Genomic DNA, 72089 nt, shown 5'->3' with positions numbered 1-72089 from the left:
AAACAGATGCCAAAGCCCAGTAAAAGCTAGGCATTCTGTGTTCAGAGACAGCTGGATGAAAACCAGAAAGCTTAGGTGTCAGATTTCATCAACTGTGTGGCTTTTGCACACTCCTGTGCATCGATTCTTCCTCTCTCCCATAGCTTTGACAATCAGTTAAAAGAGCATGAAAGAATATATGCAGTCTTCACTCACTATTCACCTATCTTATGTTGTCATTCTCTTCTTATGGATTGTGATACCTTCTTGATTCCATTTAAGTCACCAGGCATGGAAATGTCTTGATTTCCACTTTGCAACATCACCAGAACTTGTAGAGTTTTGTTTATTTGTTTTTATTTCCCTATCATATTTTTTATTAATTTTAAAATGGTATTTATGGGCAAGGCTGATTATATTCTTTGTTAAAATATGAATCTTATTGTTGTAAGTGAGTAGCAGTTTTGAATGAAATAATTTTCTCTTTAAGAAAATCCACCTTATGTAATGCAATTTGAATGGACATATATACACATATATAGATTTATGATCATGGATATAACTAATATATTTAAAGCCATTTTCAATAATCATTTTATAACATCCCACAACTTTTTATGACTCATACCTACTAATCCCATGCTACAGATAGGGAAAACTTTGGGTCAGGACACTAAGTTAATTTATTTCCTCACTCTTTCAATAATAAATGTTTTCAGTGTCTATTTCCTCAGGTTGGGATTCAAGTGAGAATAGTACCACGTGCATGAACCATGTTTAATCAATAAAGACTAAGATTAAGTTCACATGGGCCCTATTTTACATTAATTTGGAATCTTACTTGACCCTTAATACCAGGACAGTGGAGAGAATTATGATAAATGGAGAATGTTTTAATATTTTTATTTATAATTTAAATTATGACACAAATGCATAATTTCCCACTCTGCCTTTTCCTTCTATATCTTCCAACTTCATTGCCTTTTCTTTCATTGTCATTACATTCTTATGTGTATACACATTTATATAACTAAATATAACCTACTCAGTCTGTATAATGTTACTTGTACGTATGTTTTAGGGCTGACCATTTGGTATTACAAAACCAAGTGTGCTCCACTTTGGAGAATAGTCTTCTCCCTCTCTCTCTGCCTCACTCTCTCTCTCTCAGCATTTTTTTGGGTCCTATAGTTTTGTGTGTGTGTGTGTGTGTGTGTGTGTGTGTGTGTGTGTGTGTGTGTGTGTGTGTCTGTTCAGATTACTGAGACCTAGTGATCTTTCCTCCATTAACATGGACATTTCTATTGTATTTGTTCAGTTTACATTTATGCAACTTTTCTCAGAGTTCCATTTTTTAAAGTGATTTGCATCTTCCCAAATCTTTGCTCTAACTACCAACAAATACAATGTGCTCTCTATACCTGGATAATGGATAATCAATGACCTCCAGATAGGAACTACTTCTATTTTTCACTTCCCAATTCATCATAAACTACAAATTATGCAGGCATGTTTTAGTATGTCCTATTCATGCTTCAGACAGCACCATAGCCTTGTATTGACCATGAGTTTTAGTTCAAGCTCAAGTTCCTAAACTCTAAAGCTTTTCTTTATATTGTTTTTTTCAATCACTGCTACTCATCAGATGTTTTGTATGAAGACATTGAAAGGCAGCAAGGCCTTTTTCTATTACCTTTCTTATATTTCTTCCTGTTCTCCATCCATGTTTATAAGAACACTACATTACTTCTCATTACATATCCAAATCATACACAACCAGTGTGAGTCTTATATAATCATACCTTAAAATACTTATCTTAACTTACTGCATCATAAAAGTTTGGAACTAAGAGCAATCATAAAACACCCATTCTACACCTTGACTCAATTTTTAAATGTGAGAACTCATAATTTCAGTGGTTTCCCTCATCTACCTTTGAGAAGATCAGGTTCTGAAAGAACTTTTTCATTTCCAGTATTGTTATTTTTCCAGCACTATCTAATTTCTCTCTGTTAATTATTGTTCTTTAATGATTTGATGTTAGGTTAAGAACTGATAGGAAAGTATATGGATTATTGAAACATACCTTATCTTTTCATGTAAATAGAGGATGTGGATATATTATGTTTGTATTTTGGTTTACTTGTATGCATTGTAATCAGAGGTTACTATGTTTTCCAACTTGGACTTGAACTTAATTAACAACAACTTGTCCTAGCACCATAACTACTAGTGTTAAAAAAAGTTCCACCATCCCATACCTAATATTTGTTACAATTGATGATTTATGTGGAATAAATTTCAAAATTTGATGTTATATTTATGCTTGAGATTAAATTATACAAGTAACAAATATACCCATAGGTACACATTCATCAAACAATGCTCTTAAAATTAAATGAGGTAATTTGAAATTGTTTCTAAAGAAAAATTTAGTGTGATTTTTTTAACAGACACATGAATATATTTCAATTTATTTTGTTCACATGTGTAATTTTCTTGTTGTGTAAAATTACACTATTAATAATTACTCATTGAAATGTGACAGAATTTGACAAGTTTAATATCATGTTCTTAATATTTACTGAATGTATTAGAGCATACATATACTGAGAGGTTAAAAATTCCTTCAGTGATTAATTGTTTGAATAGTAAATAAGAATAAAAATGCTTACTAATATCTTCAGAAATAATTACCACAAAGTAAACTCAATATTGTTTATATCCTCTCTTAGAACTTTATAAACTACGTCAAATTCTGTCCATATAATTTCTTTTCATTTTTAATTACTGAGAAAGTCAAGAAATGCAATCCTTCCTATTTCACTCCCTTTTTCCTTCAGGGATTATTGAAATTAAACATAAATGAATAATTTAGTGTAAAAATTACACACTAGAGCATAACACACTTGGATTTCATGTGCAAGAAAACAATTAATTCAAGGCTGACTTAAATGCTTCCACTGAATCTTTAAGCACCTCTTTTTTTTAGAGGGATTTGTGGCCTCCTGTATGACAGATGATAAGGAATTCATTGTTCTGGCTTCCCTCCTTAGCCTGACCTATTCATCCTCAACCAGCTAATCCAAGAGAACATTTGCCTCAGGGATAAATTAATCAAAAAAGCAGTAGAAAATAAATCTAACACAAAACATAAAAACTTGTTATAAGAGTTCAGAGTAATATTCATAAAGTTTCAGGTCATACCTCACTGAAAATCAAGTTGTACACATATAGGAAACTTCATCATTGGCACAGCGTGAGCATCAGGAATTAATTTTGCACTGAGTATGATGTGGTGTTGCTAAATATTATGCCATTGTTGACAAAGTAGTAAAATATTATGGAACTTTACAATCTAAGAGGCAACACAGTATTATAAAAAACAAACAAACAAACAAAAAACTCATATAAATCCAGGTGGCAGATGCAAAAGCCTTTAATCCTAGCCCTTGGGAAAGAGAGGCAGGCAGATCTCTGAATTTGAAGCCAGCCTGTCTACAGGGTTAGTCCAGAACAACAAGAGTTCTTACACAGAAAATCACTGTCTCAAAAAACTAATAAAAAAATTCATTCAAAGGAATAATTGGAAATTGAGATATTTACAATATTCTAGCTTCTTTTAATGAAAACAAGAGTGAATTGGGAATATAAATACCTTTTCTGGTAAACAAAAAATGATGAAGAAGGTAACATTTTCTAACTCAGAATATTCTAACTTTGCTTTTAATACCTACTTATTATCTGACATTAAGGTTCATTAAATTTGTATCTGATGTATTAATAGGAGGAATCAGAAAACCACTTTACTGCTATTATCTTAATCTGGAAAGTTTCCAACTGTAGAATCCAGCAACTTTTCTGAAAGACAACATATGAGACAAGCTTTCATTTCCTAATGAGCCAACCAATATGGAATACCTAATAAATTTATTTTCATAAATTCAGTCATGTTATTATAGGGAGAAAAGAATAGTAGGTTGGTCCTTTTGGAATCCCTTAATAATGTATTTTTATGCTATTTATTTTTAAGATTATTTCATTTTGTGTGTGTGACTCTTCTTTCTTCATGTCAGTAACCACACTTTTTTGTGTTCCTTGAGGTCCCAGAGGCCAGTTGCCTTATTGGTGTACTTAAAACTTCAAGCACTATATTGAATAGGTATGTAGAGAATGGACAGCTGTGTCTTCCAGAGTTTAGCAGGATTGTTTTGAGTTTTATTTCATTTAATTTGGTGTTGGCTATGGACTTGCTGTAACTGCCTTTACTATGTTTAGGGTTTCACTTTGTATTCTTAATTTCTTCAGGGCTTTTATCATAAAAGGGTGATGAATTTTGTCAAAGGACTATTCTGCATTTAATAAGATGGTTAGGTGTAGTTTTTTTTTCCTTTCAGTTTGATTATATGGTATATTACATTAGATTTTCATATACTGAAGCCAACATGATCATGGTGGATGATCTTTTTTAATGAGCTCTTGTATTTGGTTTGTAAGTATTTTATTATTTTTGCATCTATATTCATAACAAAATGCTGGAGGGTGTGGAATTAGAGGAATACAAATCCATTGTTTCTGAGAGTGCAAACTTGTGTAGTCCCTATGGAAATCAATGTGGCAGTTCCTCAGGAAATTGATCTACCTCAAGATTCAGCTGTATTACTCTTGGACATATCCCCAAGGATGCTACATTCTACCCCAAAAAGACTTACTCAACCATTTTCATTATGCTCTAATGATACCATCCAGAAATGGCATACAATCTAGAAGTCCCTCAACAGAAGAACCAATAAAGTAAAGCAGTACATTTGCACAACAGAATAGTATTTATTAAAAATAACATTAAATTTTCACTCAAATGTACAAAACTAGAAAAAAAACATCCTGTGTGAGGTACCAAAATTCTGGAAAGATAAATACAGCATGTACTCACATGTGGAGATTAAATAAATAATAGCCAAGCTACAATCCATAGTTTATTTTGGGTCAAGCATAGAAGGGATTTCACTGAGAGTGGGAAATAAGATATATTTTATTGGTGAACTGGAACCAGAAAGGAAAGATCAAGTAAAGATGGGAAATAGGAGATAGGGGTGAGGAAAGGTGTGTGGAAAGAGACAAAATTGCTCAGGGACATGTTTACTCACTTAAATGTAGGAAGAGTCCAGGGGAATGCAATTTTATTCTGAGATCTTAAAATGTTCAGAGACTGAAATGCGTAATTTTCAATTAAATATGCAATTTCTAATGGAAAACACCCAGTGGCACTGAGTATATTGACATTCTTCCACAAAGGAAGTGCACAGTCCTGTATAAAGGACACTAATTACAGGAATGTGGCACTAAATATCCCTGAGTCAGAGAAAGTAGACTTGGAAGAAACACTGTTATGCAGCTACCTCCTTTTCTTTTCTTTTTTTAAATCAAATACATTTATCAATCTTAATATATAAATAAACTTTATTCCATTATTACTATCCAGATGCTTAAACTTTAATTACAAAGGTAAAGAACATAGCAATATTGAAGAATGTTGAATAAACAAGACATAACCAGGTAAAAGAATAAACATTCATGATTGTTAAGAATCAGAGCAAAATGGTTGCTTTGGGAATGGATCTGATGCTAAATTACAACAGAACTGAGGTTTACTAGGGTGATGGTGTACACAATAATGGGATCCTTAATCATGCCCAAGGTGTGAGAAAACTGCAAAGGACTATCAATGTTATCCTTGATAATATGACAAAATTCTAACAGGAAAGAAAGGTTTCCTTTCAAACCCTGGAGGGGAACTTCATTAAAAGTGTATGCTTAATATAAAACATAGAGATCCTTCATGAACATGATGACAGTGAAATATCAGACCAGAACCTTCAGAAAAATCTCCCATCCAAAGTGTGTGACTGCTTTATACTTTCATAGATTTATAGGAAATCCCACCCCATGAGATCTAGTCTGGGATTGCCTGTAGCACATGAGAGATAGAAGAGTCAATGTAATGTATAGTACCACAAATTAGAGCTTATGAAGTGACAGCACAGCATGGTTTTTTAACTCTGTAACAGATACAGAGACCTGCATGAGCGATAGACTGATATTTAATGCTGTGAAATATAGCCACTTACAATAAAGAGCGTTTTTAATGAGCTGGTCATGACCTAACAAAGAAGAGTTGGTATCCCATGGCAGTGTGGAAAAAGAAAAGAAAAAAAATCTTTATACAACTTTTACATTTTAATATAAAATGTAATAACATACTGATTTATTCAGATTAACATCATTTTTTTTTTGTGGATTTGGAACCTAATATAATTTAGCACTGGATGACTCAATGCAGGTGATACTAAATATACATAATGCAGTTATACTCTTAAATACAAATCAATATGTATTTCTTTCTGAATAAACATTTTGAGGAAGAAATTATACAAAATATAATAATGAAGTTTATTGGGAACTGTTATTGACAATGTGAAAGTAAACACATGGAATACCTAGTTTTAGAGTTGAAGTAGTATAGATAGAAGCTAGTGAAATTTCCACAGGCTAAACCTGGCTTGTGGACTTCTGCATGCTGTTTGTGCATGGTGTGGTCCTTTCCCTAGTAGGAAAGAAGTGAAGCTCCATCCTGGTCTTGTAGTTACTGAGACACCCTGTAGCTTTCCAAAGATCTCAAATGAATTTTGAACATTTACTTGCATCATGAGGAAATCTGGAATTTTGATATAAATCCACAAACTAATCACATTTTGTTTTATTTATTATTTTTTATTTTAAGCAATTGTAGAATATATATATATATATATATATATATATATATATATATATATATATATATGGATCATGAGGCAACCCACCCTATAAGAACTGTCTAGGACAGAAGAAATTAGCCACAAAACAATGGAAGGAGAAAAGCTAACAAACACACTTAAAAGCAATTTATGATAAAAGTGAAGTGGGCAGAAACCGAAATACATTAAGGTATCAAGTAAATTGCTTAATAAGCAACTTAAAAGTTTGCAAATAATTGAAAATAAAGAAGAAATTGACAACAAATATACTTAGGGAAAAAAAAGACAAAATATATGTCATGGGAAATGAAACATTGAAAGAATTATTTTAAAATTACCCCAAAATAATCTATTAGGAATGAAAAATGAACATATTAAGTGAGTAAATAAGGATGAGAGAATCTCACATAATTATGTTTGATTATCTGAATTTTAATTTTTAAATTTTCTAGGAAGTAACATGCCTAGAACAGTGCTTATATTAAATTCTATGCAGAAGGCCAGGGCTTCTCGTTAGGAAAGTATGTGGCCCTCACAATATGCACTCCTTTTAACCAGCCAGTGAGCATATCTAGACATAAAGATGGAAAGGTTCAGATTTCTATAAATTCATTTTTCCAGACTAATATGTTACTTTCTATCATATGAAACTTCCAATTTCAAAAACAGAAAAAAAATCTTAGAACTTTCCTTACTTTCCACAGAAAAGTTTAGCAATCCTGAGAATTCTTCTAGCCACTCTATAGTCCATAAAAATCTACACAACTTTTCTTTTCTTGTGTGAGTGAAAAAGACATCATCTTAACTGTTTATTTTCTACATAAGAAAAGGTGAAAAATTCAAGTGAGCTATTTGTTTCCTGTACCAATCTAATCAAAGAGCATCCACTAAACCTTGGCAGCCATATTTCACTTTGTTTTCCACTTTTATATGTGGGTCTGTGTGCTATGCATGTGTGTTTGTATGCTTTGTAGGGAGGCATATGTCTGTTTGAGGGGGAACTGTGAGAGGGCACATGAAGACTTCAAATTGATATCTGCAATCCTCCTTTTTTATTCTTATGCCTTATTAAGAGAAATGTAGTGTCTCAATCAAACCCATGGCTCACTGACATAGCTACTTAGTGTTGCTAACTAGCTTGTACTGGGGAATCCAATCTGTGACTTATGAGGCTGAATTACAGGTCCCCCATCATACACACCTAGCATTCACATGGGTTCTGGGAATTTGAAGTCTGACTTTTACCCTCATGTGACAAGTGCTTAACCATGGAGCCATCTTCCCAATCTATCTATGAGGGTATAGTTTTGTTATTGTTACGTGAGTTTTACTCACTATACTAGTAAGTTTCAAATTTATCTCCAAGGTCACTTTTACCTGGTTAGTGAAACCTGTTGCTTATGTGCATGCCAGACACAAAGAATGTCTCAAAACATATACCTAAAATTGAATTGTCAGCATTATATCTAACAATATTGAAAATAACCAACATGGTATAAACAAACATAAGCATTTTAGTACTTACTGAATAAACCAAAAATAATATTAGGTTCATTTAAGGCTATGTCCAAGCTACTTGCTTGCCACTGGTAACCAATCTACCAGTGATTAATACACCCCAGACTCTCCCCTCACACACACATAGACAATGCTAAGTGAACTCAGTGGATTTGAAAAAAGAGGATAGGAACATTAGAAGAGAGATGAATTGGGGAGAACCAAGGGTGGCTGGAAGAATAGAATGGCGATGGATATAATCAAGATACATTTTCAACATGCATGAAATTCCAAAGAATAAGAAAGAAAGTTAAGACATTTTTTGTTTAATAAAAAATATTTTTATTGTTTTACCCAAGGAGACATTTGTTAAAGTACTTGCATTGCAATCCATGAAGTCCCCATAGTCACACAAGAATCTAGGCATGATGGTGTATGTTTTTTGTTCCAGCATTAGGAAGGCAGAAATAGAAGGATCCATAGGCCTTACTACCAGCTAGTCTAGCCTAATTGTTGAAGTCTGATGGGCGATGTCTCTGTAAATATGTTTCTCTTATTGGTTAATGAATAAATCACTGTTGGCCAATAGGAGAGGAAGATAGGTGGGACAAGGAGACTAGGAGGAGAGAGGAAGTAGTAGGGAGGAGATGGAAGACAGAGAGAGAAGAATGCCAGCCCCTCTCCCCAGTAAGATAAGACCATGTGGAAATACTTAGATTAATAGAAATGGGTTAATATTTAAGACAGAGCTAGCTGATAAGAAACAAGTAACTGGCCTACAGAATTATATCTAATACAGCATCTCTGTGTGCTATTTGGGGCTGGCATAGAACTGGGTCCAGGCTGAGGGTAAAACCTACTCATAACATAATGGCGTCCAATGCAGACCGAAGAACTTCCACTTAAAATTTAACAAAAGCTTAAGAAAGGGTTTTAGAAACAACAACAACAACAACAAACAAGCAAGCAAGCAAACAAACAAACAGAGACAAGCAATGTTTCTTAGGTAACAGCATTTTCCTCAGTTGTACTGTTTTGCTAGAGACAAGCAGAGATTTGCACAGCTCTTTTAAGGGAGATTTCCTGACTCAGCATAAGCAGCAAAAAAAAAAAAAAAAAAACCAAACCAAACCCAAACAAAAACAAAAAAAAAAAAAAAAAACCTGCATGGCTTTTAAAGAGCTTTGATAACAACTGAATGGTGTGTACAAGAGGTGGAAATGGCAGTGACCACATCTCCAAGCCAGAAGCAAGCTGCTGGATGGCAGTGTAGACCAAGGCAGTGAGCACAGTTCTCAGTTCTGGTGGTAAAAGTACCCACTGCCATCTTGGATAGACTGCAGCTAATACAGCTGTAGTTTTTATTTTAGCAATGTTGTTGTTTCCCAGATAAAAGAGTCATGTCCAGGAAAGATAAAGAATTACAGTAAAGACAGATTCAGATTAAGAAAAACCTCTAAAGGTTAACAGTGTGTTTTAAAATATGCATAGGCTTAGGAGAAAAAAAAAAGAATAATAAGGTTTTAAAAAGACAGAGAGTAGTTGGGAGTGGTTGCATATGCCTTTAATTCCAGCACTCGGGAGACAGAGGCAAGCAGATCTCTGTGATTTCAGAGTAAACCTGGTATACAGAGTTAATTCCAGGACAGATAAAAGTTACACAGAGAACCCTTGTCTCAAATAATGAAGAAATAAGAATAAAAGAAATAGAGTAATAAAGAAGCCACATAAAGATGGAAAGAACAAAAAAGAGTGTAGATACTATACGCTGTTCTGTTATCTTTATATTATTTGCCTGCTGAGGAAATAGCAACAAGTATTGAAAGAATTTCTGCTGGATTAATTCAATTTATACATTTTAAAAATGCTTTGAATTCAAAATTTAAGTCTAAGGACAGGTTACTGGGGAAAAGGATTTTTAGTTTTGTTTCCACAGAAAATGAAAAGCTGTGGATTCCTTCAAGACTAATGTGGTTTGATCAAGCCAGACCCCCTGAAACAGCATCCCAGGTAATTCAATATTCAAAACAGCTTAGACAAGGTAGCCTTGCACACTATAGCCAGAATTTCTTTGTCCTCTTAGGATCTCCCATGAGAGCACCCCCTACTAGCAGGAAGCAGTTTGGAAAGAACGATGCCCAAATTCCCAAATATTGTTTATACATGTTTGTTTTCATTTATATGGGGTTGGTTATAAATGGTCAATACCACACCAATCTTTTTTTTTTTTTTTTTACTTTGAAAGAGCTTTAATACTGAATATCATTTTTTTATTTAATTTTATATAACAAAGTCCAATTAAATGAAAACAAACATTTATACACAATATTTGGGAATTTGGGCGTCGTTCTTTCCAAACTACTTCCTGCTAGTAAGGGGCGCTGTCTTGGGGGATTCAAAGAAGATTCAGATATCCTAGCTGTAGTCTGTAGGGCTGTTTTGTCCAGCTGTTTGGAATGTAGGATCACCTGGTACTCTGTTTCAGGCAGTCTAGCTTGACAAACCGCATTAGTCTGGAAGGAATCCACAGCAAGTTGGTAATTTGTTTTTGTTTGTTTGTTTATTATTTTTTATAACCAAGTGCATTTAAATGAAAACAAACATTTACAGACAATATATGGCAATTTGGGCGTCGTTCTTTCCAAACTACTTCCTGCTGGTAAGGGGCACTATCATGGGGGATTCTAAGAAAATGTAGACATCCTGGCTGTGTTCTGTAAGGCTGCTTTGTCCAGCTGTTTTGAATGTAGGACATCTGGTACTCTGTTTCAGGCAGTCTGGCGTGATCAAACCACATTAGTCTGGAAGGAATCCACATCTTTTCATTTTCTGTGGAAACAAAAATAGAAATCCTTTTTCCCAGTAACTTGTTCTTCAACTTAAAAGAGGATTATGGTATAGATATGAATACTTTGCCTTGGAATGGATTTTTATTTGATACAATTTAAAGTCAATTTTGTGATATGTATAATTCTTCTCTTGTTTAGTTATTGTGTTTATATAGCTCATTTAAAATATAATATATAATTTAATACAGATTATAGATACTTATAATAGTTAAAACTTATAGTTAGGTAAGTTAGGTTTTCTAGATGTATAGAGATATATTTCAGATGGATAGGCACTATTCAAACCTGTCAAAGAGAATATGGCATTTAAAATGGTTTAGGTTTTTTTTTTTTTCAGTGAAACATAATTACTCCTGACAATACCACCTGTATGCATTAGAAAGGAAGATGGACATCGAAGAAAAACGTTATGGAGTTTACTTCCATTATGGTAAAACTAGCATTTGGGCAAGATACTACCTTTTTTCTAGACTGTTTGACTTTATGCTGTATAAACTGTACATGCAGGACCCACAGAAAAATGACCGCTAATACAAGATGGACATTGCCACAGGATTCCTGTTTCATGGAAGAGTCTGCCAGACAGTCTGCAGGACACAGAGAAAAGTGACTGACAAACTGCCAATACAGATGGACAGTTTGAAGTTTCCTGCTTTGCTGAGAGGTCTGCCAGACACACTATGGCCTATAGGCTGAAGAACTTCACATGACTGACCGGGCAGTGAGTTTCCTCTGTCATTTCTTGAGTTTATAAATTATCCTTCTATGGTATTTGATGGAGTTGAAGACAGATAGTTATGGTTATTGTTTTCCTTAGTTAGGACTAAAAATAAATTAAATATAAGACTTTAGACTCACAAAGATAGGATCGATAGTAGAATATTTTCTTTAAATCTTACTAAATGTTAATGGACTAAACATTGTTCACTGTGATTCTTATTTGATAACTGTTGTGTGATATATATTACTATGTTAAGGTTAAAACCCTTCTTTTTATTTTAGATTGAAAAGAGGAGATGATGGGAGATATCATTCTGTAAATATGTTTCTATTATTGGTTAATCAATAAAGCACTGTTGGCCAATTGGAAAGAAAGATAGGCAGGGCAAGGAGACTAGAAGAAGAAAGTAGTAGGGAGGAGATCCTAGATGGAGGACAGAGAGAGAAGAATACCAGCCCCTCCATCCGGTAAAACTACCTGGAAATACTTAGATTAATAGAATGTGTTAATAATTAAGACAGAGCCAGCCAATAAGAAACATTAGAAACAGGCCACCAGCTATATATCTAAGAAAAAAATAAGGATGAAAGATATATTTCAAAAGATGTCTTAGGATGTGTGAAAGCATCTAAGTTGTTACAGTGTGAGAATAGTTGGGATAGCATTAAGGTGTGAAGGTAGAAGCACTATATTAAGTATTTCTCTTTCTTTAAGTAAGTACTGAATTTAATATAACAGAAACAAATATTGTATGTACATAATGCATGTCTCCATTGTGTCCCTTATCAAAAATTTCTTCTTTTTTACACATAAAAAACTTGAGGTATATAGTAATTATATAAAAATTGTAACATACTCAACTGTGATTCCCAAAGTATAATCTAACATTAAGACAGAACAGCTAGAAACAACAAAATATAACCAGCGATTGCATAATCTTCTAGTAGCTGGCTTGGCAAAGGACAACTCACAAAGCCACAGCATGTAATATAAATATCTACAATTTCACACACTGATATACGAGTGCGTGCATGTACGCACATGCACATGCGTGCACATACACACACACACACACACACACACACAGACACACACACAAACACACAAAGTCATGTAGTAGATTATGTTTAGAAAACTATTGTCATTGTTGCTTTTCAGATAACTACTTAGAAGATATTTCAGATGTGCTGAAGAAAATCCTCAATATATAATGTATTAAATCACAACATGAAGACCTAAGTTTATTGCATCCATGTAAAGTACTAGATAAATTCCCAACCCTGATAAGGCAGAGACAGGAGAAAACTTAAGGATCATTGGGCCATCCAATCCAGACAAATAAATATGGCCAGGTATAGTGATGTACCATGTCTCCCAAAAAGACTGAGAATAAAATGATTGAGAAGGACACTTAATGTAATATTCTAGACCCACAACATGACACCCTCTCCCACCCCACACACACTCATATGGACATAAGATCTTTAAAGCTATTATATTTTCTGATATACTAAATTCATTTTAAGCTGGTGTATACATGTGATGTATGTGTATGCTTGTTACATATTTTCAGGCGTGGGAATACATGTTGAGCCCAAAATTGATGGTGAGTGTCTGCTCTAATTGTTCTACATTTTATTTGTTGACTATTGTTTATTGCTACATGGTTACTCACTGAACCTGGAGTCTTACATTCTGTTTACCATAGCTATGCAGTTTGTCCTGGGGTTTCCCCTGCCTCTGTCTTTAGAATGCTGATAATATAAAGAACCAATTCACTTTCCTGACTTCATATGAATTATGGGGAACTGAACTCGAATCCTCCTACTTATATAACAACTGCTTTACCAACTGAATTATTTCTCCAGCCCCTATATTCATTTTTAATTTCCAAATAAATATTCATAAAGATAATCTGAAGTATAGTTACTACAAACAGAATCCATTATACACTTATGCATTTAATTAGTAAGCTACAACATAATATCTATGTGTCCAGACCCTTTATCATGTCAATCCTGTAATAGCAAGGAATTTGTTTCTCTTATTGTTATTTTCATACTATCCAAGGAGATGTTATTCAATAGGTGTAATTTAGAATATTGCTGTTACTTTGGTAAGAACACATTCTATAATTACTGGGAAATATTAATAAGTACTGATATATTGTGAGATGAAAGTTATTCTGGCTATTAGTAATATATATGTGTATGAATTAATTACATTTATTTACAAGTCAATATAGCCACATGGTATTAACAGAGGAAAATTAGTAATGAGAAAAAATAGGTAGTATATTTGTTACCTCATAGATATATTGTTTTTCTTTCTAAATTATGAGACAGTGACCTACCTACAACTTTTTCCCTTTTCAATACAATTGTGAGTTACCAAAATTTTTCTAAAAATAATTAAATTTATTACTAGGATTTTCCTGTTTATAATTTTTTATTAAATTTGAAACAAGCCTGTTTTATATGTCAACCCTAATTCCCATACCCTTTCATCCTCCCCAACAAACTTTCATTCCATTCCCTTTAAGCTCCCCAGGGAGGGTGAGGCCTTCCATGGGGAGTCTTCAAAATCTGTCATATCATTTAGAGCAGGGCCCACACACTTCTTCATTTGTCTAGGCTGAGGGAGTATCCCTCTATGTGGAATGGGCTCCCAAATCCATTCATATACTCGGGATAAATACTCATTCACAACCAGAGGCACCAAAGACTGCTCAGTCCTCCCAGCTAACACCACATTCAAGGAATCTGGATAAGTCCTATGCTGGTTTCCCAGCTATCAGACTGGAGTCCATTTGCAACCCCTTGTTCATGTCAGCAGTTTCTGTGGTTTTCTCCAGCCTGCTCTTGACCCATTTGCTCATCACTCCTCCTTCTTTGTAACTGGATTCCAGGAGTTATCTCAGTGCTTAGCTGTGGGTGTCTGCTTCTACTTCTATCAGCTACTAGATGAAGGTTCTAGGATTTCTTTAATTTATCACTAAAATATAGAGACAACTCTTTATTCTTTAAAATACAGGGAGATACATACATACATACATACATATATAGATGTTAGAGGAAGAGATGATTTAGGTAATAAATAGATTTTCTCAAAACAGTATTTATTTAAGGTATTTGAATAATTTCACAAAAGCTAAACAAAAAAAGTATGTTTCAAAGAGAACATTACTTTCTGAATAGCACTTTCATGTATAAAGTAAGTATTATGCCTTCAAAATGTCTGAGGCAATACTATGGAACACACTAAGACTAAACATTTTCTGCATATTTCATTTGCTTAAGAAGGCATGTAGACATATGTACAGACAGCCAGAGACAAATATAACTGTTTCAAAGTATATCATTTACTCAGCATTTTGGTAAAAAAAAAAAAAAAAAAAAAAAAAAAAAAAAAAAAAGATGAAATGGAATATTTTTGAGCTTTGATGCTAGATGCTTTCAGTCTTTCCTCTTGTCTTCCTCACTAGCCTAAAAATGTCTGGTGACCTCCCTCTGAATACAGAATGAAGTTCAAATCATGCATGCCAGAGAGAGTAGCAAGGATCTTCACTTAACCACTCCTTTTAATAGCTCAGGAGCTCTCTAGTTGATGATTCTCAAACAGTTTCCATCTATGTCATGCTTGCTACAGAAAGCTTTTCTTATGACTGAAACATCATTTTACTCCTCTTGGACCTTTTGAGTGAACATCTGCATCACTTTCCCATCCAGAGGCATTAAACCTGGCACATCAAGTACACTCCCAGCATAGTAATCAACATTTAAATTTCCCAAGCCCACTGTTTTACTATAAAGTATGTGAATTAAACTATGAGTGGATTTTCTAATACTGATATTTCTTGTACTTTGTAATGAATATAGTATAATAAATATACTCTTTAACACACTGTTTAGTCTCACCAATCAAGGAGCCATTACTATATACTCATAATCTTATAATGTGGTTATCTAAATATCTGTTATTCAAATGACTAAAATGAGCCATGACAAAAATGAAAGTTCTTGATAATTCCTCCAGATATTCTGCAATAGAATCTCATGGTGTCTAGGACTCATATGCTTGACTGTATCTATATCTGTATCTATATCTATATCTCTCTATCTCTCTTTCTCTTCCTCTTTCTCTTTCTCTTTCTCTATATCTATATCTTAATTTGTATCTATATCTTTATCTATATCTATATATCTCTACCATACCTATATCAATATCTGTATCTATATATCTATATCAATATCTATATCATTTCTTGTGTAGCCTTGTACTTCTTGGAACTCATCTGTAGACCAGGTTGTCCTTGAACTCAAAAACCCACCTGCCTCTGCCTTCCAAATTATGAAAACTAAGGCATGCCCCACCATTGCCCGCCCTTTATTATATTTTAATTTGAATATTGCAGAGTTTGTATGGCATTGGGCAAATCTGGCTTAACTTATTTACAGCACTACCATATCTACCTCTGCACATTTTAAAACTATTACATTAAGACAGATTTAGTACACACATACACACAGTAGGGGAAATAGAAAGAGAGAGAGAGAAGGTTGTTCTTTGTTTCTTTTGTAAATTATTTTGAAACCTTTGTATGCTATTGTTCTATCAGGAAAACAAACTCTATGAATCTTTAAAGTTTTTTTGTTCAATTTTAAATCCATTATATATATATATATATATATATATATATATATATATATTAAATGAGAAATAATTAAGGTATGATTAAATAAATAATAAGAAAAGTTTTAATTTTCAAAATAGGGTTTTTCTTTTACTATTTTACATTAATTTTAAAGAAATAGTTGTGGTCATGTTTATAGTTATATTTAATCTCAATATATTAGAAGAAAAGGAAAAGAACAGTTAAGCTTGGTTTTGATGCGATCTCAGTAAAGCAATGGGTGTCCCATTAGTACTTCTTTCATTTACTCACCCAGGACTGTGCTTTGTGAGGCCAGTGCTGTGCTCTGTAATGGGAGTTGATCTGCAGCATGGCATCTGGGAACCCAATACTGTAGAGAACTGTGACTGCATATTTACAAACATTTAAATTTTCTGTTAAAAATTTGACCACATTTTTATGATAAACTTGTCATTTCCCATTTTACTTCCCTTTACATACATCTTCAAATGGCAACCACCCAATGGCTCAATTTGTTCCTTTATTCTCTTAGTATTTCCATAATATGTATTATGTATACATATATTTGGGTTTGTTAAGAAAGATCCATACTTCTGCTCAAATCCAAAAAAAAAAAAAAAAAAACCTTTCACATCTAGCGTTCCTTTGGCTCAACTCTAGGTTTCACACACAAAGGAGAAAAGATATGCACTAGTCTTTGTTTGGGTTATCTCAACTAATGTAATGTCCTTCAATTTCTTCTCTGTTTTTCAACATGTACATCTAAGATAATTTCTCTTTCTTTTAAGCTGTCAAGAATTTACAACCATGACATTAACAAAAGTATGTCACTTATATTATAGTTCCTTATTGCCAATAGAATATATTATACAGATTAAATTGAACATGCTTAACACACCCAAAAGTTTGTTAAATAAATAATTAAATTATATTTATTGTAATCTTTAAAATAATGTATTTGGGTGAATCAAATTCAATTAACTGTAATAAACAATTCATTAGTTCTTCCTTTTAGACAAAGTCATTTTGACCATATCTATAAACGCATCACTGACCTCAAAGGATACAATGTTGTTCTCCTATCAGTATGTAGATTTCAGGCTTGAATTACATTGAAGATATTCACATCAAAGCATTGCAAATAATTAAATTCTTCTATTTCATTGGTCAGGATCCATCACTGCATCCTGTTATGTAGTTACCAAGTAATACTTAAAATGTGTTGTAATTTTGACAGACACTTAGGTTCACATGTTTGTGAGCAACAACATTTCAATCATGTACTAAAAGTGCTATGAGCATATAAGTGTAGTTAGTATGTCTATCACCTCTGCAATTTGTGAATTCTTCCTGTTCAACATTTTAAAGGTTTTCATTTTCCTGTTTTGGACCATGTATTTATTGTAGTTCACAGTTCCCTTACTATGCTAGAAAACATTTGAAGAAGTTTTATTTTCAACTATAGCTTTAATCTATTATCATTTATGTCAACATTCCTGGCTACTCCATCATGTTCTAAGCTACTCCTAACAAGTATACTATAATTTTAAGGACAGCACTATATATAAGTGAGAATTGTCTAAATATGCTTTCCTAGGCCTGATTATTGCAATCAAAGGTTTTGGAATTTTAACCACTTTTGTTTTCATTTTATTTATGTGTATTTGTATGTCTCTGTATGAGTCAAATTTTACCACATGCACAAAATTATACAAAGTGGTCATAAAAGAGCAATAGATCTGCTTGAATTGAAGCCAAAGGCAGTTTTTAGCCTCTATGAAGATACTTGGAAATAATACAGGTTTCCTGCAAGTAAAATAAGTATGTCTTCACTACTTCTAAAGTTTTATTTTTCTTTAAATGAAACAATTTATTTTATTTTTCCAGTTTCTGTGTGTATATTTTAATTTTAATCTTTTTTTGGTGTGTGTATAGACAGATGCAAATATACTATGAAATCTTACCCATTTCTCCGGCCCTACATTTTCGTCTATTGATAAATACAGACATGATTATTCATTGACTTTTTCCAATTGTAACCATTTTATTAGCTTTTGTTTATGTGTATTTGTATATCTGTACATGCATCCATGTGTTGTGGGTATTTTATTATCCTTTGATCTCTGACATTGCATTATTTACTGGAAAATTCTTTTTCTAGTTGTAGTGTAGCTCAGCCCTACACCTTTAATTCAAGAATATTGTAAACAGGATTAAATAAAAAGCAACCATAGATCTAGAGGCAGAGCAAGAAAGTGAGCATAGGATTATTAAGAAAAAACAGAGTATAAGATGGAGTCAGGAGGTTGGATAGAGGGACAAATAAGAAGTAGAAGGGAGAGATAGGAGGAGTTTTGTTTGAGACAGTATAGGAGAAAGCTCTCTTTCTGGGACAAAGAGGAGTACAAAGCTGCTGGGTGCTTTCTTTGCCTCTCTGAGCTAGCAAATTTTCATCCCAGCATCTAGCTCTTGAGTCATTATTGATAAAGCAGAACAATAGAGACTTAGTTAAAAAACAACATCCTTGTGGGTATTTAAAATGATTCCATGTCACAGCAATAGTAAGCAGTAGTGTGGTAAATATGTGTGCATAAACGTTTTTCTGTCACACTAATTTTATTGCCTTTTGTGCTTTGCCACTCTATATTTGTATGGTATGTATGGGTCTATGTACATCGGTGTGTGAAGGATTTGTACAGCGAATATGTGATGGACAGAGGTTAACTTTGAATGCCTTCATTCATTGCTCTCTGTTTTATATTGAACCTTATTTGACCAAGAGTTTGTAGGTAAGAATGATACAGCAAGACAATTTGCTGAAGGGATATCCTGTCTCAGCCAAAGCTGCTTATGTTGGGATTAGAGTCAGGCTACCATCATTAATGCCTTCTTGGCAGAAATGTGATTTTACTCTAGTTGTAGTGCTTTGCACAAAAAGTGCTTGTAACTCCTGAACCACTTCTCCAGCCCTGTATATTCTTATATTCAGTATTGGGACAAGTGTGTCATATTCCACTCTTATTATATTTCTGGAATAAACTCCATACTGTTTTCCATTATACTTATACTAATTTACATATTCACTAGCAGTAAATCAGCCATCCCATTTCTACATCCTCTTTAGGAATTTTGTGTGCTGATAATAGTCTTTCTAAGTCTTCTAAGTCATAATTCATCATTATTTTTATTTGCTAATGATCATTTGAAGATGTACTTTTAGTACTTCAATAACCTTCTTATGGTCTCTGCATGCATATACACATACATACATCATATACTTACAGAAACACATGAGTATACATAAAAATAACAAAATCAAAAATTTTTAAATCTATTTGTATATTTTATTTTTTGGAGAGGGGATTCTATGGAAGTATTGATATTTGTGAATACAAAGTTGAAGGATGTAAAGGTTTAAATTTACATGTTTACACATGTAAGTACATTTGTAAACAATTTGTTTTTGCCTCTGTTAAGTGCATGCTTTTAAAATAGCTTCACTGAAGAGTTAAGCATTGATTTGTTTCCTGTAATGTTTCATATATAAATATGCATCTTTCTGGTGTTAAAAGTCAGCCTATATCTATCTTTTTTCCCCCCATTGTGTAACCTGACTTCAATTTCTTTGGTCAATTGCATATAATATAGTTAAGTCTGAGATCCCAGCTTACTGATGTAACAGAGAAGTTTTGTTATTCAAAACTACTTTATTAGTTATATTTAATTGGCCACACAATTTGTTCTCTTTCCCCCAATTGCTCATTTGGGTATTAATAGTAACCACTTTTTTATTGGCTATATTACAGGTATGTTTATATTTCACTTGAAGAAAGTTTCCATTGATTTTCCAATGGGAAAATAACAAAAGAAACACATAATTTTCTTTTTGGCTGCATATAGTTGTTTCCATTGGCCTTTCCATCTCCTGTTGTTAATTTATGGAACTAGCTTAGCAGCAGATGATGGTTGTGGGAGTAGGACCCTGAAATACTAATAAATTAACTTACAACCAATGAATATACACAAAACCAATATATGGCCAGTGAGATGACTCATTAGGTAAAGGTACACACACACATACATACATACACACACATACACACACACACAAAGACAGAGACAGAGAGAGAGAGAGAGAGAGAGAGAAATATTACATACTATGTTAGAAGAGGATGCAGTAAGAATATATCCATACATACTTGCTCCTTATTTGATCAGATAATTTCTATGCCCCCATCTCTCTTATTGTGCTTTTGTGTTGTTGTGCTGTGATAAATGCCATTAACAAGAGCAACTGGGGCCAGAAAAGATTTATTTCCGCAGATTTCTTATAACCCTTCATGCAGGGAAGCCAAGTAAGAAATTCAAGGCAGAAACTTGGAGACAAGACCTGAATTAGAGGCCATGGAAGAATGCTGCTAATTGGCTCACTCTCTGTACCTCACTCAGCTTGTTTTATAAATCCCAGTACTGTTTGCCTGGGGATGACACCATCTACAGTTAGTTAGGCCCTCTCACAACAATCATTCATTAAAAAAAATACATACCCTCACCTACATGCCCCCCTGCCAAACCAATGACGACAATTTCTCAAGATGTAAAGATCAGCAGTGGAGGCACACACCATTAATCCCAGGACTCAGGATTAAGTGATAGAGGGATTTTACTAATTGAAGGCCACCATGCCCTAGATAAAAGTGAAGAGTAATAAAGCTAACAGTTTTGATTCCAAAGTCACATGACTTTAAACCACACATTAGGAAGGTATGTAAGACAGGAATAAGTTCTCCAAACTGTCCTTCATTCTCAAGCCACATTGAGTAGAGGAAGACACTGAAGTCTTAGGAATCCCCAGTCATGTTGAGGAGAGGCAACAGGCTGAGTTTTAGTGGAAGTAGGACTGCCATTCAGCTTGAGGTAGAGGTAAGAGCTAATGGTCAGCTCTTTTGCTTTTCTGATTTTCAGCTTGAAGCTTGAACCCCATTATATATTTCTGGGTCTTTTATTTTTTATGCTTTGGATTTCTTTAGATTCATATTAACTTCTAATTATATCACCATCATAGTATTGAGGAAACAGGATTTTAATTTCCTAACTTACTTTATATTCAATGGATGATTTTAAATGATCTCTTTTACAATATTCTTTGAATGATTGTTAGTAGTAATATTTGAATGTGTTTTGTTTATAAAACATATTTATTTATTACTTTTGCTTAGGAAAGGTTTTAATGCAAGGTTCAAAGCAGACACTTTCTGAACTTTGATATTTGGATTATCTCAGGGAGTTTGTTTTCATCATTTTATTGTGTGGTATAAGGCAAATAATATCTACAATTTGAATAGTTATGCTTTTATAAAATATATATGATAAAATTTTCTGGACAAAACATTCAACTTTTCTCAAAATCACTGCTTACAATTGATAACTGATCCAAATTCTATTAGGTAAAGTAGTTCAGGTAGCAAAGGCATGTGACTAGAAGAGATATAGCACTGCACGTGGATAAAAAATAGTCAAGAAAAAGAATTACTGAAAATGATTAAACAAACTCATTTATATATGACAGTGTATCTTGCTTTATTTCTGCCTCAATTATCTGTTCCCAAAGGAAACTATCACAAATGTTTTGTTCATTCATGAACTCAGGTTAAAGCTCTAGGGACTTGTGATCAGAAGCTCATCCTTATAAACAAATGAAGATTACCCATAATTGGCTACCTTCAAATGTCACAGTAAAGCTCTGTGTTCCATGCAGTAAGTGGGACAGGGTCACCGCACTGACTACCCCTGTCTGGAAAGAAATACAACAGAATAAAAAAGTCTTATATCTGTTACTGATACTAAAGCAATTATGAAATAATTCCAAGAACCCAAATAGTTCCTTATTTAAGAAGGAAGAGATTTTATTTGATTAGGCCCTAGTTGCTATCCTAAAAGAGACTTTCAAGACCCTCTGTAACCAGGGCTCTGGGAATGTACACCCTGTGATTTTTCTTTTAATTACTTTCTCTATTCACATCAGAAGGAACCTGCCTTTCACCCTCCTAATTACAGGGCTAGGTTTGCACTTGCTGTATCATCTTATACTGTATTGACATCAATTGTAAACATTCTTTTATCTCTGTCATTTGCTGTTGCTCTGTAGGAACAATCCACTCATCAAGCTGTACTCTAATTCTTTACAACATATTTGAAAGAAATTTTCAAAAGTGCCATGGAAATATGTTGTTATGGAGTTATTTTTCTTTTCTGCTTGCTGCTTATAATGCCTTTAAGTACATTCTGTATCCATTATCTTTTTTTTTTTTTTTTTCATTACTTACATTGTGCTCTGCTCTGTTCCTTTGTGCTGAGCTTTTAAAAAGTCTTGTATGAGAAACATGTCATGAATGTATACAATGAAAAATCTACTGAGAAATACTTAGGAGTGTGTGTGTGTGTGTGTGTGTGTGTGTGTGTGTGTGTGTGTGAACATGCTGAATATTAACAAAGTTTATGTTAAACTTTTTCATTTGTGCATATATTAGAGACTTCTCTTTTATCTCTGTTCTGTTCAATTTTGGTAAGGATCATGATAATTTAAAACCCAACTCCCAAAATTTTTGTATCAGAATGATCATGATATGTGTTTGCGTTTTTTATATTCCACATTCCACCATGGCACAATAATAACTTATGATGCTTGCCTGACTTCAGGAAGGATACATGTAAGCCTTTTGGTGAGAATAACATCCATTGTCTCAGGTATTTCCTCTTAGTCCTTTTGTAAGTATTATCTATCATCTGGACCCTTCCCCTTGCATTGGTCATATTCAGAACTTTGTAGTTATGAACTTACCTTTTCTTCCTTGTATCGAAATACTTAAATGGTTCCTCGTAGAATCAGTGAACATGCCAACCTGGTTTCATTTCTAATTTTGTCCAAATACATTATCCAAACAATGATACATTTCTTTCAGGTGCTGATGGGAATCTAGAATTTATTCATATGCCAATGCCATATAGTCAGTTGTTATACAACCAAGCAGTTTAGTCTACGCAGAAAATATTTGCAGTAGATGAATGTTTTTTATTTGTTGTCATTTTTTCATTTTTTCACCCCCAAAAAATAGTTTATTCTTAATACTGTTTTTTAGGTTCCAGAGGCCATTCTAAGTAGTGTGCAAACATTACTCACAGAAAAATGGAATAGCTGCCATTGGTACTTCAATTGACACATGAAAGTGTTATGCTCAGGGACACTAAGTAATCTGTCTTCATCACACCTCTCAGAGTTCTCTCTTTCATAAAGCTGTCAGTCCAAGTAGTTTAAAACTTCATATAGGAGAGAAGACAATAGATACTCAGGGGTATTTATCATTTTTAACAGAAATTTAGGAAGGAATCTCTCTGCTGTACAAGATCGCTTCAATATCCTAAATATCTGTGTGTTTTCCAGGCTTCTATAAAAGGTTGGTGCTTCTCTTACAGAGATGCCCTCTAAAAGACTGGAGCATCCATAAAAATGGTACTCTGAGTAAGGGGGTGCATGGCAGAAAGTTATGTGACAAACCGTTTTTTGAGAGTAACAAGCACATCTACTTATCCCAGGTACAAACTCACTGCATGCACACAAATGTACTGACATCATCAAAACCTAAATTGGTTGACCATGAATTTTTTTGGAGTTGTTTATAGAAATATAGGTGAGCATATACTTACACACACACACACACACACACACACACACACACACACACACACACACGCTCCATAGTTTGAATAGAGTTCTTTTGACTTTTCTTAATTACTTTCTACATTTTTATTCAACAACAACAATGTGTTCTATCTCTTTTAAAAGGAAGTTAACCACACGAAAGATTTTGGATATTCCAAGTACTATGTTGAAGCCAGAGAGTTATGTTTCTGGGAGGTTTTACACATTTTTTTTTCTGTAGAAATAGTAAGAAATAATATTTAAATGAACTATTGTGTGTTTTTAATTTTTTAGTTTTTAATTGAAATATAATTACTTCACTGTGTCCCTCTTTGCTCCCTCCATCCTTTTGACTTCTTTCAAATCCCTCTTATGCCCACTCCTACTTTAATGTTTGTTGACTCTTTTTTAATTATCATTATTTCATACATGTATATATCTATATACACATATATGTAAAACCTACTGAGTTATTTTTGCTATTTGTATGTATATGTTTTCAAGGCTGACAACTCTGCATTGGACAACCAATAATGGCACTCATTCCTGGGAGAGGATAACTACCCTTTTCCCTGTAGTAATAGTTGACTATAGTTAGGTAGGACACTATAAAACTTCCCTTCCTTCATGTTCAAATGTCTATTTGTATTGCCATCATGCACCACTTTTAGAAAAGACTTGTTGAGCATAGACTTCCAGGTGTACTTTTATGTTTTATCTTCCATTTATTATAGTTTTGCTAAGATCTACCAGTTTATCAACTGCACAAGCCATTTGGCTGCCTACATGATATCTTTTCTGTTTATTCAGACAGAATTTTTACCTTATAGTCCAGGCTGGAAATGAACTCTTTGTATATATTCCTGATAATCTTCTTACCTTGGCATCTCAGATGCTGAGATTGTATGGCATAAATCACCACAAATACTTGAATTTCAATTTAAAATAAAAAGTACTGAATCATGTTTTTCTTTCCTTCTCTCCTGCTTTTACACCTTTCCTCTCTCCTTTAATTCCTTCCCAGCTTTATCTGTAGGTGTGTGTGTGTGTGTGTGTGTGTGTGTGTGTGTGTGAGTGTGTGTGTGTGTGTGTGTGAGTGTGTGTTTGTGTGTGTGTGTGTGTGTGCATGCACACACCTGGATGCTTCACATATACATTCGTGTGTATATAATGTACATAAAGGTCACAGGACAACTTGTAAGAGTTTAATTTATTTCCCTTAACAGATGGCTCCAGTACTGAACTCAAGTTGTCACTATTGGTGGCTAGAACCTTTACCACACAGCTACCCTACTGGCCTTGGATTTCAATTTTATGAATAATATTTTCTCCAGAAATGAGTTTGTTTTTAAAATATTACCATCATGCCCTAATTTATTTCATTATGCATATCTTCATCCTCAGACCTTATCTTCCAAGAAAATCACTCATTGGTATAAAATGTAATCTAATTTCTCCACTACCCCTAAAAGCAGTCCTGAATTCTCTTGATAGTCCCTGGTAGGAAGACTTATTTGTATTCTGTGAATTAACTCTGACTGAATATTGAGAATCATAAGGATTATTATTTTGAATAATGAAACTATCATTATCAAATGATGTAAATAAAAATATGTGTTTTGTTTATTTCTATTTTTACCATGCATATTAGTGTATAAACTGGACAAATAACAATTGTTTATAATCAGTATTCAAAACAAAACTGTTTTGACTTTTCAATAGCATGAATGCATAAACAACAATGTCTCACAAATATTTATTCCCTCAGTTACAAATAAATATTAGTTTCTTGTTTCTAGGAAATATAAGCTAACTGAAAATACAATTTTCCCTAATAGTAAATTTTTGTAGAAAGTTTCCTCCTGGGCAGCTCCTAAGTCCTAATTCCAAATTATCAGTTAAAATGTGAAACAAGTACAAAGTGATCCATTTGTACTTTTCTTTTAATAAGAGTGTCTCTGAGTGTGAAGAGCTAAAGAGTCATGCCCTTAAATTGTATAGCATGAATGAATTCCATGAGTTTATATGCTAATCCTAAAATAATACCATATTCTTATGCTTGATAAAGCATATAAAACATAGAAGAGAAATATGTTTTCTTTAAATGTTAGTGAAAAGTAGGTCACATTTAGATATAGAATTTCCACATCTAATTAGCCATAAAATTCACTGAATATGCCTTGGTTTTGTTAGCCCTTCTGAAATAATGCTTACTTTTGAAATAAATCATTTCTAAGTTATGATTATCTAGTAATATTTTAAATAGGAATAAAACAGTAGACTATATTTATTCAACATATCTAACTTTGGGAATTAAAGAATATCAGTGGATATTGAATTTTTGGAACTTGATAATGTTTCACTATTGTTTTAAAACAGCATTGGTAGTTTCTAATATCATTATATCTTATTTAAATCACAAAATTTAGGAATTAACAGTAGGGGACCTGTCAGTGACTTCTTGTCTCACAGGGATTGGGTTCTGAGGGATCTGTTCACTTCAAAAAGTGTCCAAAAGCAGGGATTCATTTTTTAATCTATTGAAAACTAACAGATACCTTCTCATGAAGCTGTTATCCTACATTTCCCTTAACTTACCTTCCTCCAATAGACTATCTGTGATCACTTCTTTCTTTTTTAATTTATATTATATAACAAAGTCCAATTAAATGAAAACAAACATTTATAGACGATATTTGGGAATTTGGGCGTTGCTCTTTCCAAACTACCTGCTAGTAAGGGGCACTGTCACGGGGGATTCGAAGAAGATTCAGAAATCCTGTCTGTAGTCTGTAAGGCTGCTTTGTTCAGCTTGTTTTGAATGTAGGATCAACTTGTACTCTGTTTCAGGCTTTCTGGCGTGATCAAACCACATTAGTCTGGAAGGAAACCACATCTTTTCATTTTCTGTAGAAACAAAAATAGAAATCCTTTTCCCCAGTAACTTGTCCTTGAACTTAAATTTTGGAGTCAAAGCATTTTTTTTAATTTATTATTTTACATGTCGATACCAGTTCCCTCTCCCTCCCTTCCTTCTTCCCTCCCTCCCTCCTTCCCTCCTTTTTACCCTCTCTGCACTCTCACATGCACTCTAACCACCCTCCCCTCCCATCACCCCACCCCAATTCGATATGTAGGGGAATGCCATCCAGTTGGGGTCATGTAGATATGACAGGTCATGTGAAGTAGGGACTAGGGCTTCTCTCCTGTCTCTAGATTAAGGCAGTTATCCCTCCATGGGGGATGTGTTCACAAAGTCCTTTTGTGCACCAGGGATACATCCTGGCTCCACTGTCTAAGGTCCCTTAGAATGCTCAGTCCTTCTGGATAAGACCCATACTCAGGGGGGCCTGAGTCAGTCCCATGCTGGCTTCCCAGCTATCAGTCTGGGGACCCGTTAGCTCCTCCTTGTCAGGTAAGCTGTCCCTATGTGTTTCTGCCTCATGGTCTTGTCCTTTCCATCTGCATCTGGGTTCTAGTTCGACTTAGTGTTTATGTGTGGGTGTTTGATCCTGTTTTCAACAGGCATTAGTTGAGGGCTCCATGGAGAAGTTAGTTGTTGATCTCACTCTCCAGAAAGGGCATTTATGATAGCCTTTCCATGAAAGCTCAAATTGTTAGTTGGCAGCAGTCTTGTAGTACTCTAGACCTTTCTTTGTGTTCAATTTTATCTTCAAACCAATATTGGCTCTCTCTTTAATGTTATCTCTCTCTGTCTCTGTCTCTCTCTTTCCTATCTTCAATTCCTACCAGGTTCAATCTTCCTGATCACACATGTTTTCCTTTCTTCCCCCTCATTTTTTTCCTCCTCCTCTCTCCATTCGCTGGCCCCCCACTTCCCCTGAGCTCTGGGGGATTTGTCCCTTCCCAGTTCTGTGAGGGACTTTATATGAATCTCTTAGAATAAACTTTGTATCCTAGTTCCTCTGGTGATATGAATTATAGGCTGGTGATCCTTTGATCTAGGTCTAAAATCCATATATGAGTGAGTACATACTGTGTTCCTCTTTTTGTGACTGGGTTACCTCATTCAGGATGGTTTCTTCAAGTGCCATCCACTTGCCTGTGAATTTCAAGATACCATTATTTTTTTCTGCAGAGTAGTATTCCATTGTGTAGATGTGCCACATTTTCATTAACCATTCTTCAATTGAGAGGCATCTAGGTTGCTTCCAGGTTCTTGCTATTACAAATAGTGCTGCTATGAACATAGTTGAACAGATGTCTTTGTTGCATGGATGTGAATCCTTTGGGTATATGCCTAAGAGGGGGATTGTGTGGTCCTGTGGTAAACTAATTCCCATTATCCTGAGGAACCGCCATACTGATCTCCAAAATGGCTGTACGAGTTTGCACTCCCACCAGCAGTGGAGGAGTGTTCCCCTTTCTCCACATCCTCTCCAACATGAGTCATCACTGGTGTTTCTAATTTTAGCCATTCTGGCAGGTGTAAGATGGTATCTCAAAGTTGTTTTGATTTGCATTTCCCTGATAGCTAAGGATGTGGAGCATTTTCTTAAGTGTCTTTCTGCCTTTTTGATTTCCTCTATTGAGAATTCTTTCTTCAGTTCTGTACCCCATTTTTAATAGGGTTATTTGGTGTTTTGTTGACTAGTTTCTGGAGTTCTTTGTATATTTTAGAGATAAGCCCTTTGTCGGATATTGGATTGGTGAAAATCTTTTCCCAGTCTATGGGCTGCTGTTTGGTCTTGTCCACTGTGTCCTTTGCCTTACAGAAGCTTCCAAGTTTGAAGTGGTCCCATTTATTAATTGCTTCTCTCATTGTCTGTGCCCCTGGAGTTATGTTCAAGAAGTGGTCTCCTATACCAATTTGTTTAAGGGTACCTCTTACTTTCTCTTCTAAGAGGTTCAATGTGGCTGGATTGATGTTGAGGTCTTTGATTCATTTGGACTTGAGTTTTGTGCATGGCGACAGACATGGGTCTATCTGCAGTCTTCTACACACCCTCATCCAATTGTGCCAGCACCATTTGTGGAAGATGCTGTCCTCACCCCATTGTATAAATTTAGCTGTTTTGTCGAAAATCAGGTGTTCATAGGTGCATGGGTTAATATCAGGATTTTCAATTTAATTCCATTGGTCTACCTGTCTATTTTTATGTCAATACCAGGCTGTTTTCAGAACTATAGCTCTGTAGTAGAGCTTAAAGTCAGGAATGGTGATGCCTCCTGAAGTTCTTTTATTGTATAGGGTTGTTTTGGCTATCCTGGGTCTTTTGTTTTTCCATATAAAGTTGATTATTATCCTTTCAAGATCAGTGAAGAATTGTGGTGGGATTTTAGTGGGGATTGCATGGAATCTGTAGATTGCTTTTGGCAAGATTGCCATTTTTACTATGTTTATCCTACCTAACCAAGAGCATGGGAGATCTTTCCGTTTTCTGGTATCTTCTTTAATTTCTTTCTTTAGAGTCACAAAGTTCTTATTATATAGGTCTTTTACTTGTTTGGTAAGTGTTACACCAAGATACTTTATGTTGTTTGTGGCTATTGTAAAGGGTGATGTTTCACTGATTTCTTTCTCTGCCTCTTTGTTGTCTGAAAAAAGTAGGGCTACTGTTTTTTTTTTGAGTTTATCTTGTATCCTGCTAGTTGGCTGAAGGTGTTTATCAGCTGTAGGAGTTCCCTGGTAGAGTTTATTGGGTCACTTCTGTAAACTATCATATCATCTGCAAATAGAGACAGTTTGACTTCTTCCTTTCCAATTTGGATCCCCTTGATCTCCTTTTCTTGTCTTATAGCATTAGCTAGACCTTCTAGTACGATATTGAAGAGACATGGAGAGAGAGGGCAGCCTTGTCTTGTTCCTGATTTTAGAGGAATTGGCTTAAGTTTCTGTCCATTCAGTTTGATGTTGGCAGTTGGTTTGCTGTATATTGCTCTTATTATATTTAGGTATGTTCCTGTTATCCCTGACCTCTCCAAGACCTTTATCATGAAAGGGTGTTGAATTTTGTCGAAGGGTTTTTCTGCATCTAGGGAGATAATCATATGGTTTTTCTTTTTCTGTTTGTTTATATTGTGGATCACGTTGATAGATTTTCGTATGTTAAACCATCCCTGCATTCCAGAGATAAAGCCTACTTGGTCATGGTGGATGATTTCTCTGATGTATTCTTGAATTCGGTTTGCCAGTATTTTATTGAGTATTTTTGCATCGATGTTCATCAGGGATATTGGTCTGTAGTTTTCTTTCTTAGTTGTGTTTTTGTGAGGTTTGGGTACCAACGTTATTGTGGCCTCATGAAAAGAGTTTGGCAATGAACCTTCTGTTTCTATCTTGTGGAACAGTTTGAGGAGTAGTGGTATTATTTCTTCCTTGAATGTCTGGTAGAATTCTGCACTGAATTCATCTGGCCCTGGACTTTTTTTGGTTGGAAGGCTTTCGATTTCATTGTGGGTTATAGGTCTATTTAAGTTGTTTGTCTGTTCTTGATTTAATTTTGGTAAGTGATAGTTATCTAGAAACTTGTCCATTTCCTTTGAATTTTCAATTTTTGTGGGAATACAGAGTTTCAAAGTATGACCTGAAAATTGTCTGGATTTCCTCTGTGTCTGTTGTTATATTCCCAGTTTCATTTCTGATTTTGTTAATTTGCATGTTCTGTCTCTGCTTTTTCATTAATTTGGATAAAGGTTTGTCTATCTTGTTGATTTTCTCAAAAAAACCAACTCTTTGTTGCATTGATTTTTTGTATTGTTTTTCTGGTTTCTATTTTGTTGATTTCGGCTCTCACGTTGATTATTTCCTGGCGTCTACTCCTGCGGGGTGAATTTGCTTCTCTCTGTTCTAAGGTTTTCAGTTGGGCTGTTAATTCTTTTATGTGACTATCCTCTGTTTTCTTCATATGGGCACTTAATGCAATGAACTTCCCTTGTAGCACTGCTTTCAAGGTGTCCCATAAGTTCGGGTATGTTGTATCCTCATTCTCATTGAATATTAGAAAGTCTTTAATTTCTTTCTTTATTTCTTCTTTGACCCAGGAGTGGTGCAATTGCACATTGTTAAGTTTCCATGAGTTTGCAGGTTTTCTGCTATTTGTGTTGTTGTTGAATTCCAATTTTAAAGTATGGTGGTCCGATAAGATACAGGGGACTTTTCCTATTCTCTTGTATCTGTTGAGGTTTGTTATGTCTCCTAGTATGTGGTCGATTTTAGAGAAGGTTCCATGTGGAGCAGAGAAGAAGGTATATTCTTTTGTCTTTGGATGGAATGTTCTATAGATGTCTGTTAACCCCAGTTGAGACATAACTTCTGTTAATTCTTTTGTTTCTTTGTTGAGTTTCTGATTTGTGGTCCTGTCTAGTGTTGAGAGTGGTGTATTGAAGTCTCCCATTATAAGTGTGTGAGGTTTTATAGGAGCTTTGAGTTTTAGTAGTGTGTCTTTTACGAATGTGGGTGACTTTGTACTAGGGTCATAGATGTTCTGAACTGAGATTTTGTTTTGATGGATTTCTCCTGTGCTGAATATGAAATGACCGTCTTCATCTCTTTTGACTAATTTTGGTTTGAAGTCTAACTTGTTAGATATTAGGATAGCTACACCTGCTTGCTTATTATTTCCATTTGATTGGAAAATCTTTTCCCAACCCTTTACCCTGAGGTAATGTCTATCTTTGAAGCTTAGATGTGTTTCTTGTATGCAGCAGAAGGATATATTTTGTCTTCGTATCCATTCTGTTAGCCTGTGTCTTTTTTATAGGTGAGTTAAGACCATTAATGTTGAGGGACCATTGATTGTTGATGCTTGTTTGATTTAGGTTTGTTGTTGGCAGTGGTGTTGTGAATATATTAGTTCTGCTTCACCCTTGGTTTCTGGTGTAGTTGGATTATCTGTTGCCTACATTTTTGTTGGCGTAGTTACCTTCCTTGGGTTGGAGTTTTCCTTCCAATACTTTCTGTAGGGCTGGATTTGTAGATACGTATTGGGAATAAATTTTGTCAATAAATATCTTGTTCTCTCCATCTATAGTGATTGAGAGTTTTGCTGAATATAGTAGCCTAGGCTGGCATCCATGTTCTCTTAATACTTTTAGAACATCTATCCAGGACCTTCTGGCCTTGAGGGTTTCCATGGAGAAGTCAGGTGTAATTTTGATAGGTCTGCCTTCATATGTTACCTGTCCTTTTTCCTTTGCTGCTATTAATATTGTTTCTCTATTCTGTATGCTAGGTGTTTTAATTATTATATGTCGAGGGGTCTTTTTTCTTTGGTCCAGCCTATTTGGGGTTCGGTAGGCTTCTTGTACTTTCATGGGCATGTCCTTCTTCAGATTTGGAAAGTTTTCCTCGATGATTTTGTTGAATATGTTTTCAGCACCTTTGAGCTGGGCTTCCTCACCTTCCTCTATGCCTATTATTCTTAGGTTTGGCCTTTTCATGGTGTCCCACATTTCCTGGATGTTTTGTGTTTAGGATTTGTTGGACTTATGATTTTCTTTGGTCGATGAATCTATTTCTTCTAGTTTATCTTCTGTGCCTTAGATTCTCTCTTCTATCTCTTGAATTCTCTTGGTTATGCTTGTATCCGATTTTTTGCCCAGCTTTTCTATTTCCTGCATTCCTTCAGTTTGTGTTGCCTTTATTTTCTCTATTTCAGTTTTCAAGTCTTGAACTGTTTCCTTCACCTGCTTGTTTTTTCTTGGCTTTCTTTACTTTAAGGAATTTGTTCATTTCTTCCACTTTTTTGTTTGTTTTTTTCCTCCATTACTTTAACAGACTTTTCTCACATCTTCTTTGAGGGCCTCTATCATTTTTATGATGGTAATTTTTAAGTCATACACTTTTGCTTCCTCTGCTTTGTTGTTGTGTTCCATTCTAGTTGGTGTATATTCCCTAGATTCTCGTGGTGTCATGCTTGTATTTCTGTTGTTAGGTGTTCTCTTGTATTGCCTTCTTCCCATAGCTTCTTCCAGTAGGTGTTGGTGGGGTCTCCCCCTCTCTCTATCTGTAGCTCTGTGTGGTCCAAGCTCTCTAGGAGGTTTCTCCGCAGACAGGGATCCAGGTATGGGGTCAAGGATGAGGATCCAACAAGAAGATGCCAGCAGGTACTCACAGTGGTCTTCTTGCCAATAGCTCTGGCCAATAGCTCTGGCCCATAGCTCTGGCCAATAGCTCTGGCCAATATCTGGAGGAAGAGGACAAGCCTGAGCTGGAACTTGAGAAGGTTTTGCAGGATAGTCGGATCTCACTGGAAACTGGAGTTCTCCAGCTGAGTCCTCTTTCTTTGGCAGAGGCCCGGATTTTGGGGTCAAGGATCTTGCCCCCACTTTTTTACTTTCATGTAAGATGATAAACTTGGAGTTATTTCACCTTCGTTTTTATTTCCTCTTGAGTATCTATAAATCATTTCACTATAATATGACCAAAAGGTAGTTTTAATGTTCACCCCACCATTTTGTGTTGTCACAGTCAAGCTCATTCACATTATCAATGTTCATACGAGGAACAGTTTAGGTATTTGTTTCCATTACCCAAAGGCAATCCATTAACAGTTATTTTTTTAATTTATTTTTTTAAATTTATTTTATATAACAAATTCCAATTAAATGAAAACAAACATTTATAGACGATATTTGGGAATTTGGGCATTGTTCTTTCCAAACTACTTCCTGCTGGTAAGGGGCACTGTCATGGGGGATTCGAAGAAGATTCAGAAATCCTGGCTGTAGTCTGTAAGGCTGCTTTGTCCAGCTGATTAACAGTTATTCTTAATGCCAACTTCCATAAATACCTCACAAGGCCATTTCTCCCACATTGAATCTAATACCCTTGTTCACAGTCTTGGCACTACTATAAGTTTTTGCAACTAGCCTCAGGTCTTCAAAGTGGACCTCAACAACACGTTTTCAGAAAACCAATTAAATGTACTCCACATGTTTTGCTACAGTTCTACAAATATTGCTTAATGCTTTGAAGATTAAATCTAAGCTCTTGAAATGATCTACATCCTATACTGATTATAGTTAGTTTGTAATTCTATTTCACCTAATGATCCCAAGTTTCCTGTTTTTTGGAATACTCTGATTTAGTACCTCTTCCAGGTGCATGGCTGTCTGCTCTCTCCAATTGTTGTGGCTCCTACTTAACTTTTTGGGTGTTTTAATCACAAACTTGTGTGCAAGCCTGATTGTGATCTCTTTAGAGCATCCTTCCTTCATTATCATCATCTCTTACCTTCAATCTATCAATTTTCTTGATAGAAAAGATCTTAATCTGCAAGTAACTCAACTTTATTTCTAAAATTTTGTCTTAATTCCATTTAAATACATATTCCATGAATGAAAACTTAATCTGTTTTATTAGTTGCTGGTTTTAGAGTGATTTATATTGGATCAGGAGATACTTGCTGCATAGCAGTTATTCATAATATTCATATTATTATTAAAGGAAATTTTTAAAGCAGGACCAGTACTGTTTATTTTAGCTACCCAGATGTCCCCAGCTCCCCTTTGATGGGTCTCAAAGTGGCACCATGCAGAGAAGTTAATTGGCTTCTAGATTGTTCTGATCGGCTCTTCACAAGTCCCAATTACCTTCACTGTGTATGAGACCCTCCCAGAAATGGCTTCAAAGTTCAGTTTCCAAGCCACACCCCAGGCAGATCCTCCAGAATATATGGACCACAACATTAAGGTTCCAGATGACTCCTACTGATGATTTATGTGAATTCATAACTATAACCAGGTCCTGCACTTCTGAGATATGTCATCTGATTTTTCATGAGGTTCCAAGTGTCAGCATCATAACCAGTGGTGATATTAAGTTCCCATGTGATGGTGCATCTTCAGTGAATTTTAAGTTCATTATTTGTTTCTCATCTTTTGCTTTTGGTCAACTCACCTAACTATTGGAAACCTGTTCATTCAGGTCAGTATACACCTCAGAACATGGCATTCATATTAGTATTAATGTGCTTATTAAAATAATAATAAATTAATTCTGCTAATAATATATGTATATACATATTACATATTCTGATGTTAATTTACTTTGATTATTTTGACTGTTTAATATCTGCAAGAAGAATATATTTTAACATTCCTAGTCATTTTCAATTGAAATGTATGGAATTAAGAGTTAAGTAAATCATCTAAGCAACATGGAGGATTAAGGTATCTCATCATATGCAATGGGTTTCAAAAAGCCAGCTCATACACCAGGGATAGTGGTCCCAGTGCACAGGATCCCAAGACCAGGCTACATGCAGAGGGCCTGGATCAGTTCCATTTAAGTTCCCCAGCGGCCAGTCTGGAGTCCATGAGTTCCAAAAAGTTTGGGGTAACTGTCTCTGTAGGTTTCCCTATCAAGACCTGACCCCATCCAATTGCTCATATAATCCCTCCTTCCTCTCTTCACCTGTAGCTCTGCCTAGTGTGTGGCTGTGGATCTCTGCATCTTCTTCCATTGGTTACTGGATGAATGTTCTCTGATGACAGTTAGGGTAGTCACCAATATGATTACAGGGGTAGGCCAGTTCAGGCACCCTCTCCAAAACTGCTAGGGGCTTGTGGATTCCTGGGAATTTTTCCTAGCATCAGGTTTCTCCCTAGCTATATAATGGCTCCCTCTATGGAGATATCTTTCATTGCTATCCCCCTCATCCCTCCTTCAACTGGGTCTTCTGGGTCCTTATGTTCACATTCCCCATCCCCTCCCTTTTAGTTCTGCTCCTACTTTACCCAGAAGGTCTCCTCTAGTTCCCCTACACATGGCAATCCATATGTCCCTTTTAGGATCCTCCTTGTTACCTAGCTTCTCTGAAGTTGTGGACTGTGGTCTTGTTATCCTTTGCTTTATATCTAGTACCAACTTATGAGTGAGTATATACTGTGTTTCTTTTTCTTGGTCTGGGTTACCTCACCCATTATGATTTTCTCTATTTCTATCCATTTACCTTTAAATTTCATGATGCCAGCCACTGTTTTTTATTCTTGTTTTTTTGTTTGTTTTGTTTTGTTTATTTTTTGTTTTTGTTTGTTTGTTTTATTACACAATAAAACTCCATTGAGTAAATGTACCTCATTGTCCTTATCTATTCTCTAGTTGAGGGACATCTAGGTTGTTTCCAGGTTAGGGATGTTATGAATAAAGATACTATGAACATAGTTAAGCAAGTATCCTTGTGGTGTGATTGAGTCTGTAGACTGTAGATTAGGCTGGCCTCAAATTATGAGATTCACCAGCCTCTGCCTTCCTTTGGGTTAAAATAAGGTGGCACAACACCTGGCTCAAAGCTTTTCATTAATTCCTTTTCACAAGTTGGAAACTTAGATGGGTGGGATTGTGCCCTGAAGTCACCATGCCCTTTATTCCATTTCTTACTATTTATTTTCTTTCTTCCCTATTCCACTTCATTGTGTGATTTTCTCCTCAAATATTAGATTTTTATATTTTTTCCTTGCTCAGCTTGCTCCTGTTAATTATAAATCTTCATTTAAGTTAACACTAATAATCAAACAGCAGAATCTATACTAGGCTGTTTTGAAACTTCTCCTGACAAAGAAATTTATCCAAAATACAATTTAGCTTCTGGCAGACTCTGCTGACAAGGATAATAAGCAGCCACATTCTCACCAAAATATCACAAGAACAATCTCTAGGCCACATTCTAACCTTTTCTGAAATCTCTTGATCCAGGCACCCACAGTTCAAATTATCCTCAGCACCACTTTTTTATCTGCTCCTTCTATGGAGGTTCAGCAACACTTAATGCACTCCGCTGCTTTCCTAAACCAAAGTATCAAAGCTCAAGTTCCTCAAACAAACAAACAAACAAACAAAAACAGCAATATCCACTTCTGTCTTAGGGTTTTTATTTCTGTGAAGAGACACAAGGACCATAACAACACATATAAAGTAAAATTTTCATTATTGCAACTTTTAGTTCATTATCATCATGGTAGGACATGGTTTGGTGCAGGCAGACATGGTGCTGGAGGAGATGAATGTCCTATATCTTGATCCACAGGCAACAGGAAGGGGACTGAGATACAATGAATAGCTTAAGCATATATAAAACCTTGAAGTCTGCCTCCCTAGTGACATACTTTTTTCAACAAAACCATATCTATTCCAAAATAGCTGTACCTCTCAATAGTGACATTCCCTATGAGTTACCAGGGACAAATTGCATTCAAGTGCCACACAGACATTGCTTAGTGCTTCTCCCAAGCTTTGTTCCACCAGTGCTCTAGCATATTTTTCATTCAGGAAAATGGTGTAGTTCAAATGTTTGGTCTTTAGGTTAACTTTTATGCTTTCCTTTCAGTAGCTTGCATGATACATAGCTATAACAAAGAAACTAGACTATAGAGAGTCTATCTAGGCAATAGAGCTACTGCACTATTTGCAAGGTTTGGATGTTGTGCTCAGCAATGGGAACTTTCTGCCTGTTTGTGGAGAGCAATAGCCTGATTTTTTTTGGGGGGGGGAGGTACATGAACCTTTTATGCCAACAACTCAGCTGGATGTAACCCAGTTCTGGTACTACAAGTTTTGACTTCATTAAGATCACATTTTAGGAAGTTTCTGCTGAACTATGATTCCACAATACACCTCAAATCTCCCTCAATTCTAATTCACACCCTCATTATCAAGTTAAGTGACAATAACCACTGATTTCTTTCTTTATGTCTATTTTATTACCAAGGGTTAATTTTGAGATATGATTAGCATATGGCCTAAGATGTATGATGGCCATCAATTCAGTATTGGGATGTATATGGCTTTGAACTCCTGATCTGCCTTGCTTAAGACTAATGTTATAGACATGTACATGTACCAGTAAACCTGTGCTTTGTAAGTTGATTGTCATTTTATGAATATATGGAAATGGTTAACTAAAAAAAATACACCTGTTTTTCATATTATCAGAAAGTACTCATTCAGGAGCTGGAGATATGGCTCATTGGTTAAGTACCTTCTACTGTTACAAGAATGTGAGTTCAATTAACAACATCCACATCAGGTGACTCACAGACACCTGTAACTCCAGCTCCATGCTAACCAATGTCCTCTTGAGTTTTCCATAGGCACTGCAAGCAATCCCATGCACACACATACCAATCAATATATATTTTAATATACATATATATATATATATATATATATTAAAATAAAAAATAGGTGCTGGAAAGTTTAGTTTAGTAAATAAGAGTACTGGATGCTATTCCAGAACATTAACCTCTGCTTCCAGTACTCACATGATGGATGATTCGCAAACATCTGTAACTTCAAGTCCAGAAGACAGAAATCCTCATTGGCTTTCTGTACCAGGCATACAAGTGGTACACAGGAACTCTTGCACACAAAACATTCATATGCATTAAACAAAAATCAAACAATAAAGACAAATTTTGTATTCCAAGAGAAATGAAGCAGTTTAAAACTCAAGTTCCAAATTAATGTTGGACTATTTTTTCTTACATTAGTGTCTGGCTTCCTCATGGTTGAAAATGCTACAGACCTAAGAGAAATAAGCCATATTAAATCTCAGAACCCCAATTCTTACAATCTTATGTTTTCTTCACAAAACAGCTGTTTCAAAGTTTTTATATTCCCTCTAGAAATAAAATGGGCAAATGTGTAACATTTGAGAGGTAATTAATTAAAAATGAATTTAATGCAATACTAGGTCTCTGATCCTTTCCTGGTTGGAAAAGCAGGCCTTTTGTAAAGGAACATTGTGATGTAGTGATACAAAGTTTCAATACAAACAACATCCATCAACAGACTACCTACAGGATTTACTATATCTAATCCTCACATATGGGTGTCAGGAATCACCTTCCTCTTACAGTATCCTGAGTTAAAACACATAAACATTTATTGTGTTCCTAATGAGGAGAGAAGAAACTGAAAATGTCTAAACATGCTTTATCAGAAATTCTCTTTCACAGGATAAATCCAGTGAGAAAGTTACAAAGAATAATTTTGTAATTCCTTCTGCCATTAGCTTTCACCCACTACAACTCTGCTTCTGTTCAATAAATGTATAACTAAAGTCTGCATAGAAAATATTTCACAATGACACTTGTCTATACACATGCACAAATCCAGTTCTAGACCTGAATTTTGAGATTTTCAACACTGTTAGGTAATTGTATGAGTTATCTCACATAATACAGAAACACTGCGAAGTAGGCTTCTTATACCTCATTTTACAAATGAGAAAATTGGTTCTTAGCTTAAATAATGCTGAACAATAAAACTACAGTAATAGAGAATCAATCTCAACACAACTCAAATTCCATGTGATACTTTTTAATTACTTATACTTTTCCATATATATATATATATATATATATATATATATATATATATATAGGATATTGTGACTTTAAAATTGAAATACAATAGACAAAATAAGGCTGATTGGAAGAAAAACTGAAAACTCTGGAGAAAAACTGAAAACTCATCCTACTATATATGAACAAAATGTGAATTTCTTTGTTTCTTCTTAGAGCATTTATAAATATCATCCTTTGCCAATTTCAGTTCTTATCTCAGAGTATAAATGAAGCCTCCACTGTGCTGCCTTTGGGCTTTGATTATTTGCTCTTCAACAACTATACAAACCATTAGCATATGCCATGTGTTGGGATTGTGCATAACAACAGGACCATTTATTTGAATAAAATATTACTTCTAGTTTTAGCCATATCACTAATAATTAATGAAAATGACACATAGGTCTGTCTGTATTCACTGAAAATAATTATTAAATGGTAAATAATTGTATGTGTTATTTGCTTCATTCCAACTTCAAAATAAAAAGGAGGAAGAGAAAGAAAATAAGGAGGGGGTGAAAAGAGCAAGTGAAGGGGAGAAGGAGAATAAAAGGAATGAGAAGCAATAACAAGAATGTTATTGGGCCTTGATCAGGTTCGTGTTCTCTTCAACTTCAAGAATTTATAGGATTAAACAAAAATCAGGTTCACCAGAAAACAGCCGGGAAAAGGCCAGGCATGCGATGGAGTCAAGCTGTGAAGACAGGAATTTAATAGTGGTGGGGAGACACACACAGAGACACCGAACGACCATCTGCAAGGCAGAATAGAGTAGAGGACTCAGTAGCTTTAAGTCCGGTTTCCAATTAAGGACTGGATATTCTAAGGGTGAGTGAGGAGTTTTCTTTCCCTAATTTAGGGTTTGTCAGTTTGAACAGAGATGGGCAAACTGATAGAGCCTCAGCTATAGTACAAACACATATAGACCTTTTCTTGAATATTAGCTTCAGTCCACGGTCAGAAAATCACTAATGGATGGACAGAAAGCACACAGGGTTTTAGGCCTTTGTCTGATGTAAGAAATGTAAGGAAAAGTTAAAAGTATGTCCTCTTTATTACCTATTTATGGTCCTTCTTCATATCTGTCTGCTGCTCTGGGACCTATCTAACTCATCTTTTTTCAAGTGCAGAAGATGAAAGGAACTGGGAGGGAAAACAGGCAAAGACCTTACTCAATCTCATTCATGTTCTAAAATGTAGGTAAATACCTCTCCCCTACAACATTTCTCTTGTCCCAGCAATTGAACATAAACTTTCCTCTCATAAAATTTTCATTTTGTGGGGTATAAATTATATATTTCTGCTTGTAATTATTTTCTCTTAAAGATCATGAACTGTATTATAAATAGAAGTAGAATAGGTTTTATAGATAATTAATATAGATGTTTTAATCCAAGAAATAATATATATACATACATATACATACATACATATATATAGATATATTTACACTTTTTTTTGATACAGAGTTTCTTTGTAGCTTTTGTAGCCTGTCGTGGAACTAGCTTTGTATACAAGGCTGGCCTCAAACTTACAGAGATCCTTCTGCCTCTGACTCCTGAGTCCTGGGATTATTAAAGGTCTGTGCTAAAGTGGCATAAATCCTGAAAGACAATGCCTTATTTTCTTTCTAGTTCCTCAGCTAACTACCCTAAGACTTTTTGATATTTTCCTTTTACATATATCCTTGTCTCCTTTCTGTACTTAGCAAAGCATGCACAGCCTTCTAAAGTCACTCTATATTTTGCCTCTTGGAATATTCATCTTTTACCGACATTTCAAAAGTATATATCACTTAATAAGAATCTGAACAGTACTTTTATTGAACCTTTTTGTTTTTGTTGTTGGCTATTAACTCCTTGGGAATCATGTCAGGACTGTGAGGTGATAGGCTTACAGTTGAGTAAGATCATTTTGCTTTCCCAAGAATAATGATACTAATTGAAGCCATAACTTTCCTTTGATGGTTTTTTAAATCATGTTTATGTTTCTTTCTAGATTTACCCTAATGAATAGAACAAAGAAAATTGTTTGCAGATTGGCAAATAACAATAATGGTTTCCAGCACTCTATTTAATGCTTGCTAGTTACATTTATCATTTTATGTGTAACTCACACACTGTTTTACAGCTCATTATTTAGAACAGTAGGTTGTTCCCTCCCAGAAACAGAATAAACTAATTTCAATTTGCCTTCTAACTAGAAACAACTGCTAATAGTATGGAAATGTAATGAACAAAAGCCAAGAATCTTCTCAGAAATCATTTCCATTAGCTTCACATAATATTCTTTAAAAACTACTGCATCCCCAAGTTCTTTAGTAATGGAGGAAACAAGTCATTATAATTTCATGTAATCATGCTGTTTTCCTAAATAGATTTTTCCTATGACAGGTCATTTTTAATCCAAGTAGCTGTTTACATTATACTAATGTGAAAAACCCAAACTGCAAATTTGCAAGCTTTTGGTGTTGAAATAATGTCTGTCCTTAAACAGCTTGTTTTTTGATTCAGCAGTAAAACAATTTTAATCAGTTTATTGCCTACATCAATGGCCAATAACAGCAGGAGGGAGTTGGTCTTAACTTCTTGCCAGTATGTTTACTGCTCTGGTTCCTGGGATATGTGGAAGAAAAACAATGAACAACTGGCACACTTTTCACAACATCACCTGGCCAAGAAGCAAAAGAGAACAAGTGATGAAGAAAATAATTAGCAATTTGAGAATTTATACCACTCTTATAGTATTGTTAGGATGTTTTTTAATTGCATGAACATACTATATTTAACAAGGTCAGCAAGCTTAGGAAGAAAAACATGACTATATGATTTTAACTGGTGGTGAAATACACAACAGTGCATATACACATCACACAATTCAAATTCATCTTGTACCGCTAGTATTTGCTACTTAGTCTTTCTCCTTTTGTGCCTTATAAAATTAAGACAAAACTTAAACTGTTGTTCATTGTTTTTTCTTTCTTTTCAACATCTGAGCACAAAAATATCTGTGGAACAAATCAGACGTATCTGAGATAAACTCAAGCCAGGAAGAGAATTCTGTCCCCACGGTCCAGAGATGCAATTATCAATTATCAATACCTTAGCCTTTTCTATGGACTTTTATCTCTGGAAAATTTTCAATACCTAAACAGAATTATATCCTGATGATTATGTTCTTTTGTTAATTTCTCTTTTCCCTTTCATAATGATATTATAACATTTTAAAATAATTATGTGATGCCAATATATTATTCTCTATAAAACTATGTGTTTATATAAATATCAATGCACATAAGAAGTTCTAATATATTTATGTAACTTAAAGCTGACATAATGGTCCAATTTAATAAACAATGGCTTGATAAATCTATCTCCACCCAGTAGCTTCAACTTGGAAAATTTAGTCTGTTCATTAAAACACTTGAGATCCTCCTTGCTATGACATAGTATACCAATAATAATATTTATTATTAGAAAACCATATTTGTATCAATAGCAAAATTTATAGGTGACAAAGAAATTTGCTAAGCATTACAGAATCCAGTAAAAATAAATATTTAACTATGTTCAAATTGCAAGAGTAAAAATAGAGTTTATGAATTAAAGTTTTAACAAATGGAACATTTGTTGAACAGTTGCTGGGAGACCATGCTACTTAATTGCATATAAATAACCACGCTATTAGCTATATTAGTTACTTGTCTTGGTACTATGAAAAAAACACCTGAAGAAAGAAATTTAAGGAAAGGAAGATTTATCTTTGGTTAGGCTAAAATTCCAGAGGAAAGGTGTGGCAGCACAAAGGGCATGTCTCATGTGTCCACAATCAGGAAACAGAGTTGGAGGCTTCTGTTCGCTTGATTTTTCCATTTTATTCAGAGTGCTACTCTAGCCTATGGAATAGTGCTGTACACATATAATGTGGCTTTCTAACTCCAATTAACCTAATCTAGATATCCCCCATCAAATTTCAGATATTTGTTTCTATGGTGGTGCTTAACCCCAACATTTTCAATAAAGTTTAACAATCATATGATCTAGACAGAAGGCCATTTGATAAAACTTGTCCTTATTACTGTTGTTGTATCTTAAAGAACTGCAAATCTAAGATTTATAAAAATTGCAAGGTGCTATGCTTACAAATGACAGTTTGAATTTGGGGTGGGATAGGATAAGTATTGCAGAGCTAGTGTTCTATATTTAAGAATACCTAGGACTCAGGCTGGATGAAAGCATCATAGGGTCTCTAATGCCTGTGTAGTGTGACAATCTCGACACCCTGGACATTGTGTTATGACTATGATAATCAAATTTTGGCATACTCAGACACACATAAAAACCACAGTGCCCTCATGTGCTCACTCCTGCTGTGTAGGACTTCACTTAGCAAAGGACAGAAGGGCTTTTAGATGGGGACAAACCCAATAAATTATAACAATTTTATTTAAAGTTTATTATCTTTATCAGAGATGAGAGTCATGTTGCCTTTGTTAGCATCTCAGTGGTTATGAAGCAGTGTTATTTTTATTGAGTTCTATCTGGTTCAAATTAACAGAAAAGAAATACAGGCATCACCTCTAAGTATCTGTGGTGGTAATTTGATTTTAGTAGATAGTTAAATGAGAAGTAAGAGGTTGGTGAGATGACTCAGTGGTTAATAGCAGTAGCTGCCCTTCTAGAGGACCCAGGATAGATTACTAGCACTCAGAAGGCAGCTCACAATCATGTGTAATTCCAATGCCCTCTTCTAGCCTCTGTGGACACTGAATGCACATGAATGTCACAGACATACTTGCAGGCAAAAAAATAAATAAATAAAACACATATATAAACTCCCCTTTAATTATTTTAAACATAAGCCCTTCAGGGTGAAAATTATAAATAAATCACTTAAAACACCATAACCCGAACCTTTGTCCTCCTGGGCCCACTGTTTGGGGTGAGTATTGGGGCAGATTGCAGGTCCAATACCTCTTCCACCTCCATGGTACTTCCTGGGTCTGCTCTGAGCACATTGGACCCGCTCAGACAATAGAGACATAAATAAAACACAAATTGAGGAAATGCTGGAAATAGAAAAAAATGGGTACAAGATCAGGAACTAAAGATGCAAGCATAACCAACATAATATAAGAGATTGAAGAGAGAATCTCAGGCTTTGAAGATGAACTAGAGGAAATAGATTCATCAACCAAAGAAAATCTTAAATACAACAAATTCTTAACACAAAATATCCAGGAAATGTGGGACACTGGGAAAAGGCCAAACCTAAGAATAATAGGCATAGGAGAAGGCAAAGAAGCCAAGCTCAAAGGTACAGAAAACATATTCAACAAAATCATTAAAGGAAACTTTTCCAATCTGAAAAAAGACATGACTATGAAAATACAAGAAGCATCCCAAATACCAGACCAAAAGAAAAAGTTACCTCAAAACATAATATTCAAAACACCTAACATATAGAATAAAGAAAGAATATTGAGAGCAGTGAAGGAAATGGGCTAGTTAAAATATAAAGTCATACCTATCAAAATTACACAAAACTTCTCCATGGAAACTCTCAAGATCACAAGGTCCTGGATAGATGTTTTACAAATTCTAAGATTGTCCACGGATGCCAGTCTAGGCTACTGTACCCCGAAAGACTCTTAATCACCAAGATTTTCAATGACAAAGTCCGATTTTCATAATACATATCCACAAATCCAACCATACAGAAAGTTCTATGTCCCAAGCACAAAGGCACCCACATTCGCAAAAGAAACATTACTAAAATTCAAAGCTCACCTAAAACCTCACGCACACATAATAGGAAACTTTAACACCCCACTCTCACCGCTAGACAGGATAAACAGACAGAAACTTAACAAAGAAACAAAAGAACTAACAGAAGTTATGTCTCGATTGGATTTAACAGACATCTATAGAACATTCCATCCAAACACAAAAGAAAATATCTTCCTCTCAGCTCCACATAGAACCTTCTCTAAAATCAACCACATACTAGGCAACATAACAAACCTCAAAAGATTTTACAAAAAAAATTGGAATAGTCCCCTGTATCTTATTAGACAACCATGTTTTAAGCTGGAATTCAGCAACAACACAAATTGTAGAAATCCTACAAAATCATGGAAAGTAAACAATGTGCCATTGTACCATTCCTGGGTCAAAGAAGAAATAAAGAAAGAAATAAAAGACTTCCTACAATTCAACGAGAATGAGAACAAAACATACCCAAACACATGGGACACTTTAAAAGCAGTGCTAAGAGGAAAATTAATTGCACTAAGTTCCCATATGAAGAAAACAGAGGATAGCCACATTAAAGAATTAGCAGCACACTTAAAGCCTTAGAACAAAAAGCAAACTCACCCCAGAGGAGTAGATGCCAGGAGGGCTGAAAGTAATAAAGTAGAAACTAAGAAAACAATACAAAGAATCAATGTAACAAAGAGTTGTGTTTTATTTTTATTAAAAATAACAAGATAGAAAAGCTTTTATCCAAACTGATCAATAAGCAGAGAGAGATCATGTAAATCAACAAAATCAGAAATGAAAAGGGGGGCATTACAAAGGATACTTAGGAAATCCAGAGAATTTCCAGGTCATACTTTGAAAACCTGTACTCCACAAAATACAAAAATTCAAAGGAAATGTACTAATTTGTGGATAGCTATCACCAAAATTAAATCAAGAACAGATATGCAATTTAATAGTTCTATAACATCCAATGGAATAGAATCTCTCATCAAAAGCCTCCCAACCAAAAAATGCCCAGGGCCAAATGGCTTCAGTAAAGAATGCTACCAGTAATTAAAAGAAGAGCTAATACAAAAGTTCCTCAAATTGTCCACATAATAAAAGCAGAAGGTTTATTACCAATCTCATTTTACATGGCTACAATTATGTTGGTATCCAAGCCACACAAAGACACAACTAAGAAAGGAAACTTACAGACCAATATCCCTTATGAACATGATTCACAAATATTCAATAAAATACTGGCAAATCAAATCCAAGGACACATAAGAGAAATCATCCACCATGTCCAAGTAGGCTTCATCCCAGGGATGCAGGAATGGTTCAACATATGAAAATATATCAATGTGATTAGCTACGTAAACAAACTGAAGAAGAAAAATCATATGATTATGTCTAGATGCTGAAAATGCCTTTGACAAAATTCAACACCATTTCTTGATAAAGGCCTTGGAGAGATCAGGATACTGAGAACAGGAACATACTCAAACAATAAAAGCAATATACAGAAAACCAACAGCCAACACCAAACTGAATGGAGACACACTTAAAGCAATTTCTCCAAATTCAGAAACATTAAATATTCTACCTGAAGTTTCACTAGAGCAATAAGAAAACAAAAAGAGATCAAGGGGTTACAAATTGGAAAGGAAGAAGTCAAACACTCACTATGTACAGATGATATGATAGGTTTTGCATAACTGAACGAAAAACTCTAGCAAAGTAGGAAAATACAAAAAAAAAAAAAATCAGTAGCCCTACAATATACAGACTATAAAGGGGCTGAGAAAGAAATAAGAGAAACATCACCCTTTACAATAGCCACAAACAACATAAAGTCTCTTGGGTTATTGCTTCCCAAACAAGTGAAAGTCCTATAGCAAGAAATTTGTGTCTTTAAAGAAAGAAATTAAAGAATATACCAGAATTTGAAAAGATCTCCTGTGTTCTCACGCATTCAATGCAATCCCCATCTAAATCCCAGCACAACTCTTACCTGACCTAGAAAGGATAAAACTCAAATTTATATGGGAAAAAAAAAGACCAAGGATAGCCAAAAAAAAAAAAAAAAAAAAAAAAAAAAAAAAAAAAAACCTACAATCACCATCCCCAACTTCAAACTCTACTATAGAGATGTAGTCCTGAAACTGAGGATCTTCTATAAGAAAAAGTACACATTCAACAAGACCTCTTGGCAGCTCATGGACTGGGAAAAACGTCTTCACCAACCCCACTTCTGAAGGAGGGCTGATCTGCAAATTATAAGAAGAACTAAAGAAAGTTGTCACCAAACACCAAATAACCCTATTAAAAAGTAGGATACAGAACTGAATAAAGAATTCTCAATAGAGGTATCCAAAATTGCTGAAAGACCCTTTAGAAAGTGTTCAACATCCTTAGCCATCAGAGAATTGCAAATCAAAACACCTCTGAGATACCTTCTTATTCCTATCAGACTGGCTAAAATTAGAAACACCAATTGCAGTTTATGCTGGAGAGGATGTGGAGAAAGGGGAACACTCCCCCACTGCTGGTGGGAGTACAAACTTGTACAGCCATTTTGGAGATCAGTATGGCAGTTCCTCAGGAAAATGGGAATCAGTCTCCCACAGGATCCAGCAATTCCACTCTTAGACATATACCCAAAAGGTACATATCCATCCAAGAAAGACATGTGTTCAATTATATTCATAGCAGCATTATTTGTAAAAGCAAGATCTTGGAAGCAACCTCAATGCCCCTCATGTGAAGAATTGATAAAGAAGATGTGGCATATTTACACAATGGAATATTACTCTGTGGGAAAACAAAACAATGGAATACTACTCAGTGGGGGAAAATTTACAGGCAAATGGATAGAATGGAAAGAAACTATCCTGAATGAGGTAACCAAGTCACTAAAAGATGAACACGGTAGGTACTCACTCTTATATGGATTTTAGACATGGAGCAAAGGATCATCTGCTTATAAATCATACCACCAAGAGAAACTGGAATAAAAGTTGGAACCTAAGAGATTCTGACAAGGTCGCCCACAGAAAGGAAAAGGGACAAGATCACCTGAGCATATTGGGATTATGGGACAATGAGGGGAGATGGAGTTAGGAGAGAGAGAGAAGGGGAGGAGAGGAGAACATGTAGGGCCAGGAAGATTGAATCTTGGGAGGAATAGACGAGATCAAATAAATAGATGCCATAATAGAGGGTGCCTTTATAGGTTTGAAGAGAAAACTGACTCTAGAAAAATGTCCAGAGACCTACAAGGTCCAGAGACCCTAACTAACAATATGCTCAATAGTGGAAAGGCTACCTTAAATATCCTTCCCTGATAATGAGACTGATAATTAACTTAATATAATCATAGAACCCTCATCTAGTAGCTGATGGAAACAGAAGCAGATGCCCACAGGTAAACATTGAGGTGTAATTTTGGAATCCATTTGTAGAGAGGGAGGAGTGATAAGAGAAGAGATCAAGACCAGGCTATAGAAACCCACAGAGAGACAGCTGACCTGAACAAGGGGGAGCTCATGTACCCACAGACTGATAGCTGGGTAACCAGCATTGTACTTATAGACCTGCTGAACATTGGTCTCTATTAGAAGGCCTGGGCAGTCTAATGTACCTCTGATAGTAGAACCAGGATATATCCCTGGTACATGAAAGAACTTTGGGAGAACATTCCCTGTGGAGGGATACTCCCTTAGCCTAGAGGCAGGAGGGAGGGCCTAGAAGGTACTCCAAAGGACTTTATATATTTCAACGATCCCTCTTGGAAGGCATTATTCTGCTTGTGGAATGTGGGGAGGGGGGATAGGAAAGGAGGGTGTTTGAGGGCCATGGGATGGAACTGGGATTGATATATAAAACAAGAAATATATATATATATATATATATATATATATATATATATTAAAACAAAAAAGAAAGAACGAAAAAATACACTATAACCACATGTTTCTAAAGTAAAGCTAAAGGAGAAATTTATGACCATTAAGTTTAAGATTTCTTCTTATATTATTCTTCTGGGAACTTTCTCAAGTGATCTTGTTTCAGTCCTGTTCTTAAGCAATTCTTCACACTTTGATCCAGGACTTTCTATTAACTCCAAATCTGTGGGGCTACCTCAATGGTAGGATAAACTTTTGAACCAGATCATGGACAGCCCAATCCCTTGAACATTAATAAGATTTCTTTGTAGAACTATCATTACCAGACTTTCTAACAGAGATGTACTTTTCCACTAATAGATGTGAAGAGCTCCAACAATGTTTTAGGATCTAAAAGTCAGGTGAGAAGAAATGTATCACCAGGCATTAGTGTGCCTTGAAATTGCCCAGTAGGATACAAGATTTCTAAGAAAATGTCTGAACTTAATTGCACATTTTTATGCCTCTTTACAAGGAAAGGTAGCAATACCTTGAGCATGTTAATACATTAAGTTTAGAGATGAATAAAATGAAAATATTTTTGAACTTGGCAAAGTACAGCAATTAATTTGGCATGATGAGATATAAATCACATGTACAGCTATGATTAGGTATAGACTGCATAATGGTAGTCATTAGTAGACTGTGTAGGACACATATTGAACTTCAAATAAAATTACATTTTCTCATCTGATGTGAAACCCTACTTCAAATCTTTAAATTGATTTATAGTTTCAAAGTCCCATGTAAAAGCCTACTCTTACATGAAGCCTTCTATTTTAGTCTCAGTGGTGACTCATTTTTTTCTTCATGTACCTTACTTCTGCATCACCTGTGTGGTCCCAGGTAATGCATGGAAGCACTTGTGTGCATGCTGTGTAGGTTCCTCTTCATCACTGAACCCATTTATTAGCTTCACCAGTTTTGTGAGAGTAAATTATAGTAATCAAGTGAAAATCATTACAGAATACTTCCTCATTGTGCAAATCGTATACTTGATAATGGTTCTCTAACGCATTATTTAGAATGTGTTTCAAATAAAAGCCACAAAGAAAATATAAATATTTTTATAATTGAATCCAAAATCCACCAAATGGCTTTTGGAATAAAGGAAAAATAAAAACGTTTAAAAAATAAGTATTTTATATTTTCTTTTAAAATTATGTAATTTTCCTCTACCCCTATCCTTACTGTAATCATGCCCAAGTTCTCTATTTGTTTACTCTTAATATCAAGACCTTTTTTTCCTTTCTTATTCCTTTATTATTCTTATTCTTATATAAATAAAACTTTTTTAAAATGTGAAGCTACTTCAGCTAAAATGTTTTTAGGACCAAAGACAAAACCCACACCAATTTGTTCTAACTTTTGATTGTACCACATGAATGCTCACCCAAAGCATATAGAGGAAAGTATCTTTAAAATTCAAAATAGTACTAAAATTACTCTTTATTATTAAAAAGTAAAATTAATATATCTCCAAATATGTTTTAATTTTCTGTTGCCCAAAACTGTTTGATTTTGCTCAGATATATATCGTATAATGAAATGATGACACTAGATACTCATATTTCAACCAGCCTTTAGAGCTGAATGAATCATAAATGACTCCAAAGAGAGGACTCTCACCTCACCCATCATCTGGAGGTTTCCAAGCCTGCACATCTTTTCCCAATGGACTATGAAGTGGAGTAGAGATTTTCTCACTTTGTCCTTAGGTTTGACAATGTATCAGTATAAGCACCACATTTAGTGATTAAGGTTCTATTTCAGACAACATAGATTAAAAGGCCAGCTTATAATGAGAAGCCAGAGGTGGGTCTCAGAGGGCTTAAATTTAAATACTGTGTTTTAGCTGCTCATGACTTATGATGTATCCCTATCCAAACAAATGAATGTGGAACAAAAGTAGTGGGTCTTACAAACCAGGACTCCTACATTGAACATGATTTACCATAGTTCAGTGAGTATTCATAGACAGATGTGATTGGTTAATTCGCTAGCCCCTGTGATTGGACTCAATATCCACTCTCCATCTAGAAAATGAAGATAACTTCACATGGTTCACAGCCCTATCTTCTCATCACATCAGATGCTGTTTACCATGTGAGTTATTGGTTAGCATAAATAGAGTAGACCTAGGAACCCACTTTAAATATCAAGAATTGTCTATGAATGTAGCTTTCCTGTTGAAGACAAAAGGCAAAAGAAAAACAGTTTCTCACATAACATAACACATTTTTATTTGCCTACACTCCATCAATTTTGTCAGAATCTACTTGATATCAACTTATTTGAATGAGTAACCACACATAAAAAACTACCTGCCTCTGCCTCCCAGGTACTGGGATTATGGGTGTGTACCACCATGCCTGGGTACATTGATATATAGAATTAATTGGAGATAAATCTTTTAACATATCTGCGAGGCACTATTCTAATGAGGAAAGTTGAGGTGGAAATTCAAGTTAAGAGATCCCACTGTGAGTCTAAAAAATGTAGAAGGCAGTCTACACCCCAGTATCTGTCCATCTCTGTCTGCTATGTATGGCTGTAGTGTGATTAGCTGCCTGATATAGCTGCTGACATGATTGCCTACATATGCTGGGAAATATCCCCTAGAAATCTGGTACACTATAAGCCATTTCTTCCTTAAATTGCTTTCATCACATGTTTTGTCCAAACAGTGAAATTAATAACTAATACAGCATCTTTAGATTAAATTGTATTTGTCACTTCCCACATTAGAAATATGTATGCTATTAAGGGGAAAGTGAAGATGTGGTGCTTATGATTCTCAGTGACTTTTTTGAGCTTACAGCTTCTTGCCACTACCTAGCTACAACATGCAATTGAAGATGCAATGCCCATATTTTGACACATTTCAGTGATTTAAATCACAATAGACTAAATCAGAACATATTTTAATATTCACAAAAAGAGATGAATCTATCTGCATTTTAATTCAGCCATTTTCTTTCCAACTAACAGCTATGATCCAGCTGGATTGTAACTACTATATATAAAGTCAATGTTTCAGATTCTGCTTTACAATAATAAAACTGGAAAGTAGCATCTATAATAAGAGCAAATTTCTTTTCACAGAATATGAAAAATAGACTGCTAATTTATAGCTCTAGTTATCTGTATCTCTGTTTCATGTCATTAAATTTGCTTCTATCTAATACAGAAGGATTTTTCTATATTAAATGTAGTATTTATATTCATATCTCCAGTGTAAGTTGTAGAGAGAAAAATGAAGATATTTTTTTCTGTAGGTTAGTTTAGAAGACCAGAATCCAGGAAACCTTCTGGAATGAGGATTCTGGAAGAAAGAATAGGAAGAGATAGGAGACTATTAGAACATTATTGACTATGAATTATACAATTAATTTGCTTTCTACATCTCTGAACCATACTTTTTTTCAATACTCTTTAATTTGTTTGAGTTTAAAATTGTTTTATTGTATACACTTCCTAAACTGCATAATTCATTTATATTGCTTCTGAATTTTACTTGTTTATTCTCTCCTTCATATAAGGTTAATTTGATGTCAACCTAGGCAGCCCAATGTACCTAGATTTTGTCTAAATGCATGTTTAGACATATTTTTGATTCAAATGCATATTTTCTGTGGGATTAACATTTAAATTCTCATATCTTTTGGCACTCAATATATTTATGTTATCTCTCCTAATGGGGATTTAATTGTATACCAAAAATGAGGACACCTGAGGAAAGAGAAAGTCTGCCTTCAGATTGCTTTTGGAGCTGTACTGCCCCAGTGTCCTTCCCTAGGTCACCAGCCTTTTGGCCTGACACGCCAACTCATTATCTGCCAGATCCACAATAATATAAGTTATTTCTTCAAATAAGTCCCTAAATGTATGCACTGATACACCCTGTTGTTTAATTTCTCTGGAGAACCCTGTGAAACACAGTGTCCATGGCAATGCCCAAGCAACCTCATGAGTGGTGAAGCTAGATAAATACTCAGAGGCAAGGACCAAGGGAAACTGTGTCATATGGAGAAGACACACCTGTGTAGACAAAGGATCAAACTTCTGTCTTGCGTATGAGGGAAGACTCCTTTTTGTTTTTTAATCTAAAGAGAATAGAAAAACAAAGCATATAATTCTAAAGAACATCTAATCTCAATGTAGCACAGATGTGCCACTGACAACGTGCATAGAAATATGTCAAGTCTGTGGAGAACATTTCTAAAATTGACCAAAAAAAATTCTATGAATCATATAAATAGAATAAGCACAATTTCCTACCCTTGATCAGTTCCCTTGGATTATCTGAAACACCTCATTGTCTGCCAGCTGTCAGACATATTTTTAATTAGGCACTAATGGAGTAATATATGTGTATAAACCATTTAAATCGTGTTCCTGTTTGCAAGGACATCTGTGAGCTGCAAAGTGAGAATCCTTGATCTTTGCCAGACGTTACAAATTATAAAACTATAAAACATGAAACTCAGGTACTCAGAATGACTCAATTTAAAACAAGGGAGGGTGCTTTTAAGAAGGTTAAAAAGGACATTTTACCCTACTTAGTGGGAAATAAGTAATTTATTTCCCTCTCATTATTCTCTGAGGTTATATTTTATGCTGACTTAATACCTTAATGTCTTATACAAGCAAACATCTCTAGATGTGCTGACATGCTTGAAACTTAGTACTAAAACTCACCACAAAATATCACAGAAAGAATTTGATGTTTTGCTTATTTTACTATGGATTTAATCCTTTCTATTTGTTTTTCTTTTACTTAGTAAATCTGTTTTATGAATCCTAGTTTGCTTTCCATTTTCCTTATCTCATATATTGATGTTTATTGTTCAATTAACTGTAAACTTCAAAAATGACTGACTTATTTCTTTGAAATATTGCAAAAACATTGACTGCAATATTCCATTTGTTTTGTGTGTGTCTGAGTGTAAAGCATACATGTTTATATGGGTGTATGGACACATGTATTTCTCTAGAAACTCGTGTATGTGGAGACCAGAAGCTGATGCTGGATGTCATTACTGTCTGGTACACAGCTCAGAGCCTGTTGATGAGACTAGGTTGGGAGCTGGTGAATTCACTTCTAGTTTTAACCATTCTCTGTAACCAAAGCTCTGTGTGCTCAGCCTTCATATGGTTCTGAAGTCATGTTCTCCCACTTGCTCCACTTGACCTTGGCTATCTCTGATTTCACTAAACATTTTTGCTAAGACTGAGTGGTTTCCCTGATACACAAATAAATTTCCATGCATTTTTATTGATGATATTTTATGATATATAACTGTATTTACACATATATTACATAGATGCATTTTTATGTAACAATAAAGTAAATTTCAAAATAAATATGCACAGTAATTTTTGAAATGACAATGAATATCACAAAAATAATAAGTTAAAAGGGTTATCAATGATACACTTAAACAGCATTCCTATATTTTTATCACATTGACTGCCAGATGATTTTCTGATTTTAAAAATGATTACTTATTCCTAACCTAACCAAAAGAAGGAAAGAAAAGAAAACAACTTGGGCTTAAATTTAACATATTACTCAAGAGCTCTGAGTATTGTAGAGTAAAATAGTTATAAAAAAATCATTCGTTAAGATATTAAGAATAGGTTTCTGAAAACTTTTTCAAATATCATGTATATTTATGGATATTTAGTATAATTGGATACTCTTCAGATTGCCAACTAGCTACTATGTAAAGACATGGAGACTTATTATTAATTATGAATGCTTGACCTTAGCTTAGGCTTGTTGTCCCCATAGCTCTTTTAACTTCATTTAACCTGTTTCTATTTGTCTTGGGGCTTTTTATCTTTCTTTTATTCTCTATTTCCTATTTTCCTGCTTCCTCTGTGTCTGTGTGTCTGGCTCCTGGCATCTCCTTGGCATATCCTTTTCTTTCTCCTCCAATCCCAGTCTAAATACCTCTTCTTACTTACTCTCCATACGCTCCATATCCCAAACTCCCACCTCTACCTCCTCTTTCATATTGGCCTTATACTTAAAAAGTTTCTTAGACAGAAAAGGTAAAACAGTAACACATCTTTACATAGTTAACAAATGTAATAATTGTACAATGAACACAAAAGTACAAGCTTTTTTGAAATCTTTTGGCTATAATTTAATGCTATTATGACAGCTAAAACATATTGCAGTAAGAAAATCTTTATCTTGCCATTAAGTTCAGAAGCCATAGTATATCATTGTGGGAAATGCATAGTAAAACAGTTCAGTTGATGATGGCAAGAATATATGGTAGAGATTTTATATATTACTGTGATTCAGAAATCACACAGAAAGGGGGGAGGCTAGTGTCTAGCTTTAACATTTAGAGGCATATATATATATATATATATAGGCTCTAACTTCCTAAATATTACCACCAAATTAGTCTTGCTAGATGCATGTAACATGGACCTGTGTGAAACATTTGATGTAAAACATAACATAATGCTGGTTCTCACATGTCTGTTCCACAGTCTAAATTTAATATCTTTTATGAGGCTCAAAAAGAACTCTTAACAACAAGTCCCTCTACAATTAAAGAACAACAACAAACAAACTGATCCCTCCTAGAAGGCATCACCCTCCCTGTGGAGTGGGGGTGGGGGAGATGGGAGGAAGGGGATTGAGAGGTATGGGAGGGAGTGGTAACTTGGATTGATATGTAAAATAAGAAGAAAAAAAAAACAGAGTATGTTTCGTCAGAGTGAAAACTTTCTAATATCAAACAAGAATCATACATTGTGACAATAGAAGAAAATCGATACTGAAGCCCATTGGAAAGTCATTAAGACCTGTAGCTCCTCAACCAGCGTCTAGAATATGTAGAGCTGCAATGTAATCTCCAACTGATGGTGACGTTTCTACTCTTTCTGCATTTCTGTATTTAGCACACATGACCCATCTACCTTAATATGCTTTGTGCCTTTGGTTTTCATGAATAATTAGCACAATTTTGAATTCCATCATACTGTTACTTCAACTGCAATGTGGACTCCACCCAAAAAGACACTTACATTGTTATAATAAAGGTTCTTAAAAGAGAAACTCCACAGCACCACATAACTTTTTAGTCCTTCTATGATTTTCTTAAATATTTTTTTGTGGAAATTTAGATGGCACTTTAATTTCACATGCCTTCAGAGAGTACTACATGAACAGAAAGCCCTGGTGCCAGCTAGAGAAAAGGCACACTTCCACCAAATTTCCTAAGGTTGCCTTCAGAAACTCTGGGTATGTATGTCCAGACAAAAAACTTGGATAGGTAGGATAAACATAGTAAAAATGGCAATCTTGCCAAAAGCAATCTATAGATTCAATGCAATCCCCATTAAAATCCCATCACAATTCTTCACCAAATTTGAAAGGATAATAATCAATTTTATAAAGAAAAACAAAAGACCCAGGATAGCCAAAACAACCCTATACAATAAAAAAACTTCAGGAGGCATCACCATTCCTGACTTTAAGCTCTACTACAGAGGTAGAGTTCTGAAAACAGCCTGGTATTGGCAAAAAAATAGACAGGTAGACCAATGGAATCGAATTGAAAACCCTGATATTAAACCACACACCATGAACACATGATTTTCGACAAAACAGCTAAAATTATACATTGGGGCATGGTCAGCATTTTGAACAAATGGTGCTGGCATCATTGGATGAGGGTGTGTAGAAGACTACAGATAGACCCATGTCAGTCACCATGCACAAAACTCATCTCCAAATGGATCAAAGACCTCAACATCAATCCAGCCACATTGAACCTCTTAGAAGAGAAAATAGGAGGTACCCTTGAACAAATTGGTATAGGAGACCGCTTCTTGAACATAACTCCAGGGGCACAGACACTGAGAGAAAGAATTAATAAATGGGACTTCTTCAAACTTAGAAGCTTCTGTAAGGCAAAGGACACAGTGGACAAGACCAAACGGCAGCCCACTGACTCAGAAAAGATTTTCACTAATCCTATATCCGACAAAGGGCTGATCTCCAAAATATACAAAGAACTCAAGAAACTAGTCAACAAAATACCAAATAACCCTATTAAAAATGGGGTACAGAACTGAAGAAAGAATTCCCAATAGAGAAAATCAAAAAGGCAGAAAGACACTTAAAAAAATACTCCACATCCTTAGCTATCAGGGAAATGCAAATCAAAACAACTTTGAGATACCATCTTACTCCTGCCAGAATGGCTAAAATTAAAAACACCAATGATGACTCATGTTGGAGAGGATGTGGAGAAAGGGGAACACTCCTCCACTGCTGGTTGGAGTACTCATACAGCCATTTTGGAGATCAATTTGGCGGTTCCTCAGGAAAATGGGAATTAGTTTACCACAGGACCCGGCCATCCCCCTCTTAAGTATATACCCAAAGGATTCACATCCATGCAACAAAGACATCTGTTCAACTATGTTCATAGCAGTACTATTTGTAATAGCAAGAACCTGGAAGCAACCTAGATGCCTCTCAATTGAAGAATGGTTAATGAAGATGTGGCACATCTACACAATGGAATACTACTCTGCAGAAAAAAATAATGGTATCTTGAAATTCGCAGGCATGTGGATGGCACTTGAAGAAACCATCCTGAATGAGGTAACCCAGTCACAAAAAGAGGAACACAGTATGAACTCACTCTTATATGGATTTTAGACCTAGATCAAAGGATCACCAGCCTATAATTCACACCACCAGAGGAACTAGTATACAAGGTGTATTCTAAGAGATTCATATAAAGTCCCTCACAGAACTGGTAAGGGACAAGTCCCCCAGAGCTCATGGGAAGTGGGGGGGGGCAGCGAATGGAGAGAGAAGTAGGAGAAAATGAGGGGGAGGAAAGGAAAACATGTGTGATCAGGAAGATTGAGCCTGGTTAGGAATAGAAGACAGTAAAGAGAGAGAGAAACAGAGGGAGAGACACACAGAGAGAGAGAACATAAAAGAGAAAGCCAATATTGGTTTGAAGAGAAAATTGAACAAAAAGAAATTTCTAGAGAACTACAAGACTGCTCCCAACTAACAATTTCAGCTTCCATGGAAAGGCTACCATAAATGTCCTTCCCGGAGAGTGAGATCAACAACTAAATTATCCATGGAGCCCTCAACTAATGCCTGTTGGAAACAGTAGCAAACACCCATACATAAACACTGAGTCGAAGTAGAACTCAGATGCAGAGGGAGAGGACAAAACCAGGCAGCAGAAGCACATAGGGACAGCTTACCTGAACAAGGAGGAGCTAACAGGCCACCAGACTGATAGCTGGGAAGCCAGCATAGGACTGACTCAGGCTCCCCTGAATATGGGTCTCAGCCAGAAGGACTGAGCAGTCTAAGAGACCTCAGACAGTGGAGCCAGGATATATCCCTGGTGCACAAAAGGACTTTGCGAACACATCCCCCATGGAGGGATAACTGCCTTAATCTAGAGACAGGAGAGAAGCCCTAGTCCCTACTTCACATGACCTTTCAGACCTACATGACCCCTACTGGATGGCATTCCCCTACATATGGAATTGGGGTGGGGGATGGGAGGGGAGGGTGTTTAGAGTGCATGTGAGAGGGCAGAGAGGGTAAAAGGGAGGGAAGGAGGAAGGGAGGAAGGTATGGGGAAATGGGGTCAACATGTAAAATAATAAATTAAATTAAAAAAAAAATGCTTTGACTCCAAAATTTAAGTTCAAGGACAAGTTACTGGGGAAAAGGATTTCTATTTTTGTTTTCACAGAAAATGAAAAGCTGTGGATTCCTTCCAGACTAATGTGGTTTGATCAAGCCAGACCACCTGAGACAGAGTACCAGGTGATCCTACATTCAAAACAGCTGGCAAAGCAGCCTTACAGACTACAGCCAGGATTTCTGAATCTTCTTTGAATCCCGCATGACAGAGCCCCTTACCCTCGGAAGTAGTTTGGAAAGAACAAGGCTCAAATTCCCAAATATTGTCCATAAATGTTTGTTTTCATTTAAATGGACTTGGTTATATAAAATAAATAAATAAATAAATAAATAATTTAAAAAACTAGGAAAAAAAACTTTAGCTTGCCTTGTTTAAGCATAACTCCTTTATGGAACTATTTTTATTTGTTTTGTTTTTTGTTTTTTGTTTTGTTTTTTGTTTTTGTTTTTGTTTTTTTAAGGAAAATCATTCAAATAACTTAGCAATTTTACAACCTGAACCTTTGTGGTGTGTTCTAGGAAATTCCTGATATGCCCCCAAAGTGTCTTTCCTACTGCTTTAGTGAAAAGTGCTTGATTTATTTTTAATAATGATATTAAATCTTGCCAATAGCTATTTTGTTCACAACTTGAAGCATGTTCATTGTTTGGACAACTCAATGTTTTCTATACATTTTTAAGCCACACTGTGTTTTCTTCTAATTGTAAAACTTGCTAAAAGGAGTCATTTATAATAATGTTTATAATAATGTTATGATATTTTGAATTTTACTTCACAAATTTGTTACTTTAAAACTATCATCTTTAGCATGTGTACAAATGTAAATAAATAAATAATAGACAGAATGCAGCACAAATTGTCATTTAGCAAAACTTCATATGGAATCCTTTTTTTTTTTTTTTTTTTTTTTTTTTAATCTGAATCTTCATGAATAGGCTTTTTTGGCAAAAATTCCAGGAATTTCCTGGGAATTGCTCACCACTCTCCTAGGAATTACTCACTGAGATCTGCTTATAGCATTCTATTATAGCATTCTATGCCTTTTTTTTTTTTTTAAAGACAGACATTCTCTGTATAGTTTTGGAGCCTGTGCTGGAACTAGCTCTGTAGACCAGGCTGGCCTTGAACTCACAGAGATCCACCTGCCTCTGCCTCCCAAGTGCTGGGATTAAAGGCATGTGCCACCAATGCCTGGCCTCATTCTATGACTTCTATATGAAGACTTCCCATGATTAGGGGACACATTTTTACAAACCAATTTCAAAGTCTTATAAGCCATAGAGGCCATAGAGGCCATAGAGTTAGGTCTATCATTAGTTATGGATTAATTATTTCTACATCTCAGTGACAGCAATACACGTTTAGTGATTTAAGAACAGACTTACTTTTCCTCATATTTTTAGATAATCCATCATGGTGAGTTAGGCCTATCAAAACAGCTTGCTTCCTAAAATTAGACTGTGTGGTAGTCTAGTTTTCTCAACAGATAGAGGGGCCAGGAGTTCATTTTACCCTTTATAGAACCACTTATAGAGACCAATTTGTGCCAACTAAGACCCATGTATCAAATTTTTCTTGGGTTCTTAAAATAGTAATATTGGCTGAAGAAAAGAAATTCAGATCTTTAGCATGTGGGGAACATTTTGGAATAAAACCATAACAGATGTGAGAAAGCTGGATCATATGGTAATTTTGCTTTTATTATGCTTAAGAGTGTGTGTAGTCTATATCTATTTATATGTATATTTTATTTATTTTTACTGTGGCTAAGCAATTCATATTCTTGCCAAAATGCTAAAAAAATTCCCTCTTCTCTAACATTCTAGCCAACATTCAAAAGTAACTGAATATGTGATCAAGCATAAACAAGAGGAGATTATCTTGAATATTCCCTGTGATGAAAATGGGATCTGAACAATATTAGGAAATGATGACAAAGAAATGTTCTAAATCAGTGGAAGTTAGCATTGGCAAGATTGGCAAGGGGACATATTCTATAGAGCTTCCAGAGAGAGCCAGGTTTATGGATAGCTTAACATTGGCCCACAGACATTGATTTCAGACACGTAGATTCTGTAACTGTAAGAATATAGGTTTATTCCTTGTCCAGAATTAGTCTATTTAATTTTGGATAGCCCTAGAATACTAATATAGCTCATATTCATCTGTTATTTTTTTTTCTGTAGTATTCTTTTGGTCTCTAGTTTAGTTATAAAACACTACCTCTATATTCTGTGACTCAACATTTAAAAAGATTCCCAAACTAGTTTCAAATTTCAAGTCATTTTAAAATGTTACTAAGAAATTATATTGATTGTACAATTCAAAAAGAGCAAGAACAGTTGTTTAACCATGAAGACAAAATAATAGATGCCATTTATGTAATCTGTTTTATATATACTAATACGGACTTAAAATAAAAAGTAAAACTGCAATAAAATAACTGCAAATATTTGATATAACAAAAAACTTCAGATTTGATTAATATAACCTTCATAAAGCCAAATTATTTCATGGTATAATTAAACATCTTATGTATAATATACTATAATTCAGTATCTATAACAAAGTAAAACTATTTTGAAAAATGTTAATGTCTTGAAGAAATTTGTTATCAAATTAACATAAACCTAACTTCATATAGCTCTCTTGGGTATTTATGGAACTATATCTAGTCACATCAGTTATATTAATATTTGTTAGAATGTAACTCGCCATGTTCTGGACCTTTCTATGAATCCAGGTTCATTATTGAGATTTCATCACTTCCTAACATATCCATACCTTCTTTCTCTAATTTTCACATTCTGATTCCTTTCTCTTTCACAATCCAAGCTTTTTTTATGGTATTTTCTTCAATAATTCAGTATTTACAATAAACTAAAAAAAATCAGAGTCATTGTTCTAGTGGAAAAGGATATTTGTAATATTAAATGTATTCAGCATTCTATGACTTTAGGTTATCTTTATAAAATAAACATACAAAAAATAAAATATACAAATAATAAATTGTAAATATGTTCAGCAACATGTAGGATTATGTAGGGGCTAGAGAAATGGCTGAGTGTATAATGGTGATAAGATCATCTGCAGTTTCTTTCATGAGCATAAACTGTTACACAGATGTGACTGTAGACAACTGGAGCATGATATAAAGTCTAGGACGAATGCCTTCCTGGATGAAAAAAAACCCTCAAAAACAGGGTAGAAGAACTCAGATAAGGGTAACAAAGACGATTTTTGTTCAACCTCTGCTTTTGAAACATCTCTCATAGATATCAAAACAATGTATAAAATGCACTAGGAAAAACATAATATTCATTCTTAAAGTGCATTCTTATGACTACCCGACTTTCGAGATCCTTGTGATGCCCACAGTTGTGCTGGCCAAGGTAGTAGTAGGTGAAATACTCAAGGTTAAATGATGAAGATTGAAATGAAGAATCTCTTGACATAGCTGGGTGTTGTCCTGCACATCAGTAATATCAATATGCCAGCTGCAATATGAGAGGCAGAAATAGGTTAATCCCAAGAAGCTTATGGAGCAACCAGCCTCACATGCCCAATGGTAAACAAGGGACCTTTCTACAAACAAGGCACCCTCTCTACCATTGCTAGAAGTCTTTGTTGATGTCATCCTTGTTGATTTCTGGAGGGTTCCCTGGCATCAGATTTTTCCCTAACACCCAAATTCCCCTCCATCAAGATATTTCTTTGGGGTACATAATATCTTGAAATAAATTGATTTAAATGATCTGAGAATACTCTCTTGAAAATCCTTTAAAAATAAGTTGGCTATGCAGATATTTAACCCATATTTAATTAAAGCCCTATAACCCAGTATCTTTCTTTCTTTTAATTTTTAAAAGACCATATTTTGAGTTTAAAACTTGAAAAAAATGAAGTGTGTGGAACTACATTAATCTATACATAACCTATACCCCCAGAGTGGACAAATTGAAATTTCAAGTTGAATTTTATTATTAGTACTACAGATTCAGGGAGAACAAGTAAAATGATAGTTTGATCATTTAATATGTAAATGACATATGTATAAAGTCAGTTAAAAGGCCCAATATTTAATTTGTTGTTGTTACTCTGTGTGTGTGTGTGTGTGTTTGTGTGTCCAAGTGCAAGACCTGTATGGGGGCTTGTACATGCCACAGTATACATGTATAGATCATTGCACCACTCTGTGGAGTAGGGTCTCTCCCCTCTTGTTTCTGTCTGCAGGATTTTGAACTCAAGTCACCATGTTTTCAGAGCTAGCTCCTTCATTAATTCATCTGTCTCTGCTTCTGTTTACTGTTTTAATATTGTGCTAACTTCCCCCAAGAAAGCATGTTGCTTATGCACAATTATTTCACTGGAGCCAATAATTCATACTAAGACTACTTAAATCTGCCTCAGACTGGTCAGTTATTAAACAACCTACTACTATAGCATAATGTTAGTGAAACTTCCAAATTTTGTAGAACTTCAGTGTTTTTAGTTATTTCTAGTTATTCAGAGCTACCATTGGAAAACTGAAGTGCCCATTTTCCACAGTGGTAGGCATGTCACTGTTGCTCCATTTATAAAGCGTGTTATGTGATAAAATCATCTGTGTACAGTAGGCTGGGAAAATCATGAGAGACAGGGAAAGAAATAAAAACCATCTTCAGCATAATTAGGAAAGCATAGGTTTTCTCTCTGCCCTATTTTTTCTTGTGCTTTAAAATATCCTCTCGAGTTCAATTATACTCACCTAAGCTTATAGCAGGTTGAATCTTGGGAACATTTATAAAAAGAAAAGTAGCTTCATCAGTTTCAAAGAATTATAAGCAAAAAAAGTCATCCATGAATATAGGTAGTAATAGGAAATAAAAAGTAATTTGTATAATTAAACATGTTATTTGTATTTTTATATTAACACTGAAAATGTTGTAATATAAACATTTATATAACAACACATGAAAATGAAGACTTAAAGCTAATCAGTCCTTAAATTTATACATTTAACCACTGGCACAGTGTCAGAATTACATGGTACATAAATGTTGATAAAAACAATAGCTTCTCCCCAGAAGTGATATAATTGAGCATTATTCAATTTCCATGAGTTTGAAGAGTTTCTGCAATTTGTGTTGTTGCTGAATTCTAAATTTAAGCCATGGTGGTCAATAAGTTTTCTTTCTTTTCCTCTCCATAGGCAGTTATGAATTTGCTCATTAAAATTATACTAGTGATATTGCTAGTGGAAGGTAGGTTCCAATTCTGTTGTCAATGTTCATTGGATCCTAAATATCAGTAATAGCACCAAAATTCTCCAATTAACATTTATGGACTTACACAATGTCTAAAGTCTCACATTTGCAGAAGCATTTTACTTTCTTTCTTTCTTTCTTTTTTTCTTCTTTTTTTCTTTTTTCTTTTTTTATTTTTCCTCCCTGCTGTACAAATTTTGTTTCTGGGATAGTATTGCATCTTCACTATTTAACACTCCTAATGACCACCCACTCCCAGGATAATCCCCACCTCTCCTTGAAGTTTTAACTATTGCAATATAAAAGCCACTGACTTTTCAACTACAAAAGTTTTATCCATTTTTCAGAGCAGAATTAGATGTTAGATCCCATACAGAAGGTGCCTCTTACTTCTTTATTTGGGTCCTTTTTTTGTGCAGTCAATAGATATTAAATGTTTGACTCTGGTCAAGTGGGCTGATTTGTTGTTGTCGTAAAATGTATTCTTCATGGGGAATAAAAGTTAGGTTATGTTCTAACAATTTCCTTTGCTGAAACCAATTTTTTTTTTATGTTGAAAACTACATAGTATTTTAGAGTTTAGGATTTCTATTTTATCTTGCTTATTAATCACTTTGATGACTTCAAGTGCTGCTAGAAGGGACCATATGACTTTCACATTTTATCTTCCCTCAAAAGCAGAGCTTAGCACACTGCAAATATGGGGTAAGGCCACAAGTATTTTTTATACATTATGAAGATAATAAAGCATAATATCTTCTGTATATCTACATGGCCCAAAGTGATCTAATAGATTCCTGAGTACTCATGTGTCAATTATTAACCCCAAATCAGGCAGAAGGGTGTTGTGAAGGAATAATGAAATATGAAAAGGCACCCAAAATCAATAAAGGAATTTGATGATCCCTCATAGAAGGCCTCAACCTATCTGGGGAGTGCGTGAAGGGCTGGGGGGTCGGTGGGGTGCATGGGAGGATGGGATTGATATGTAAAAGAAGAAAAAATATTTAAAAAGAAGTTCTTGGAGAGACTGGCTTAATGGCTCAGCAGTTGAGAATATTGATTGCTCTTCTAGAGGAGTGGGGTTCTATTTCCAGCATTCACAAGAGGGTCACAATAATCACTAATTCCAGTTCCAGGAATGCATATCCCTCTTCTGGAATCTATGGGCTCTATACTGACTAAGTTATCTACTAAGCACCCTCCATATTATTTCAATCATAGACTGTTAACCATATCTTCTATAGTTACAACCAATGAATTATAAGTCTTTGCTATTCCTGTAATTCTAACTTGCTTGATACTTCTTTACTCTAGATGAATCAGATTGCAAAGAATGATAATAACCAATAAAAGCCATCCAGAAGAGTTAAAAATAAATTAAAATTGAATTCCATAAATTAGGTAATTAAAGGTAAAGGAGTAGAAAATTTGTATTTAAAGTGTGAAATGGGGATTGCAATTTTTAATTTCATCTGCATAAGGCTCATTATATGTAGAAAGTAGAAATAAAGAGTGAGATTTTTAAATACCTATGTACATGTAAGGGTTGTTAATTAAATAACTCAATGCTTAACAAAAGCAAATTATTTGTATTAGCAAAACAGAAGAAGATTTTAGCTATTTTTAAAAGGGTAATATAAAAACAAGCACATGAGTGAAATTTTACTTCTCATGAAATATATTTTTAGGAAGTCATTTTTATTAGTTCCCTCTAGTTTAAACTCATAAATGGAAGGAATCAGTAGAGTCATTCTGCCTAAGTATCTATGTTTTGCAAAATGATATTGCAGACAGAAATGAAATGACAACAATATTTCTGCTCTCAAAGACTCTCCAGGGACAGGTTAGAGAAAGTGAAGATCACAACAGATGCTTTCAGCTATCTAGTTAGCTAGGGTTATGATGCAAATAATTGTTACTGCCATTATCTTTGAAACCAGATGTCTGATGTCCCTATAAGAGGCAAAGAAATAATAATGGTAATGGTATAGTTGATTTTCAATCCTATCTCTGTATTAAAACTTAATACAGTTTTGTCTATAGACTTCTGGAGACTTCTGAAAGGCATGTCAACATGTTGAATCAAAAGAACACTCTCCAAAACACACACACACACACACACACACACACATATGAAATTTCACAGGAATGTCATTTACAGTAAAATTTAATTTATTATTAGCAATAACTTTTAATACCACAATATGCTAGTCTGTTTACAGAAATAGGACTAGGGAAATAGGAGTCTCTTCAGTAATCACTGACAGCTGAATTAAAATTTAAACAATATTAGTTAATCATATGATATATTTTCCCTACATTTCTTTGTATGCACAGCATAGCTCTGGGCATTATGTCATTATGTTTTGAACTCTGACTTTTGTGGACAAAATTCCAAAAAAGAAAACCAAAAAGAAAATAAAAAACAAAAAGAAGAATTTAAAATAATATTTTGAGTAAAGTTTGTTCAAGTGCTAAATTTACTTAGTGATGACTCCTAGTTTTCTACTTAGAGGATGCAATCTGAAATTTCAAAAGACACATTTTTCTAAGAAAAAACAAAAGATTCCATTGGGGAAAATGTCTTCGGGAATGCTTGATTGAAAAGCTTCTGTCCAAAGATGTTACCTGGAAGACAAATTAGCACTATAAAAGCTTACAAATATGATGGTTCATTTAACATACTACAAATTAAAATCTAGTCTAGCAGCTTAAGTTAGGTTCATTGTAAAGTGAATATTGTGAAGAGTAAACAGGTTATGCAAAATTATATACAAATGAAAAATATATGGCTACAATATTCATAAACGTCCAAAATAATGCATCAATGCCTCACTTCTGAAAGCTGTTTTTTATATTAATTTATATTTTATTTTTATTTTACATATCTATCCAAGTTCCCTCCCTCTCCCTCCCTGCCTTCCACTTTCCCTCTCTCTTACCTTTACATGCCCCCCAATTGCCCTCCCCTCTCAACCCCTCACACTCCACATGTATGGCAATGCCTTCCAGGATGAGTAATCTAAAACTGTCAAGTCATTTGGAGTAGAGACTAGGACTTCTTTCCTGTCTCTAGGTTAAGGGAGTATCCTTCCATTGGGGATGTGCCCCCAAAGTCCTTTTGTGGACTAGGAATACATCCTGGTTCCACTGTATGAGGTCCCTTAGACTGATCAGGCCTTCTAGCTGAGACCCATGTTCAGGGGATCTGAGTCAGTCCTATGCTGGATTACCCAATAAGCTCCTCCCTGTTCATGTCAGCTGTCTCTATGTGTATCTGCAGCCCGGTCTTCTCCCTCTCTGCACCTGGATTCTAGTTCAGCTCAGTATTTAGTTCTGGGTGTTTGCTTCTGTTTCCATCAGCTACTAGATGATGGCTCCATGATGGTGGATAAGCTAGTTGTCCATCTCATTATCAGGGAAGGGCATGTAGGATAGCCTTTCAACTGTTGCTCAAATTGTTAGGTGGGGTCAGTCTTGTAGGTCTCTGGACATTTCTCTATGTTCAGTTTTCTCTTCAAACCTATAATGGCTCCCTCTTTTATTCTCTCTCTCTCTCTCAATCTCTCTGTTTTCTCTCTTCTATTTCTCCCCTGACTCAATATTCCTAGTCACACATGCTTTCTTCTCCTCCCATGCTCTTTCTCCTAGTTCCCTATATACCCACTCCCCACCCTCTTGCCATGTGCTCTGGAGATCTTGTCCCTTCCTCCTTCTGAGAGGGACCTTATATGAATCTCTTAGAATGCTCTTTGAATCCTAATTCCACTGGTGGAGTGAATTATAGGCTGGTGGTCCTTTGCTCTATGTCTAAAATCCATATATGAGCAAGTACATACCACGTTCCTGTTTTTGTGACTGGGTTACCTCATTCAGGATGGTTTCTTCAAGTTCCATCCATTTGCCTGTGAATTTCAAGATTCCATTGTTTTTTGTTTTTTTTTTTTTTTTTTTTCTGCAGGGTAGTATTTCATTGTGTAGAAGTACCACATTTTCTTATCCCATTCTTTAGTTGAGGGGCATCTAGATTTCTTCCAGTTTCTTGCTATTAAAAATAATGCTGCTATGAACATACTTGAGCACATGTCTTTGTTGCATGGATGTGGATCATTTGGGTATATACCTAAGAGGGGGATAGCTGGGCCCTGTGGTAGGCTGATTCCCATTTTCATGAGGAACCACCATACTGATCTCCAAACTGGCTGTACAAGTTTGCATTCCACCAGCATTGGAGGAGTGTTCCCTTTTCTCCACATCCTCTCCAGCATAAGTTGCCATTGGTGTTTCTAATTTTAGCCATTCTGGCAGAAGTAAGACAGTATCACAAAGTTGTTTTGATTTTCATTTCCATGATTGCTAGGGATATTGAGCACTTTCTTAAGTGTCTTTCAGCCTTTTGGTTTTCCTCTATTGAGAGTTCTCTATTCAGTTCCCATTTTTAATAGGGTTATTTGGTATTTTGTTGACTAGTTTCTTGAGATCTTTGTATATTTTGGAGATCATCCCTCTGTCAGATGTAGGTTTGGTGACGATCTTTTCCCAGTCTGTGGGCTTCCCTTTGGTCTTGTGAACTGTGTCCTTTGCCTCACAGAAGTTTCTCAGTTTGAGGAGGTCCCATTTATTAATTGTCGATCTTTTTGCGTGTGCAACTGGAGTTATGTTCAGGAAACCGTCTCCTGTACCAATTTGTTCAAGGGTACCTCCCACTTTCTCTTCTAAAGGTTCAGTGTGGCTGGAATTATGTTGAAGTCTTTATTCCATTTGGATGTGAGTTTTGTGCCTGGGGATAGACTTGGTCTATCTACAGTCTTCTACACACCATCATCCAGTTGTGCCAACACCATTTGTTAAAGATGCTTTCTTCTTCCCCTTGTAAACTTTTAGCAGTTTTGTCAAATATCAAGTGTTCATAGGTGTGGATTAATGTCAGGATTTTTTATTCAATTCTATTGGTCTACTTGCCTATTTTTGTGCCAATACCATGCTGTTTTCAGGATTTATAGCTCTGTAGCAGAGCTTAACGTTGGGGATGGTGATGCCTCCTGAAGTTCAGTTATTGTACAGGTTTTTTTTTTTTTTTTTTTTTTTTTTTTTTGGCTATTCTGGGTCTTTGTTTTTCCATATAAAGTTGATTATTATCCTTTCAAGATCAGTGAAGAATTGTGCTGGGATTTTAATGGGGATTGCATTGAATCTATAGATTGCTTTTGGCAAGATTGCCATTTTAACTATGTTTATCCTACCTATCCAAGATTATGGGAGATCTTTCTATTTTCTGTATGTTCTTTAATTTCTATCTTTAAAGACACAAAGTTCTACTATATAGGTCTTTCGCTTTTTTGGCAATTTACCCCAAGAGACTTTATGTTGTTTGTGGTTATTGTAAAGAGTGATGTTTCTCTGATTTCTTTCTCAATACCTTTGTCATCGGAATAAAGTGGGACTACTGATTTTTTTGAGTTTATCTTGTATCCTGGTAGTTTGCTGAAAGTTTTTATCAGCAGTAGGAGTTTCCTGGTAGAGTTTTTTTGGGTCTCTTATGTAAACTATGATATCATCTGCAAGTAGAGATAGTTTGAATTCTTCCTTTCCAATTTGTATCCCTTTGATCTTCTTTTGTCGTCTCATTGCATTTAGCTTGCACTTCAAGTACAATATTGAAGAGATATGGAGAGACAGGGCAGCATTGACTTGCTCCTGGTTTTAGTGGAATTGCCTTAAGCTTCTCTCCATTCAGTTTGATGTTGGCAGTTGGTTTCTGTATATTGCTCTTATTATGTTTAGGTATGGTCCTGTTATCCCTGATCTTTCCAATTGAATTTTGTTGATGGCTTTTCACCATCTAGGGAGATGATCATGTGGTATTTCTTCTTCAGTTTGTTTATATGTTGGATCATGTTGATAGATTTTCATATGTTAAAATATCCCTGCAATCCAGGGATGAAGCCTACTTGGTCATGGTGGATGATTTCTCTGAAGTATTCTTGGATTCGGTTTGCCAGTATTTTTTTGAATATTTTTTCATCAATGTTCATGAGGCATATTGGTGTGTAGTTTCCATTTTCAGTTGTGTTTTTGTGTGACTTAGGTACCAAAGGGATTGTGGCCCCATAAAAAGTTTGATAATGCACTTTCTGATTCTATTGTGTGGAACAATTTTAGGAGGATTTATATCAGGTCCTCCTTGAATTTCTGGTAGAATTCTGCAATGAAGCCATCTGGCCCTGGGCTTTTTTTGATTGGAAGGCTTTTGATGACTGCATCTATTTCATTGCATGTTATAGACTTATTTAAGTTGTTTGTCTGTTCTTGATAATTGTGGTAAATGATAGTTATCCAGAAATTTGTTCATTTCTTTTGAATTTTCAAAGTACAGATTTTCAAAGTATGATCTGAAAATTCTCTGCATTTCCTCTGTGTCTGTTATTATGTCTCCCTTTTTATTTCTGATTTTGTTAATTTGTATGTTTTGTCTCTGTTTTTTGTTTAGTATGAATAAAGGTTTGCATATCTTGTTGATTTTCCAGATAAAACAACCCTTTGTTGCATTGATATTTTTGTATTGTTTTCCTGGTTTCTTCCTTATTGATTTCAGCCCTCAAATTGATTATTTCCTGGCATCTACTCCTCTGGGGTGAGTTTGTTTCTTTTTGTTCTAAGGATTTCACTTGTGCTGTTAATTCCCTAATGTGATTATCCTCTGTTTTCTTCATATGGGCACTTACTGCACTTACTGCAATGTATTTCCCTTGTAGTCCTACTTTCATGTTGAGTTCTCATTCTCATTGAATTTTTGGAAGCCCTTAATAATCTTTCTTTATTTCTTCTTTGACCCAGTATGGTGTAATTATGCATTTTTCAGTTTCCTTGAATTTGTAGTGTTTCTGAATTTTGTGTTTTTGTTGAAATCCAACTTTAAAGCACCATGGTCTGATAAGATACAGTGAACTATTCCAATTTTTTTTTTTATCTGTCGAGGTTTGTGTGTCACCTAGTGTGTGGTCGATTTTACAGACAGTTCCATGTGTAGCAGAGAAGAAGGTAAATTCTTTTGTGATTGGATGGAATGTTTTATAGATGTCTGTTAAACTCAAATAAGGTAGAACTTATGTTAGTTCTTCTGTTTCTTTGTTAAGTTTCTGACTGGTGGTCTTGTCTAGCGGTGGGAGTGGAGTGTTGAAGTCTCCCACTATGAGTGTGTGAGGTTTTACGTGAGCTTTGAGTTTTAGTAGCATTTCTTTTATGAATGTGAGTGCCTTTGTATTTTGGGCATAAATGTTCATAATTGAAACTTTGAGCTGATGGATTTCTCCTGTGATGAATATAAAATGACTGTCTTATCTCTTTTGATTAATTTTTGTTTGAAGCATAACTTGTTAAATATTAAAATAGCCATACCTGCTTTCTTCTTTGTCCATTTGGTTGGATGATCTTTTCTCAGCCCTTTACCCTGAGGTAATGTCTAGCTTTGAAGCTTAGATGTAGTTCTTGTATGCAGCAGAAGGATGGATTCTGTCTTCATATCCATTCTGTTTACCTGTGTCTTTTTATAGGCGAGTGAAGACCATTAATGTTGAGGGAAAGTAAGAACCATTGATTTTTTTAAGGCTTGTTTGTTTTAGTTTTGTTGTTGGTGGTGGTATTGTGAATATATTTGCCCTGCTTTACCCTTGGGTTCTGGTAAAGTGGGATTATCTATTGCCTACATCTTTGTGAGAATAGTTAAGTTCCTTAGGTTGGAGTTTTCCTTCCAGAACTTTCTGTAGTGCTGAATTTATTGTGAAAATCTGACTTTGTCATTAAATATCTTGTTTTCTCTGTCTATATTGATTGAGGGTTTTCATGGGTATAGTAGACTGGCTTGGCATCTGTGGATACTTATTACTTGTAGAACATCTATCCAGGACCTTCTGGCCTT

The sequence above is a fragment of the Phodopus roborovskii genome, unplaced genomic scaffold, assembly GCF_943737965.1.
Source record: "Phodopus roborovskii unplaced genomic scaffold, PHOROB, whole genome shotgun sequence".
In the NCBI taxonomy this organism is placed as follows: domain Eukaryota; kingdom Metazoa; phylum Chordata; class Mammalia; order Rodentia; family Cricetidae; genus Phodopus; species Phodopus roborovskii.
The sequence above is the reverse complement of the archived record's forward strand: the minus strand, read 5'-3'. Positions refer to the sequence as shown.